At 46.0% G+C, this 72089-nt stretch overlaps 1 protein-coding gene across 1 annotated transcript; it reads left to right on the top strand.

Annotated features, from left to right (window-relative positions):
• Nucleotides 1-48733: 48733 nt before the first annotated feature.
• LOC147703050 (uncharacterized) lies at nucleotides 48734-64972 on the top strand. The gene is made up of 5 exons (XM_086928869.1): nucleotides 48734-48990; nucleotides 53799-53834; nucleotides 60037-60474; nucleotides 63021-63236; nucleotides 64677-64972. The coding sequence occupies exons 3-5, from the start codon at nucleotides 60037-60039 to the stop codon at nucleotides 64959-64961; spliced, it is 939 nt and encodes a 312-aa protein (XP_086784995.1). The 5' UTR covers nucleotides 48734-48990; nucleotides 53799-53834; the 3' UTR covers nucleotides 64962-64972.
• The last annotated feature ends 7117 nt before the right edge of the window (nucleotides 64973-72089 follow it).

Genomic DNA, 72089 nt, shown 5'->3' with positions numbered 1-72089 from the left:
TGGGAACATCCGCTTGGGCACAGTTAGCATGAGCAAGCACACTTGACTGAATTGGTTAAACTTACACTAATAGGCAATTTTCATTTACATAGTTATGGCAAAATTGTAAAATCACTGTCTCACCTGATTCTTAAAAGATACCAGGAAACATAACCTGGAATTCAGCTTTCAATAATCTTCCTAAGTCCAGAGAGATGCCCACTTAGCTGTGCATTTATTCAAAGATCAGGAAAAACTGATGAAATCAACTCTGGAAGAAAGCCTGTACTTTCGCAGCCAAAATAATTTACAAACAAGTTACATTCATAGCATTTATAACAACATATTTCCTACTAAGAGAGAGAATTGGGCACTAATTGAAGGCAATATGCCAATATTTTGTGGATATAGGGAGGAGCTTCGCGAGGTTTCAAGATGGCCGCGTGAGCAAAGGGCTCCTGAGACCCTCTTCGCCTCCCGCATCTATCCTGCCACAAATCCTGATTTGAACGACGGGTATTTCTTGCTTATGCCCTGCTGATTCTGAAAACTTTTTTCCGAAATTAAATCGGACGCTGAGCACCGGACTTGCTGCATCCTGAAGTTTGCGGCCAACATCGTAGACCATCCCCGGGCTTGAGTCCCCGAGGTACCCAGGTGGCAATTCAACAACAACGGCCAGTGTGACATGCCTACAACCCCTGTGGTACTTTCGGTTTCGCTTTGGGTCATTGTTGACGGCGCTCTACGGCTGCCCCACTCGACTTCTCGTTCCTGAGACAGATCCTACGCTAATTTTGGATCTTAGCCCTTTCTGTCCTTGAGGACCATCGAGAGCGGGATCATTTTGCCCAGATCCCACCGGCTCCGCGGGAGTTCGTCGCCCACTATGGCGGGCAAAGCAGATGCCGAAAAGCGGAACACCAAGGGCACGCATCGTGGTGGTGTTATTCAAACTCAGACCATAGAGCACTACACTCGCCCAAAAGGGTCCGCTGGTGGAGCGAGCAAGGCTCTCGAGGGGACAGGAGATGGTACTCCTTCAACGGAGGAGCCGACATTGAAGGACATCATGGGCGCCATCACTAGTATTCGGACGGCTATGGGTCAACAACATGAAACTCTCGCTGCGAAGATTGACACGGTGGCGATCGAGGTTAACCTCATTAGGGCGGACCTGGGTAAGACGAATGAACGGGTCAAGTCCCTGGACATTAAAACTGCAAGCTTGACTACAGATGTCTCGGACCTCCAGGCTGAGGTTCGCATTCTTCGTGCCTCCAATGACCAGTTTGCCCGCCGGCTGGAGGATTTGGAGAGCCGGGTCAGGCGCAATAACGTCCGCATCGTGGGGGTTCCGGAGAACTCTGCGGATGTATCCACAGACCTTCTGTTGGAGGATTTGGTCCTGAAATACCTTGTACCTAAGGGCCTTAGCAACTTTTTTACCGTGGAGCGAGCACATAGAGTTCCCGGTGGGAAGCCCAAGCTGGGGGCCGCACCAAGGCCTATCATCGCCAGGATCTTTAATTTACGGGACCGGGACGCTATCCTGCAAGCCTCACGTACTATGGGTCCTACTAAATATGACAATGCCTCAGTCAGTTTCTACCCAGACTTTACCCAGGCTGTGCAGAAACAACGCATGGGTTTCACCGGCGTGAAGAGACGGCTTAGGGATATGGGACTGAAGTATGCCATGCTTTTTCCAGCCCGACTGAGGATCTAGTATGAGGAGCGGGCGTTTTCTTCGATCGCCCACAGGTGGTCAGTGACTGGTTGGACACATTGCCATCAAACCGTACCAGCAGCGAGAGCTCGAGAGGTGCCGAGGGGGGCCTGGCTGAACAGGAGTAGTGAGTCTGCATTGGCGAGCCGGTTACTATGGACTTCTAGCAGTGGCTTTATAATAGACTTGCTTTATACTGTGGATTCCCGGGGGTGGAGGGAATCGGGCCTCTTCTTCCTCCTCTGGGGACTTATTCTCTCTTCTTGTAGATTAGTTTAATGGGGCAACAGGCACACTGTAAGTTGGGGTGGTTTTTTGGTCTAACGCAGGGGTGCAGGGTGGGGGGGGTGTTTTTCGGGGTTCCTTGGAGGTGGTGGGGGGGTCTTTTCCTTTTTGTTTTGTTCGAGGCTGCGCTATGATCTGTCTTTTATCCTGTGTGCTAGTTCCAGGGCGGGGGGGCTGGATGCCCAGTGCGGGGATGGGGGGGGGAACTTAGGGTGCTGAGTTGGAACGTTAACGGTCTTGGTGATAGGATAAAGCGGGGAATTGTATTGCAATACTTGAAACTCTGTGCCCCAGATGTGATTTTACTCCAGGAGATGCACTTGATTGGCAATACATGCCACGCACTGAATAGACGGGGCTTCCGTCTGGTGGCCCATTCAGGGTTCACCTCTGGGTCGAGAGGGGTGGGGGTCCTGGTAAGAACTTCCCTCCCCCTGGAGATAGATTTCTTAGTGTTGGACGACAGGGGCCGCTATGCGGCTATTACAGGTCGGTGGGAAGGGAAAACGATTTCCATTTTGTCTGTGTATGTCCCCCCTGGCCTGCAGGCCACCACATTTGCTGATTTGGGTGATGTGATCCTGGGGCTTACTGAGGGCATACTGGTAGTGGGTGGCGATTTTAATTCTGTAGTTAGTGGGGATGAAGACCGTAGCCCCCCAAGAGCCCTGCCTGCGACACAGCTTTGGCTTGGGAAGCTCCTGGACACGCTTGGTCTAGTCGACTGTTGGAGGCAACTGCACCCTGGACAGCTCCAATATACTTTCTATTCGGGAGCCCATGGGAGTCTATCGAGATTGGACTATATTCTTGTACCAGCAGCACAGATGGTCTCAGTATGAGAAATTTGTCATTTGGCCAGGGGGATCTCTGATCACTCTCCGCTTTGGCTTACAGTCGACATACAGTTGGGTGCCGAGGGCTTCATCGCTCTGATCAACCTCTGGCACCTTCGTAATCCTAAGATCAGGTCGGAGGTGGTGAAATGTATGGACTACTACTTTGCTGAGAATGAGGGATCGGTGTCCTCCCCTGTTACATTGTGGGAGGCCTATAAACCAGTGATTCGTGCTCAAGTCCTGTCCCTCATTGCCAGCGAAAGGAGGCGTAAGAATGCTGCGTTGGTGGATCTGGAAAACAACATCTCTGACTTAGAAAGGCAGATGGAGTTCGGGGTCACTCCGGAGGTGGTACATTCTCTGGCCCTGAAACAATTTGACTACAAGGCGCAGGTCACTGATGCGGCAAAGGCGATGCACCGTGAGCAACAGGGGCGTTTGTACGATGGGGAGATAAGGCGGGAAAATTGATTGCGTGGTTGGACAAAAAAGATAGATTAAACCGGGTGGTGCCTGTTGTTGAACGGATGGATGGTACGCGTGTCGTGGACCCGATTGATATAGTCCGAGTTTTTGCCCACCACTTCCAGGCGGTGTACGCGCCGGTCTCTGATAGGCCGGAGGAGGACTCGCATTTATTTCTTCGGGATATCGCCCTGCCTAGCCTGTCGGATTCGGACAAGGAGCTTATGGAGGTGGATTTTTCCACCGATGAAGTAGCGCTCGCTATCCGTTCACTTCGTTCCGGGAAGGCCTCGGGCCCGAATGGGATACCGGTGGAATTATACAAACTCTGCCCTGACAAAATGGCGCCGTATCTTCGTCGAATGTTCCTATCCACGCGAGATCTCGGATCTCTTCCTCGAGATCAGAGATTAGCATCTATTGTGGTCATCTATAAAGATGGCAAGCCCCGTGATCATTGCTCGTCGTATCGGCCGATTTCGCTCTTGAATGTTGAGCCCAAAATTCTCGCCAAACTTTTGGCAAATCGGCTGATTACGGTGATTGCTGACTTGATCCATCCGGACCAGTCTGGATTTATACCCCACCGTAATACCGCGCTCAATCTACGTCGCCTCCATGGCGTCTTAGCAAGGGCGGGGTCTCTTGGTGAGCCGGCCATCTTGGTTTCCCTGGATGCCTCGATGGCCTTTGACATGGTGGAGTGGCCATATTTGTGAGCTGCTAAGTTTGGTTTTGGCCCTAAATTCATTGGGCGGATTAAGCTTTTGTATGAGCAGCCGCTGGCACAGGTGGTGGTTAATGGCAGGGCTTCGGAGCCCTTCACCCTCGGACGTGGAACGAGACAAGGGTGCCCTTTATCACCGCTCCTCTTTGCGCTTGCCCTTGAGCCCCTGGCTGCATGGCTACGATGGGAACCATCGCCTAAGGGCATCCGGTGGTCGCCTGACTTCGAGGATCGGATATCGCTCTATGCTGATGATATCTTGTTGTACCTTACCTCTCCTCGTAAGTCGTTGGGTGTCCTGTTTGATGTGTTACGCTCCTTTGGGATGAATTCTGGTTTGGTCATTAATTGGGCCAAGTCCTGTATTTATCCACTCACATACGGGGCGCTTCTTCTTCCACACGTTTGTCCGATACCGGTTTCTAGAGTTGGCTTTAAATACTTGGGGATCTACATTTCACTGGACCCCAAAGCCCGCTATGAGCGAAATTTGTTGCCTCCGCTCTCCCGGCTTCGGTCGGATGTTGCAGCGTGGTGTGGCTTGCCACTTTCCCCTTTGGGAAGAGCGGCCCTGTTCAAAATTATGTCTCTCCCCCGCTTCCTGTACGCTATTCCAAACACACTTGATTTGGTACCTGCTAGCTATTTTCGAGAGATCGAGGGCTTGCAGAGGAAGTTGATGTGGGTGGGCGACTGCTTATCGCATTGGCGAAATTGACTTTGCCATGGTATGATGGAGGTATCGCGTTGCCCAACATCAAGCGCTATTACTGGGCCTCCCAGTTGAGTGCTGTGAACCACGCTATGTATGGCCCTGTCCTGAACCCCGCGTTTGAGATGGACAGATGGCAACTGCCCGGGGGGGATTACAATCGAGCGCTCTATTCTAGAGCTGACCGGAAGTATCTCACGGGCCCTACTTCAGTTGCGGTGCGAGTCTGGGGAAGTGCGACCGCTGCCAAGGGATGGACGGATAAACTGACGAAATCGACCCCATTGTACGCCGCGGAAGCGCTGGGTGGCCTGTGGACGTCGAAGGGTTTTGACAGATGGGATCTCATCGGTATCAGCAGGGTGGGCGACCTTTGGGACAAGGGCAAAGTTAAGACCTTTGAGGTACTTCAGCGGGAATATAAACTGAGTGACAAGGAATATTACCGGTACCTTCAAGTCAGCCATGCGCTTAATTCGGTTTTCCCGGCTGGTACTACAATCCCGGAGTCCTCTCCTCTTGAGGATAGAGTGCTTGACGGATACGTCCCCGACAGCACTATCTGGCAGATGCATCATTGTCCTCTTTTGCGAGTCCTTAATAGCGAATTTTAAGGAATCGCTATTAAAGACTCGCAAAACGGGATGCATGTAGGAATCGCAATGTTATTAGCGATTCCTACATATTCCTTATTAGCGATTCGGTAATAGCTAATCGCTAATAAGGAATGGCTTTCCCATTCATTCCTATGGGCCTAAAGGCCCATAGGAATGAATGGGAAAGCCATTCCTTATTAGCGATTAGCTATTACCGAATCGCTAATGTTCCGCTATTTCAAGGGTGCCAGGGTGTCCAAAGGACACCCTGTTGCACCCCTGAAATGCACCTGTGCACAAATGTTACACACACACATGCCCTAAGGGCATGTGTGTGCGCAACATGTAACTTTGAAAAATGCACTAAAGTGCATTTTTCAAAGTTTTAGCAAATTACCACGAAGTTCAACTTCATGGTAATTTGCTCTCCCTATTAGCGAAATCGCTATTTTTTTGGGTTTCATGCATTGCATTTAAGGAATCTCATTTTGGGATTCCTTAAATGCAAGAGCAATTTAAGGAATCGCTATTTAGAGATTCCTTAAATTGCGATTTCTGCATTTGGGATGATGCATCCCAAATGCAAAAATACCGGGAGCAAACGGACAGATTCTGAGAATCTGCCCGTTTGCTCCCGGTATTTTCTTTGATGCATCTGCCAGTATATCTCTTATCTATAAGAAGCTGATCAACGATCGCTCGGATCTCCTTCTACAATTGCGGAATGCTTGGACCAGTGACGGGCTAGAACTGGATGATGAAGATTGGCAGGCGACGATATCTTCCCCCAAAGAGGTCGCGATTCCGGCGCGTCTTAGGCTGGTGCAACTTAAAATATTGCATCGGGTATATGTCACGGGCCCACGACTGGTACATATGGGTTTCTCTGTGGATGGGCTGTGTAGGCGTGGATGTGGTATGTTGGGTACATTTTTGCATATCCTCTGGGAATGTCCAGAGGTGGCGACGTTTTGGCGCCGTGTGCATGCGGTTATGGGTGAGGTCACGGGTGTTGTGTTATTGCCTGAGGCTAGACGCTGTCTGTTGAATGTTTGGGAGCCGAATGACTGTACTGTTGCTCAAACTCAATGGGTCACATTGGGTAATATGGTTGCTAAACGAGATATAGCCCAGTTGTGGGGACTCAGAGGCCGCCATCACTCCTAGCATGGAAAGAACACATGGATTGGTCCATGTTCAGGGAAAAAACAGTATATGTCTCCCGTGGCAGACCTAAGAAATGGGGTAGGATCTGGGGTCAATGGAACGCGTATCGAGATTTGCACCCCCCCACTCACTGACATTCCAGATCCTCTTCTTCTCCCTTGACTGTGCGTTCCCACTACTTAGCTTTCGTTGACTACACTGCATTGTTTTCCCCCTGGGTCCCCCCCCTACCCTCCCCAGGATTTCTCCTCTTCTCTACTGTAGCATGTCTTTCACCAGTCTCCCACTGCCATAAGGGACAGCCATTCTATCACACAGTAATGCCTCGATCTTCTTTGTGTTTTGTTTATTGTTTATTTATATAAAATATAAAATGCGAAACCTTTCACTAATCCTATTTATACCACATGCTTTTACAAGATCACGACGAGATATTGCTGCCGGACCCTCGGGTCGTCGGCTGAAGAGCTGTGTACTTTGATGTGGATATTGTTGTGTGCAACTGACCAGCCTCCGTGGTTGTAGGTCTGTAACTGTCTTTTTCTTTACATAATAAAGGTTTAAAAAAAATATATATATTTTGTGGATATTGACCATATTAGATCTTATGTTTTGGAACCGAGCTCTGATTGCCAAAATGAATACAGGCTTATCAATTGGCTGATAGTCATGAACAGAGAGAACATAAAGGTTGAGATTTCTTTTGCTGCAACATTAGGCCCTCATTACGAGGGGCCGGGTTATTGCGATATGTGTGGTAACTCCTGTTACTGAACATATCGCAGTTATTGGGTTTGTGATAAATATCAGGGGATAAACATCTGATGATATTTATTGGAGGAAAACTGATTGGTCTTTACCAAAACGTGGATTTTAGTGCGGTAAGCATCACAATCTGCATGTTATTCCCCCCAAAAAGTTGCAATTTGGTGAAATGTATCACACCCAATAAATTCAGACTTGACAGAGACAGGTTTTATCAGGTGCTATAACACCATCTACTAGGCAGCCCCTAATGAGGGCCTTAAATGACCATCAAGCTCCTTCAATGGGAGCTAAGCATCATGGAAGTGCTACTGGATTTTGTTAGTCTCATCGGTGTTTTGAAGGTCACCAGACTTGTTTATGTTACCTGCAAGCGGAAACATTCTTTACTATGAAGGTCTCTCTCTCTCACTTTTTGATTACCTGAGGAAAGGGACTCCTCCCAGTAGCCATAAGACACCAACAGCCTGATTCATGAAGCAAAATTGCGCTCGCAATAGCTGCGAAAATGCAATCGCGGGCGCAATTTCCCAAATCGGTATTCACCACGAATTTTGCGAAATCGCAAACACAGAATTGCGAAATCGCTAAAAGATTCGCAGAATCCCGGCAGTAGACCATTAGCGAATCGGAAATAGCAAGAAATCACGGAATCTGTGAAAATAATAGCGATTTCGCAATACAATCGCAATCGGTAATCATGAAAAATCGCAAATAGCGAAAAAAAAACAAATCGCTGTTTGCGAGGAGCAATTTAAGGACAACCCAAAGCCGGTGGTAACCATCAAAGCCATTGTAAAAAAAAAAATCGAAAAACCGTTGGCCAATCAGTAAATGGTGCAGGCCTGACCAAACACACTTAAGGAGAAGCAGCATCAGCATAAGGAGTGTCAGAATGCCAGGACTGTACATGGTGGTCAGGCGGCAAAGGCTACAGCGAGCAGCACGGAGGAGACGCAGAATCCAGGACAGGATATTCCGCCAGCGGGTCACCCTGCTGGGCCAAACCAGAGAGCAAATATACGAAAAGTACTGCCTGAATGGGGCAATGATCATCAAGCTAATTCAGGACCTTGACCCCCTGATGCAGCACCCAACAAGGCGGACCAATGCCGTGCCAACACATGTCCAGGTATTGTGTAGCCTGCACCTCCTGGCCTCCGGGAGCTTCAAGGGGATAGTTGCGGCTGCTGGGGGGATATCCCAGCCCACCATGTCCCGCTGCCTAGGGAGTTTCCTTGATGCAATGCTGACCCAGCTACACCACCACATCAAATTTCCCACCAGCCAACAGGATTTGGATGAGACCAAGCTTCAATTCTACAATGTTGCCCATTTCCCACATGTGATAGGATGCATTGACTGTATCCACATCCACATCTGCCCACCAGCTGCAACAGAGTACATGTACCGCAATCGCAAGTCCTACCACTCCCTCAACATCCAGATGGTCTGCAATGCTAAGACATACATCACGGACATAGAGGCACAGTACCCGGGGAGTACACATGACTCATTCATATTCCGGCACAGCGGCCTCCACACACGACTGGCCAGGGGAGACTTTGGGGAAGGACACCTACTTGGTAAGTACACTTTGCCCACAATGTCACACTGCGATGAAGTAGCTGCGCTGCACAGGCACTCACCCTCTGCTCCTCTCATTCAGGTGACAGTGGCCACGCCCTCCGTGAATACCTCCTCACCCCATACCTCAAACCTGCTACACCACAGCAACGGCGTTACAATGTAGCACACATACGCACAAGGAATTGCATTGATAGGACTTTTGGGCTACTGAAGAGCAGATTCTGCATACTGCACAAGACAGGTGGGGCCATGTACTACAGTCCTGATGTGTGCTGCCGCATTGTGGCTGTGTGTGCAATACTACACAACATTGCTACCAAGCGCCGGATACCTGTAGACATCTCTGGCAGTGAGACGGAAGGGGACGACCGGCCACCTACACATGTGCGTCATGCACGTGGGGAGAACCCAGCTGAAGGCCAAAGACGCCGCAACCACATCACAATGACCAGTTTCTAGTGCAGCCGCTCCCCTCACCCAACAATTCACAATTGCATGCAAATGGAAATAATGACAGGAGGCCGATGTATGATGCAAGAATAAATATTATTGTTGAATTCACAATAATAGTGTTAAGTTTCTATCCTTTCTATGCAATCAGTATTGCCCCATACTGCTGTGAACAAAACACAGGACAGGCTTGTAGTGTCAGCATGTCCCTACAAAAGTAAATGAAACTCAAGTGCGCCTCCGGCGCGCAGCACCCAAGCGCCTCTCCAGCTCCTCCTCTGCCACGGCACGTGACCCTGCAGTGGGCCTGGTGCTCCGGTGTAACACGACAACCTGTGAGGCAGACAGGCGGCTCACAATGGAGGTGCCCTCGCTGGTATCGTCCCCCGGACATTGCCTGGCCCAGTGGGATGGAGTGCCAGTACGGCAGTGGTGACGTGCTCCAACACTCGGGCCATGTCCTCACAGCATTGGATCAACTGCTGCTGCTGCGCCAGGGACCGTCGCGAGAGCTGGGAGGTCGCATTCCCTATAACATAGTTAGAGAGGGTGTATGCGGACAGCCGCGTCAGTAGCTGCCGGTGGCGGCGGCGGGCGGTGTTGCGCTGCGATATGAGCGCAGCAGTGTTGGCCTCCATGGCTGCCGTCATTCGGTCCACTCTGTCTGCCACATTGCGGCCAATGTTATGGAGCTGCATTTGTATCGCCCCTTGGCGTCGTGCCTGCAGTTGGTGTATGCATAGCATCCGACGCTCAATGCTCAAGCCTGGCACGCGCACATCCATCCCCCTCCTGCCGCTGCGTGCATTGTTGTGCTAGCGAGCCGTGCTATGCCTGCTCTGCTGGCTGGCCACAGTGGGTGTGCGCACTGAGACCGCAGTCGCTGGACCAGATGTAGAGGGTCCAGCTGGTGGTGAAGTTGAGGTAGTCAGAGGTGCTGCGCCTGATGGTGGTGGCGCAGATGCTGTGGCCCTGGCTGCTGGGGTAGGTGCTGCGCCTGATGGTGGTGGCACAGATGCTGTGACCCTGGCTGCGGGGGTAGGTGGTGCGCCAGTTGGTGCAGGATGTGTCGCTGTTGGCAACTCCTCGGCATCCTCTGGTTGCTCGTCGATGAGCAGCCTGTCACTATCGCTACTGTTGTCAGCGCCACCTGTGAGGGGAAGTGGACATTCATTTGTTGCATGTATCTGTCACACGTGCAGTTGCTACATGCATGCTGGATGACATTCCCTGACTGGCTGTGGCATTGCGTACTTTGGGACATGTCTGGCTGCATTGGGGTACTTGTACATTGTGGGCAGACTACATGTCCCACAATGCTTTAGGGCATTACCTAATGTGCATGGATGGCATGACTTTGGAAGATTATGGGAGGCTATAGGGTCATGGCCATTGATAGGGGACAGGGTCGCAGTCGCATGCCACTTACCTTGGCTCTCTTGGGTGGGGCGGGATGAGTCCAATCTGATGACCCCAATGCACACCTCTGGCTCTAAAGTATCCTCAACGCGGTCCTCCATGGGGGTGTTGGGAGGGACTGTGGGTTCTCCCCCTCCAGTGGCCAGGGTCTCGCCCAGCCTCTCTGCCACCCTCTCCTTGGCACGACCTCGGAGGTTGTACCACCTCTTCTTGAGCTCCTCCAGCGACCTGTGTGCCACGCCCACAGAGTTGACTTGGGCCGCTATCCCAAGCCAGATTCGCCGTTTCGCCGGCTCAGGCACCCTCCTGGATTCTCTCCCAAAAAGTTTTGGGTGGTTATCAACCACCCCATCAATGAGCTGCTCCAACTCCTGTTCGGAGAATTTAATCTTCCTCTTGCGCCCGGTGTTGCTGGGCCCTGGTACAGCCTCCTCTGCCATTGCTGCAGTACGAATAGTTGTGGATTTGCAAGTTTGCTGGTGTCCTGGTAGGAGCTCAGTAAGTTGCAGCCTCGAGATCAGCCTCACTGTTCTGAATAGGGGTGGGAACTGGCTGCTTCCTGGTTGTGATGTCATCACTGTGCTCGAGATGCGACTTCCTGTTTTTCCGATCTCGCGATTTTGCGATATCGCATTTTGCGATCTCGCAATTAGCGATATCGCAATTCCTACATGGATGTTGACGGAAATAGCGATTATTCTGCGATTTCAGTAAATCGCTAACACTTTTTGCGGCCGCGTGCGAATCGCATTATTTTCTCGGTAATTTTGATGAATGCCGATCTGCGATTTCTAAATTGCGATTCGCTGTTATTCGCAATTTGAAAATCGCAGATTTCGGATTTCATGAATCAGGCTGCAAATCCTCCCTGAGACAGAATAGAGAAAGAGTCTAGCACACAATCTACCAGGCTGGAGAATCTAACGGGAAATTCATCAATAGAAAAGGAGCAAAAATCAGAGACAAAATGCAACTAAGGTGGGTGATATAAGCAATAGAAAATATGAATTCAAAACCATTGATATGCATCCTTCTGAGACCAAACACTCTTTATGAATGAATTAGGGAGGACACTAGATCACAAAAAAATGGCTGTGCACCATCATGGACAGGACAGCTCTGAGAACACAAACTTGTATAACAAAGATCTTGGGTAGACATGGATAAAAACCTAGCCACAACTACCTGTTTGGGAAAAAGGCATTGCCATTTTCTGGTAGGCACAAGAATGCAAATATAAGTTTGACATACTGACCTTGAGCTGTCCTGTCTGATCTTCCTTAGCCCTAAGTGTCTTCTGACTCCTCAGCCCAATGTTATAGATGCTGCACAGTGCAGCCCGGGTACAATAGAAAATCTTCAAAGCTCTAGAGGCAGCAGGCACGCTGATGCTGTATCATGGTCATGGCTGCAACAGACAGAGGGTCATCCGTGCTCACCAGACTAAGAACTAAGAAGTGAGAAATATGCTGCCTTCCAGTCTGCTGAAAAGGGATCAGATGGCATTGCTCTTTAATGCAAAGTTCCAACTAAATTCTGGCATTTTGCCTTTGGTGAAATTTTTCTCCTCCGAGGGTCCAGAAAAAGCGAGCTGGTGAGCCTGATGCAGATTTTGCAGCCCCAGAGCGATTTTCTAAGGCGGGCGATCGAGAGCAGTCGTGGTCAGAGGACTGCATCTTGAGTAGATTTGATGCCACTCAAGTAGATTTTCTACTCGAGTGACAGCAAAATCAACCCAAATGACTGACGCTCTTGAACACTTCATGGTGCCGTTCGTGCCAATTTTTCAGTGCTGCTCGCGCTTCCAGCACTAAATTGCACCATGAGTGCATATTTTCCATCCATATGCGAAACTCTGTGAATCTTGAGAATTTTTATGTAACTTTGCAGAATTCCGCAAAGTAAAAACTCTTCGAGCCCACCCACCCCTAAATAGTATGCCATAAAATCATAGTCAAAATTAGTTAAAAGAATAAATTGGAATTAAAACTGCTGATTGCTTTGAATTTGTGGGATTGCTATGCAAAAGGTGATAGTGAAAGTGCTGCATAGGATTGAGACTGATAATGTGAGATTTGCCCATAGTTGAAATGTGGATTCGATTATTCCACAGGTACTCATAGTGCGGCCCGCAAGCCTTCCTTTGCAGCCCACAGACCTTGCAGACATTGTACCTGTGTTTTTTTATTTAAGAGTGTCAGCAAACACCGGCGCAGCAGGCGGACTCTGAGACACTCTGCTCTATGGGGGCCGGGCGTTTCACAACAAAGCCTCATAAACAAGTAAATGGTCTTTCAAAGACCTGTGAAGTACTCGGTGTGGCTGTGTGTGCGCCCAGGAAGCTGGGGTGAGGTGACAGAGGGAGACAGACAGAGGGAGACGGAGGGAGAAGGAGAGAGGGAGGGAGACAGAGGGAGGGAGACAGAGGGTGGGAGACAGGGAGGGAGACAGACAGAGGGAGACAGAGGGAGAGAGAGGGACGGAGACAGAGAGAGGGAGACAGAGAGAGCGAAAGAGGGAGACAGAGAGAGAGACAGAGGGTGGGAGACATTGAGGGAGACAGACAGAGGGAGACATAGGGAGAGAGACAGAGAGAGGGAGACAGAGAGAGGGAGACAGAGGGACGGAGACAGAGGGAGACAGAGAGAGGGGACAGAGAGAGAGACAGAGAGAGAGCGAGGGAGAGATAGCGAAAGGGAGAGAGACAGAGAGAATGAGAGAGAGAGGAAGAGAGAGAGAGAGAGAGAGAGAGCGGGAGAGAGAGAGAGAGAGAGAGAGAGAGAGAGAGAGAGACGGATGTGTGTATGCCCAGTCTGGTGGCTCAGTGGATTAAGGTGTCCGCTGCAGGGGCCTGTGTTCAACCTCAGGGTCACAGTTTTTTTTCTCTAGCCCCACCCCCCTCCGCCACTGACCCCACCCCCACCGGTGCGGCCCTCGGCCACAAACAACACTGTAAATTTGGCCCCCAAGAGAAAGTTTGTGAGTACCCATGGATTATTCAGATATGTTTTTGGACAATAAATGTTGGCTATTTTTTCTTAATCTGTCCATGTGTACTGGGGGCTAAACTGTTTCATAAGAGGTTGCATATTCTTGGATAGAGCACTGTTTGTGTAACACATTGAGAAATTGTTTCTGTTGAGGGTTCTCATTGCCAACCCCATACAAGGGAAAGGGGGTAAGAGTACTATGACTTGCAGAAATTATAGCTGTCTACTGCTAAACCCCTTCTGTCAATCTAATCATAAGAGACTATTGTATTGCAGTTTCTGGGTAAAGTATTTCTGAGAGACTGAAGGGCTGCATGTGGGAGAACTTATGGAACGAGCTTTGAGGTTCATTTGACTGCCGGCTTCCATTCATTTGTATCCTGAGCTGACAAGATAAAGAATTTGAAAGCATTGCATTAAAATTTTAGACCAGACCATATGACCTGGGTTCCTAATCAAGTTAACAATTCTGTACCCTGTGTCATTGCCATCTCCATAATAGTGGCTCATAGACCCAGGAGACAAACCCCATAAAATTTGATGCTGGGGTCTGCTTCTTGTGGTTAGGTGCGCCTTCATCTTCCATGTGCTTTTGGCTTTCGACGGATGACATTCACCACTAACCCTGGGTGGAGCTGGCGGAGCGGCACTATGCTGAGGTGGAGTTGGGGACCAACTCCGCTCCACCGCCTGCCTCCACCCCCCAGTAAGAATTAAATAAATATACATTATAAGTAAAATATAAACACTTACCTTGCCTGCGGCGTTCCCTGGGCTGCCGTCCTCTTCTTCCTTGGCATTTCACGGTGATCTGTGCATGCATGTGCATTTCTCGTAAGGAATGCACATGAGCGGGCGGGCGCATGCTCAGGTTACCGTGAAACGCCGAGGAAGAGGGGGGCGGCAGCGCAGGGACGCCGCAGGCAAGGTAAGTGTTTATTATTTTACTTATAATGTATATTTATGTAATTCTTACTGGGGGGTTGGGGCTGGTCAACTCCGCTCCGACTTGGAGTGTGCAGAGATTTGCCTACTCTGCATTTTCTGCTGAACGCGGAGTAGGCAAATCTCTGCATACTCCACGGGCAGACGGAGTTCTCCGCCAACGGTTATTCACCACTAGTGATAAAGTAACATGCTTTTATTTGGAGAAAGCCACAAATAATGAAGCTAATGTCAGAGAAAACGTGTGTATATGTGATCCAAGGACCAAAACATAGGTGTTTCATTAAATTGCAAAACTCTGCTTCTGGCTTGAAAACGATGGGAAATAGACAGAATAAAATGTATTTTGACATCATTTCTACCGAAACTGGTTAAGATTGTCTTTCACTTTACAAGTTTTATTGTATTTAAATTCTTGCTTTTTTTTAGCTTAGAGTAGTCCTAGAGACACTCATTGCTTTATGTTACAAAAATTGGCGTTATCGTCACTCTCATTTGCTTGCTTTTTATTTGTTAGCTTGTTTGGGCTTCCCTTACTCTCTTTGTGTTTGTCTCTCCCACAGAGCATGGCCTCATCATTTATGCCCTTACACTGCTTACTTTTCAGGTGCTACTTTTTTCTTTTTTGTTAAACACTCCATGAGAGTGCATGTGTTTTCCGGCTGACTCCTTTGCACAAGTCTCTTACCCCCGATCTTGCGCTCCATGTGTTGCTACCGCTCGCCCTTGTGCGCTTCTCCTCCATACTGTTTTCTCATCCATGTGCTTCTACTCAGCTCCACATTCCTCTATCTCGCCTGTATGCTTCTCTCCCCTGTGCTAAGTGCTGCTCTGTTGCCTGTGTCAAGTACTTCTCCCGATCTTCTGCTCCTTGTATTGCTTCCCACACCACTTAAAAAAAAAATACTTTTGCTCTACTTTTTAAAAACATGCACCAATCCAACAAGGATTTGTAAATAAATATTTGTAAAAAAACATCTGCGTCATTTTGAAGGGACATACATACGTAGCACGTGGACCTATAAGATGACACTGAATCAAAGACGCTGTACAGTATTGCTAAAAAACATTTGAAAAGCCAATATGTGTAATAGGCAAGAACTATTGCCTTGGACAATGTTTGTTTTAACCATGTTCATCAGTGGGACTAGCAGCTACATGCATCAAAGGAAATTGCATTCGCAAACTGTTCGAATCGCAAAATTCGTCCGTTTGCGAATGCAATTACCATTTTTGGGATGCATTAACATTTTTGTTATTTTCGCAATTTAACCTCATGTCCGCTCGCACGCTGAGATTTGCGAAAACGCATGTTACGTGATGAGCTGGGCTCGTCATCAGCGTGCGAGGAGGCTACGCCATGACGAGCCCAGCTCGTCATCAGCGTGGAAGGGGTTAAGGAATCTCAAATTGAGATTCCTTAAATGCAATTTCATCAAACTTTAAAAATTTGCGAATTCGCAAATAAGGGGAGCAAATTACCATGAAGTTGACCTTCATGGTAATTTGCGAAAACTTTGTAAAATGCACTAAAGTGCATTTTTCAAAGTTCCATTTTACACACACCCTTGGGGCATGTGAGTGTGCAAAATGTACTCCTGAGCAGATTTCAGGGGTGCAACAGGGTGTCCTTTGGACACCCTTGCACCCTTGATATTGCATTCTTAATTTGCGAATTTTTAATGGTGAATTGCAAATTAAGAATGTCTTTCCATTCATTCCTATGGGCCTCTAGGAATGGATGGGGAAGTATTCCTTAATTGCGAATCTCAATTAGAGAATCGCAATTAAGGAATTTTAAGAAATCGCTATTTTATAGCGATTTCTTGATGCATTGCAGTTTGCAATTCCTTAATTGCGATTCCTTATTTTCGCAATTAAGGAATCGCAAAATGCAATATTGATGCATGTGCCTGTAGATTACTTGTGTTTGTCCATTATCTTCAGAGGACACCTTGGCCCTCAACCTCTTACCAAACAGAGTGCAAAGGTAGACTTTAGATTCACGTGTCAGGGCTGGTTTTAGAGGAAGGTTCCAGTAGGAATTCTCCATTTTAATCCTACAAGCTGCATGAAAATTCCCCTTGTATTGAAGCAAGAGGGGTGCTGAAAAGAGGGAAACAAAACGTCACTCGGCTTATGAATGATAGCCAAACTCTGCACTGGTTCTTGCTGTTCTTAGCTCTGTATGTCCAACACAGCTGTCTGATTTGCTGGGTGACTGCGCATAGCTTTTCTGAACTTAGACAACCCCTCCCACTTCATAAGGGTGAAAGAAGACCATAACAGCTAACTTTAGAGTAAAAGGAGAGAATTCCCTTGCAGAAGACTGGGTCAGTCAGATTCGGCAGTGGATGCGAGGCAGAATCAATTACATGTTTACCGAGAGACCCGAACGGCGAGGCACAATGAAAATCTGATGTCACTGGGAAAAAGTAATTCTCTTGATATGCAGTTTTTGCAGACCCTGACATATGCTCTCCAACTCTCAGAGGCACAGACCTCCCAGGTGACGTATGTTTGCCTCTTCGCTGGATTTACTCTCCCCTTGCATTGGACCAGCCAACAGATGATGATGATGGCTTTTAATCAATCAGGATCGATAAGCAACCTGGGCTTAATTGAAATTCATGACTTACTGTCAGGGCGAGCGTCACCCTGTCCCCTGATTCCCTGGCCATGAGGATTCGCAATAAGTTACTCGCCCCCGCCCCCGCCCACCCTCTTTCTCGAAACAAGCGCTGACTTCACCTAGCGCCTCATCACAAACAGCTGTCCTCCTCCAGACCCAGCACTACAGATTGCTCTCTTAATTAATATCCCAGCTTTAGGAATGCTTCCTCCGAGGGTTGCACATTACATGGTGAACTGCAACCTGCTAAGCAGATCTGTGTTTAACCCGAGCCTGCACTGTGCTTGAGATAACAAGAGACCGTGCAAGGTCAATCAACCTTGGTCGATTTCCCATTCAGGCGTTGATTAGTTCTTTTGCATCACGCTTGCTACCTGGGTCGCTTCTATCATGAAGGGAGCATATTATCTAGCAGGGCTGTTTTTAGACGATTATGTCTCTTTTAATGTTTTGGCCTTGATTCAGCTTTAGCGTTTTCGTGAGGCTCAAGTAATCCGAAATTCATAAATTGAGGGGCAGATTTACAATAACTGGCGCATCCCCAGGGATGCGCCAGTTATTGTGCTCCGCAGCTCCGCCACCCATGGTGCGCTGCATTTATAATGCGGCGCACCATGGGCCAAAAACGGCACAGATGTGTGACGCATCTGTGCCGTAAAGGCGGCGCATTGCTGGAGTTGCGTCACAAGCGCGACACAGCTCCAGCAATGCTCTGGGGGCCCTATCTGGACAATGCGGCGTCAAGCCTTACGCCTGCTTCAAGCAGGCGCAGGGTTTTGATGCAGCATTGGCCTGAAAGTGACTGAGTGAAATCTTGTAGATTTCACTCAGCCACTTTTAGGAGGCGTTCCTGCGCAGGAACGCCCCCCCCCCCCTGCGCCGGAACGTCTTCTTATGGCGCAGGGCTTTACAACGTGACACATGTCCCAGATGCGTCACGTTGTAAATACCCCGCACCATGGCGCATCTTTTGCGCCGCCGCTGCACCACAAAAGTGACGCAGCGGCGGCGTAAAAGAGGCGCAAGGGGCTTGTAAATCTGCCCCAAAATCTATGCACATATACAACCCCTCCCATGCAGCGAGTTCACCCCCTTCTTTGGCACCTTGTTATTCTGCATCCCTTTCTCCCATAAATTATTCCAGGGACTACAGATTATGGTGCATAGAAAAGACTGCAGTTTATTTTAGAAAATGTGTTATACATCTTGCAAGTTACTGGTCTGTCATTTGCAACATTTGTTCATTTACGTTACATTTACATCACACATCGTCCTCCCAATGATTGGCTCTGTTCTTGGATGACATCACTACACTGCTGTGTCTCAGTGATTTGTGGGTCCAGGCTTCCCTTTCCACCGACTCTGTGGGCAGCCGTTAGGTCCGGCCCAGGCTGCAAGTGCCGTAATGCTTGCCCTGGACCCTTTCTGGCCGCTCGCCTGCTCCCCAGTGCCCCTGCTGTGTGGCATCCCAAGGACACTGTGTGAGCAGCTCTTCTACCTATGTTACTCTATCCTTCGGGTATTTCTCTGGGTTGCCTCTGCCTTCTCCACTTCCCATCGACCTTGCGGCTGCGACGTCCGCTTTCTTTGGTGTGGGTGGGTGGGTTTCAGAGGCAATGGTCTTTGTATGGACAAAAGGGGGGGGGCCTGCATCCTCTTTTTACATCCTTGACCGCTTGCCCCCTTCACTGTGATTGGGTGGCTAGCGGTTCAACGGGGTGACCAATCCCGCTGCGTCCCCTTTTCGCAGGCTTTTCAGGGTGCTCCCGCCTTCAAGAGGCATTCCGCACAGGCCCTACGAGGTCCGGCTTTGCCTTCCCAGCCCGTGTTCCAAACAGTCACTGACAGCTCACTTTAACCATTGGCTGTCATGCACTTTTGTCTGACCAGAGGTGCACATCTGCATAAAAATTGTACATATCGGCACCTGAAAGCTTTTGTCTTTCCGTTCTTTATCTCTTTCTTTGAGATTTCTGTGTCTTTAAATTAAGTCCTTGGGTTTACAGTGATTCCAAGCCAATAGTTCCTATTCTTTGAGTCAATAAGAGATGCATCATACCAAATTGCGATCGCAAATGCCGAAATTCACAGAATTTCGGCGTTTGCAATCACAATTTGGCTCAGTGGTATGTATGAAAGCAAAACTGCCTCGCAAAATAAGGAATCACAAAATAAGCGATTCCTTATTTTGAGATTGCATTTAAGGAATCGCAAATTGCTATTCCTTAAATGCAATGTAAGAAGCACAGAAAAAGTGCAATTTGACCTTAAGGAATCGCAAATTACCACCAACTTCAAGCTGGAGATAATTTGCGATTTCTTTGAAAAATGCACTTTTTTTTGCATTTTTCAAAGCGCCAATTGGCGCACATTCATGCCCTTAAGGCATGTATGTGTCCCAGATGTGCACACATGTACGTTTCAGGGGGTGCAACAGGATGTCCTTTTGACACCCTGGCACTCTTGAAATTGCATTCTCAATTTGGGATTCTCTAATTGAGAATCGCAAATTGAGAATGCCAACCCATTCATTCCTTTGGGCCTCTAGGCCCATAGGAATGAATGGGGAGGTATTCCTTAATTGCAAATTGCAATTTGCGATTCGCAATTAAGGAATATATAGGATTCGCAAAATTATTTGCAAATCCTACATACATAGCATTTTGCGATTCTCAAATAGCGATTCTCTAAAAATCGCTATTTGAGAATCGCAAAACCAAAGTTCATACATATGGCCCAGAGTTCCCTGTGATGTGCACTGAAACTGAGTGTGCACTCAAACTGAAAATGGCTTCTCTACATTTGCTGAGTAAAGCTTCCATGTTAGGAAGCATTCATACTGGAAATGTAAATAAAAAAGGTTAATTATTTTTAAATGATGCATTGTTCTTGCAAGCATATAACTGCCACGTTTAAAAGACTCTCTGTTTTCTGTTTTTTTTCGTCTCTTTATTTCTGTGGGATGTACTTGCAATAAAAAAAATGTAGACACTGCATCGACTTGACGAGGCCAGGCCCATTGGGTTTGCTATGTTGTTTTTTTGTGACATCACCTTTAAAATGCACTATCTGATCCACTCACTGTCTTTGAAGTCGTTAATGAACTTACAGTGTTGTATGTACAGGTGTTTCTGCATATTTGTTTGAAGTATTTCCTTTCCAATGTACCATCCAGGGACAACCCGGCTTTGTTATGTTCATTTGGAGCTGTACTGTACATGCACGTATTTCATCATCTTTTTTGTAGCAAGTTTGTTTAATAGCTTATGTTTGCCTAACTTACTCATTTTTTGCACTAGGTCAACCGTGTAATTTTGTGGACAACTTTGCAAACTAGTATTTGGTTTTAGCACAAATTTATATAGCATATATGTGGTAGTGCTATGCTGTGTTTATTTGCACAAATAATTAAACGTTTCCTAAACGTAACTTTCTTCAGTCCTCTTTATAGAATTCTACACTACAAACCGTTAATTAATTTCTGTAAAAACTAATCTGCGGTCACCTCATTGTGAGAGGCCAGTCTTTGGCTGATGTCATATTTTTCACACAATACCTCATATTTGCACACACTTATTCTTCCTGTTGGCACAGACACAAAGTTCCTTATTCTCGCAGGAGTGTCCCTAACTGAACGCTGGCACTTCTTTTAGATGTAAAGTAGAAACCTGTTCGTGCGTTACCATGCACTAAAGCGGCCCTGTGCGGCCCTTCGTGCAGAGGCCAAGACAGGCTTTTAAGTGGTCCGGGTCCTGCCGGTGCTCAGCCCCGCGGGTCTAAAAACCAGGAGGTGTTTCGGGTCTCTATTGGGTTCTCCATTTTTGCCCTCACCCTCAGGGAAAAAAAAATACCTTAACTCTGCAGCAGTGCCACCCTTTACTGATTTTAATTGAACTTCAAAGAGACTCGTTATAGTTGTTTCACAGTCTCATCGTTTCAGAACTGAAGCATTTTCAATATTCTATACAATTAAGCCATAGATGTTGCTTATTTATGTTATGCAACTAGCAACAATTGACGAAGCCAATAGTCCTGACTTGTTGTAAGTGTAATGTTACTTGCTGTATTTTATATCTTGGCATGCAATGACAGAAGGAGTAAAATACCAGTTGGGCGGCACACTATGCTAATCACAGATTTTTAGCTTATGTGTTTTAAGCCACGCCCCTAATTACAGGCCCCTTTGAGAGACCCCCCACCCCCAGTTTTTTTCATCCCATTTAAAGCCCTGGTCCAAGGTGCGGACATGTCTTCCAGCCTCATTGATGTCTGAGCTCTGGTTACAGGACTGTATGACTGTAAATCTGAGAAGGGCGGGATGCGAGGACAAGGGCGAAGGGCAACTTTGTTGTTGAGACTTTTAATACACAGGCCTGGGCATCATCTGTGCCAGCTGATTAAGAAAACACAACAAACTGCATGGCCTCTGTAAATTATTCACAGACAGAAGAGTTAATAATAACATAGCACAGTAAGGTCCAAGGAGTGCGAAGTGTTTCAGCCATGTCCGATCAAATGCACATTATGCACTGACGCTTCAAAGACACCAAATGAAATGTCTACTGTGTATATTTGGCACAAATGCCCCCCATTTCCACTTCATTTGAACAGACCATTGCATAGTGAACTTGTCTTTTTCCCCGATCAACTGTAGCCATGGGTTCAGACCTGCCAACTCACACCGGGATATCGTGTGTGACACAATTTCAGCCCAAATCATACGAGGGTAGAGTAATCAAGCTGGAAACCACTGCACAAAGCGACTTGTAATGTAATGTAATGTAATGTGTCTTGTAAAGCGCACTGCTGCCCTGAGGCGTCGTGGCACTGTAGACCGCTGGGGAACCCGTCCTGGCTATCCCTGTGAGATGGTCCCTGCTGGGTATCTCCAAGGTGAAACCAGGCATCCCCAACGAATGTGGGGGGCCATTGTAGAGATGAGGCAAGCTAATGCCCAGAGTTGCCGAGTGTGGTCCCTGGTTAGAGTAGGCACCGAGGCGAGAATTATCAAGTCCGCTGACCCTGGTCCAATACCCTGCCGCGTCTGGAATTGAACCCTGGTCCCGGGCCGTTCTCTGCTCCCGGGTCTGCCGCCTCTAACCAGTGAGCCACACCACTCCACTTTCCATCTCCTCTATAGAAGCTCTTAGCAGCTGATGTGCAGCAAGTGGTGAGGAACACCACAGGACATCTGTACAGCCTCAGCAGCGACCCTTTCTTTTTGTTTGGAAGGGGTAGGTTGGCGTGGTTAGAGGCAGAATGTCTCTTAGGTAGCTCTGGCACAAGGCCCATCCCTCTCCGAGGCCCCGCCCCTCCTCACACAGTGAAATAAACGTGCCTCTCCTCCCCACCACACTCCAGAATTGCAAGCCTGCTGGAACAAAACACACTGCCCATGGCCTTCTGTCTCTTCTTGGCCAAGCCCAGTTTACCGCACAATCATGGCTTACAGAGCTGTCTTCTGGAGTGAGTGTCCCACCTCATGACTGAGTCAAGAGTCAGTCAAACCTAATCACAACAAAAATCTATGTGAATCAGGCCCCCAGTTTGGTGGGTGGAAGAGGGGAATCTATGTCTCTGGGTTTTGTAAACATTGACACAGGCCCCTTTAATAACATTTTGACTGTGTGAGTGGTGTTATTGGGGCCTTAAAGTAGGTAGAGTCTGAATATGGGTGTGGCCTAAAACAATCTGGGGCCTTTCTGTGCATATATAGGTGTCTTACAGGTGGGACAACAAATAACACAACGGTGGGGGAGGACCTCGGGGAAATTTATAGACCAAGCTCTGAATACAATCCCCAACAGATCAGACAATTACAACAGGTATCAGATCCGCCCTTCATCAATTGGGATTTATCCGGATAAATCCCAAATGATGAAGGGCGGATCCGAGTGGTGACTGATGGGTATTTTCCTCATCCACTTGAGATGTTTTGTGTACAACATGCTGTTCTCTAGCTAACTTAGGAATTGTTGGCTGTTGGGTGGGTATCCAATACCTTTGAACTCTTCTCTTCTTTAAAGACCCTCTGATACCTGTTGTAATTGTCTTACAGGTGGGGCCATGAAATGGAGTTGTGGCTTTTTAGAAGGCACTGGTGGAAAAAACACTATCTACCCTCAGGGAGAAAAGACACAAGCCCTCAGGGGCTGCTTCTGATGTCTTTAAATTTCCTCCATGAATGAAAGTCACTTGCAGACCATCCACAAAGGATCTGGAAACCCACTCACTCCAGGGGTTTCTAGCTCATGTTGCTCTCCACCGTGTGAAAGGAGCCAACATTGTGTGACACTCCATCTAATGAATTGTAGCGAGGAGGAGATGTGCCCAAATTGCAACGTCTGCCATCTTTCAAAACTGTGGGACTGGGTTCGAATCCCACCCTCGGCTAGACATGCTGCGGTTTTGGCAAATCACTCAATTTGCCTGTGTCTAAAAATGTGTCACTTATCCAGTTCTGTTGTAAAGCTCTCTGACGCCCTCCAGCCAAAACAATTGTTTCAGACAACAATTCCTGATTAAGATGCTTTAAAAATCAGCAACGGTGCACGGCCTTCAGCTCCACCAAATTCTTAACATGCACTCGGTCATTGATATGCGACTGCGCAGCTCAGTAAACAACCCTGTTGCTACAGATCAAATGACCACTCCGCCATGCCAAAGCTGACTCTTACTGTACAGTCTTTTTACAGTTAATAATTCTTGCAGACATTTAAAACACATTCAATCACAGAAACATCGCACAAAGCATTACAACAAATACTAAACTCAGAAAGGAAACAAAGCAACGGAAAGTGTTGGAATAATGTGCAACCCTTCATGATGGCGTCAAAATATTTGTGTTCATGTCTGGAAAGCGAGGGGTATTATTACATTGTGGGAGGGGGCATAAGTGAGCAGTGCCTTCTTTTAGATTGGGGGTGGGTAAAATAAACAGCTCATGGATGTTATTCAATAGATTCGGCTTGAATGCTATGTTTTCATACAAGATCTGCTAGATGTAGCATACTCTAGAATGAAAGTTAACTTCTGGGCGAAGTCTAACAAGCATTGGCAAAGCCAATATGTCTGAGTTTAATGAACTAACACATGCAAACTGAGGTATGCCGAAATTGTATTTCTATGCATTGAAAATAAAGATATTATTTAGCCCATTATGATTGGCCTATCGGCTTTTAAAGGACAGTAGCAAAAATAAATTAATTTCTGTTTAAAATATATACAGGAATCAAAATATTAGTGGGGTGCTAAATTTGTGTAATTTGTTTTCATGTAATTAAGTAAAATGTTGGGAAAGTTATGTGAAATCTCATGAAATGCAAATTTGAACTTAGTGGCGTTATATTTTAGAACCATATGCAGCTGTGGGTACATTTTTGACAGAAGGACATATTTCACAGTAAAACTATAGCACATAGAAAGCACATGCGGAGCGTGCGCAGATACTCGCATTCTAGTCATTTGCGCTATTCAAGTGTTTTTGCAGTAACATTTTGCTGCAATTGCCATGCAATTTTACAGTGTGATGTAATGACATACTATCAGGAATTTCACATAACAAGCATAATGCCAAATTCCCAAAAATTACGGAAATTACTCTGGAGCAATATAATTTTCGCTCGGCCTCTTTAAAGTACCAAATATGACAAACTAATTGATGACTGAGTCAACTTCCAAATCACTTCCTAGAAGGTGGAATGATACACCAAACAGTCAATAGCATGAGCTGATAGAAATTCTCCTTTAGGTAGACTGAGATTTGCTGGTCATAGTAGGTCATGCAAAGGGCTGCCCTGTCAAGCCAGACAAGAAAAACAAGAAAAGATGCCTATTTCCTTTTGTAGGTTGGTGTTTTTAACTGCAATTCGGTTGTGTTTCACATACACAGTCGTAGTTAGTAATGTAAGTTAAGCTGACAGCCTCAACGATGAACATGGCTTCCAAGTGCAGGCCATTTAGGGTCATAAATTAATAATGATATATTTCAGGTGTTATTTAAAGGGATTGATGATTTGAGAGAGGGCTTTAGAAGGGTAAACATCCTTTACCACAAAGTTTTTACCACGCGGTACCTTTACCACGCGGCCGTTACAACCCAAGTCGTTACCACGACTTGCGCTGGAGGGCGCTAAAGGATTAAAAATAGTAAATTTACTATCCCAACACCTTCCCTAGGGTCCACGGGGACTGGTGTTAGAATAGTAAATTATACTATTCGAAATCCGCGCCCCCAACGCAAGTGGTGGTAACGACTTGCGTTGTAAGGGATGCGGTGTAAAGGGATGCGTTGTGACGGTACGCGTTGTACCGTCATACATCCCTTTAGAAGCCCATCATTGCTCCATTTAGGTAGTGACCATTGCTCATATAAGTCTGCTTTATTGCACCGTCAACCATATGTGCTATACTGGACATAGAATACAAATGACCATAGTTGTTTGTATGTGGCACTCCGTGGATTTACAGCACACACCATTCTCATAGTTCCCATGAGTATCAGTTACTCACACGGCTCACAAATGCTAGATTCTGACAAGATGGTATGTTATAATAACTTATAGCGCATATCAAATACCCTTAGGTGTCAAGGTGCTAGCTCAGATGAGAACGGCTGCAGTACTTGTTGATTCCGTTATTTGCAAACAACCACGCTTTTTAAGGCTTCCTGAACATCAGCAAATTTAATATGGCTCTGATATGGGGAGGAGTAGATTCCACTCTCTTGCCGCTGAGGCCACAAAACGTCTCTCCCCCCCACCCCCCCCTAACTTGTAAGCCTGAATCTCTGAATCTGTTGACCTCCAGTATCTGGGCACCCATAGATTGGAGATTCATACCCTGAGCACCAGCTTTTTACTTTGCACATTGATGCAAACTTCTGACACTTTTGGATATTCAACCCACCTCAACCTGCCCCCAGTGCTAGCTTCTCACACTGCTCTCAGCATACCTTTTTCAATCTGTCCTCAAAACTGATTCTCACCCTGCCCTCAATTACGGCTTCTCATACTGTGCCCAAACAGCAACATCTCACACTGCTATTTACTGCCAGCTATTCACACTTCTTCCCTGTGAGAGCTTCTTAGACTGCCCTCTGCGCCATTTTCTCACACTGCCCATCAGTGCAGCCTCTCACCTCAGCCGCCAGCTTCCTACGCTTCCTGTCAATGAGAGATTCTGCACTGCTAGTGAGTGCCAGCTTCGTTCTCACACTACATGCCATTGCCAGTTTCACCCTCTACCCACCAGGGACTGCTTCTTGCAACTTCCATCAGTGCCAGAGACTAAAATTGGCCTTTCAGCTTCAACGTCTAATATTACCCAACAGCACCAGCTTGTAACACTGCCCTCTGGACAGGTTTTCATACTCTCCTCAGTGGTACATCTCTCACTGATCACTGATGCTTGCACCTCTACTTGCCACTGTGAGACTCCATGATTGATCAAACGTTGTACCTCTGTAGAGGCTAACTGTCCTGTGCAAACTGAGATAATAAAGTACATTTTTGTCATTTTACATTTATTCCACGGAATTGAAGACCACATTGCTTCCAACAAAGTGGGCAAATTATCAGTTCACAATGTTCACATTTCCATCTAGTCATTTAATTCGCCTATAATGACCATCACATTGCAAAGATTGAAACTTAAAGTACTCAAAATAACATTCTTAAACGGACGTGATATTAGAGGCTAGTTCATTTGAATACATTTTTGAAGTAAATGTGGGAGGGATGGGGTGAGTGGATGTAAAATGGGGAATACTTATGACTAAATAGGTGGGGTTTACAAAGGAGTAAGGAAAGATATAATGAGGGCTACGGAGAGGTTTAAATTACAGTGGTTCTTACCCTTATGACTTATTCAGACCCCCACTTAATCACTACTGGAAACCAGGGACCGCCACTGAATCATAACTGAAATCCAGGGAACCCCACTGAATCATTACTGGAAGCCAGGGAGTCCGGCCTAAGCATTTTCAATCATTTGAACTGCAAAATAACATGCAAAAACACGCAGAAACAAGCATTCATCCAACAAATACACAAATGATTGAAAAAAATATAAAACAAAATCAACTTTTTAATTTTAATGGGGAGGTTCGAATTTTTCAAATTCAATTGAGGTCGCTCATCATCTATACTACATCTTGCTTGATGCACTTCTATTGCTCCCATGAATCAATCTTCCAGTAGGTGTGTGTATGTGTGGATGATGTGTTGATTGAACAGAAGATGAATAAGGTGAAAAATAAGAAAGGCTGCAGACATGCAAACTTTGTACCTCTTTGTAAGGGAAGTGGCTGTTTAGTTTTCCTGTGTGAATATATATATCTATACAAGGTACCACGCGGCTGCGCTGATCGCTGCTGTGCTCGCGCATATTTTAAATTTCCCTGTTTGCCATTTGTGTTATTTTAATTTAGTGCTTTCACCTTGCTTTTATTGGGGAGCCCTCTTACTGCACATAATTCTGTTTACTCACCGCCACTTGGGCGGATCCGGTACCCGGGGCTGGTGTTCTGTGGGCGCAATCTTGGATCAGGACTCGGACCATCCATCGCCGAGCGCCATTTTGAGCGTTCTAGCGCTCTGGCAACATCGCAGGACGCCTACTTAAGGCGGTCCCAGGTCATCAGGTAGCCTGGACAAGGTACCACGCAGCTGCGCTGATCGCTGCTGCGCTCGCGCATATTTTAAATTTCCCTGTTTGCCATTTGTGTTATTTTAATTTAGTGCTTTCACCCTGCTTTTATTGGGGAGCCCTCTTACTGCACATAATTCTGTTTACTCACCGCCACTTGGGTGGATCCGGTTCCCGGGACTGGTGTTCTGTTGGCGCCATCTTGGATCAGGACTCGGACCATCCATCGGCGAGCGCCATTTTGAGCGTTCTAGCGCTCTGGCAACATCGCGGGACGCCTACTTAAGGCGGTCCCAGGTCATCAGGTAGCCTGGACAAGGTACCACGCGGCTGCGCTGATCGCTGCTGCGTTCGCGCATATTTTAAATTTCCCTGTTTGCCATTTGTGTTATTTTAATTTAGTGCTTTCACCCTGCTTTTATTGGGGAGCCCACTTACTGCACATAATTCTGTTTACTCACCGCTGTGAGAAGGTGGCCTGATATGCAGTGCTCACTATTCTAGTGAACACTGTGTATCAGTCCAGCAACCCTTATTGATGATTGGTTGTAAGTCAACCTTATAGACCAGCTATCCTAGTAGCATGGATACGAGCAGTCTAAGGCTAAAGACTCGAGAGGGCGTGTTAAGCCAGCTGTTTACCACACATATACCCCTTGAACACCAAGTGAAAGGACACCACACAAGTGTTATGAAAATAAACAGTTATTTATTAAAGATCACAACAGCCCTGTACTCTTTATGAGGACAGGGTACTAAGCACAAACCAAAACTCTTACAAAAATACTTAAGTTAGCACAGTATATACAAATGCCCGAGGGGCACGGAAAACCATATACTCTGAAAGTGGAATGTGAAATTCCTAGCAGGTAAGTACAGTACTAATAGCTTTTGGAATCGCTAGGACTTGACTAGGGAATCGTTAGATTACTTCTAGGAGGCCTAGGGGACTCGGGTGCAGTGTGTGCACTCTCACGCGAGATGCGGACAAAAGTCTATGGTAGCTAGGAATTAGAAAGTTAGTGTTCTCGGGCGAACCCGACCTGGTAGGGAGAAAACGAAAGTAGATTCTGACCCTTGGATAGTGAGGCTATGCTGGGGCACCGAAATGCCGAAGTTACCTAGCCCAGGGGCTGCAGCTGCATAGGTCTGAAAAGACGTCGGGAATCCTCGTAGACGGACCAGGAGCCGGAAGAAAAGATGCTGGCCGGTGACCAGTGAAGAAAGTTCAGTTGGATCCAAGCCTGGATCTCGAAGATAGATGACACCTGAAAGCAGAGGGGACCAAGTTCGAGACTACTAGCCAGTAGTCAGTGGGCACCAGGAGGGCACCGGATGGTAGCCACCTCGACAAGGTGAGTGGGTGACGCTTGAGCTCGAAGATCTCACGGACCAGGAGGCGTTGTCGGCGACCAGGATGGAGGATCGAGCTGTCCCACGAAGATAGAAGCTGTCGGCGTCGCTGGACCCAGGATTGGGCAACAAAGCCTTGGCAAATTCAAGCCCACGCGGTGGACCTAAAATGGCGTCTGGAGTGGACCAGGAGGGTCCGGGGTGCCTCCCTTCAAGAAGGAAGCAAGGGCCAGTCTGGAGCAACCAGACCAGCAGTCGTGAAGTCGTTGGGCGTCGTTCAGAAGGCCACAAGCCAGCCGGCTAGTAGCCAAACAACGCGGTGCACAGCAAACAGCAGAAGGGCCCCACGCAGATCGTGGAGATGCAGGGAGGCTGACCTTGGATGCTGGAGCTGCGCAGGGTTGGGGCTTCTCGGACCCCAAAGCACTCACCAGTGGAGGACACGGTGGGCTTGCAGTAAAGATGTCGTGCAGTCTTGGCGATCGTCGGTCCCTCGAGGTCTCGTCGCACTCACGGTTCTCAGCTTGGCTGTAGAGGTGAGTTGAGGTCAGAGGTGCCAGGGAAGCCGGGTCTCGTCGAGCTGGGTCGTCGAATTCGTGATGAAGGACTTGCAGCAGACCGCAGTGTTCTTTAGGATGGTGCCCGCTTGATGCAGGGTGACTACTCCTTAGCCACAAGGGAGAATCTTGAAGAAGAAATCGTGAAGTCCTTTCGAAGAAAGTGGTATCTTGATTCCAAAGATGATCTAATTTGAACAGGGGGCCCGCTCCTATCTTTATACTAAAAAAGGGGGCTGACCCGGTGACTAGGTCCTGCCTATGGGTGGGACCAGGAGGGGGGTGGTTACACCCCTCTCCCCTGCCGGACTTCCCCAGGCCAGGGGCTGGTGTGCCCCTGGAACTGGTTCTGACTGGCCTATGCGTAGTGAGCACCGGGGTGCCACTCAGCAGTCACCTTCCTGAAAAGCCCTGCCTACCCAGGATACACAAAACCATGTCTGGGACGGTGCTAGCACCGCCCCGGACAGGAAACCCTTTGTCCAGGCCTCCCTCGCTGGAAGGACTCCCAGCAGCAGGAGGTCAGACTCGTGTCTGTGGTGGCAGCATCCATTTTGTGGAGCTGAGGCTTCAGTTAACTTTAACCGGGGTTCACAGTTACATACATGTCGTGTCCCTCTAGAAGGGTGGAATGCTAACCCCGTCGCCAGAATTGGCGAGGGGTTAGTATTCCAATTCGTATGACACCTTACTCGACATGTTTTGATAAAGCAATACCAAAGATAGCATTTAACCGCGAGGATTATAATGCACTTAAGAGTATATGGTATGCGATATCATGGAACAGCTATTAGGACTTGGTTCCGCAAGCTGCAGACAGGCTCAGCTCATGCCAGAGCACCATCTCACACGATTCCAAGCACTCTGCCTTCAGGATTGTTAAGGCCTGCCATAGGAGTGACTGATAGGAATCTGTGTGTCCATTTTAGGGTTAGGTATAGGTATACTACACCTACAGCAAAGGGTGATTACACGACTTTGCCCCAGCTGTCATGCAGCCAGTTGTGTCAAATTTAGGAGGCCAGCCAGGGGTGGCATAATACATGCTGCAGCCCCTGGCAGCCCTGGGTACACCTATGCCCTGAGTTACAGGGTCTGATAAGGTGGCCCAGTACCAATTGGTAGATGCACCCAGGGTACATGAGGTAATTTAGAAAGAGAACAGCCAGGCTGTGGGTCTGATTGGCAGGCCCACAGCCAGAGAAAGTCGTAAACCAGTGAAACAAAAGCAAAAAATCTGGGTGATCATAGGATTGCAGACCCTACTCTCCTACAACCGCCACTTGGGCGGATCCGGTTCCCGGGGCTGGTGTTCTGTGGGCGCCATCTTGGATCAGGACTCGGACCATCCATCGGCGAGCGCCATTTTGAGCGTTCTAGCGCTCTGGCAACATCGCGGGACGCCTACTTAAGGCGGTCCCAGGTCATCAGGTAGCCTGGACAAGGTACCTCGCGGCTGCGCTGATCGCTGCTGCGCTCGCGCATATTTTAAATTTCCCTGTTTGCCATTTGTGTTATTTTAATTTAGTGCTTTCACCCTGCTTTTATTGGGGAGCCCTCTTACTGCACATAATTCTGTTTACTCACCGCCACTTGGGCGGATCCGGTTCCCGGGGCTGGTGTTCTGTGGGCGCCATCTTGGATCAGGACTCGGACCATCCATCGGCGAGCGCCATTTTGAGCGTTCTAGCGCTCTGGCAACATCGCGGGACGCCTACTTAAGGCGGTCCCAGGTCATAAGGTAGCCTGGACAAGGTACCACGCGGCTGCGCTGATCGCTGCTGCGCTCGTGCATATTTTAAATTTCCCTGTTTGCCATTTGTGTTATTTTAATTTAGTGCTTTCACCCTGCTTTTATTGGGGAGCCCTCTTACTGCACATAATTCTGTTTACTCACCGCCACTTGGGCGGATCCGGTTCCCGGGGCTGATGTTCTGTGGGCGCCATCTTGGATCAGGACTCGGACCATCCAACGGCGAGCGCCATTTTGAGCGTTCTAGCGCTCTAGCAACATCGCGGGACGCCTACTTAAAGTCGCTCCCCCCGCGCAGCGGGGACGCGCAGTAAGGGCGCCGTCGCGTTGCCGGAGTCGTGCCAGAGTCCTGTCTGTCTGCGCCCGTCCGCGCAAAGGACGCGCGGGGCGCCGCGGCTCTTTTCTTGGTGCAGTGATGATTTCCTATTCGAGAGAGGCCCTTTGGTCCATCGGGCTGACAGTCCGGAGGTGTGACCTGGCACCATTCCATCCTCTATGCGGCCCTTACCATTGTGCCTGCAAGAAATGGTCGCTTGATTCCCCCGCTACCATCCTCCAAAGGGCTATGACATCTGCCCCTCGGAGCAATCGCTCCGCGCGTATGCTTCGGGTGTTGAATCTGAATGCCAGGTCCCTGGTGAAACATCACCAAGCCATTCACGACCTATTCATGGACGAGTCTCCCGATATATTTACCATCACGGAAACCTGGCTTCAGGAGGCGGATGTGGCTATTATCAATCTTGCCTGCCCCCCTGAGTACTCTCTGTACACTTTGAACCGGCCTACAAGAGGCGGCGGCATTGCCCTCGCAGTCAGGTCCTGTTACACTTGTAGCTGGAAGGGACTCAACATTGCTGGGTGCGAAAGTGCTTCCTTTAAGATCTCAATCAGCCCTCAGTTCTCGCTTTCTGGGATGGTTGTTTATTGACCTCCGGGCAGCGATGTAGCGTTCAGGGAAGCTTTCCCTGACGTCGTCAGCTCGTTAGCTATTGGCTGTGCCAATTTCTCCATCTTGGGAGATTCAAATCTTCACTTTGACAACCAGAACATCCCGGCTGTTAGCAGTATCCTAGCTGATCTGGAGGCCCTTCAGCTAGTCCAACTTGTATCCCAGCCCACCCATGTAGGGGGTCTTGTCCTGGACCCTTTTTTTACAAATTTAGCTGAAGCCAACACCTTGACCATTTCCCCTTTAGGGTGGACGGATCATTTCCTAGTGTCTTTTAGGTACCCTCTGCCTGAGATTCCTTCTATTCCGCCTGCCAGACTGATTCCTAGACGGCATTGGAATAAACTCAGACTGGAGGATCTGCACCGTATGAGCAAATTTAGCTCTAGAGAGGCGAGCCCATGGTACGATAGTGCCTTACGTGCTTTGAAAGGCACCTGCAGACGGGCGGAAAGACAATGGCCCAAGTCCTAAGAGGCTGACAAGAAAGCCGCGTATCTTGCTTCTGTTAAACTTTATCATCGAGCCATTTGTAGAGCCCACGCAGCGTTCTATTCCTTGGAATTTCGTAACAGTCCAAACCCGTCTAAAACTATCTTCAAAGTCCTTAAAGACCTTTTGGCGAAAAGGATCTCCTCCCCGGAAGCCTGCTCCACCTCTCACTGCGAGGCCTTGGCTTTTTTCTTTCTAGAGAAAGTCCAGACTATCTATCAGGCTTTCCCTAGTATTGGACCATCTCCAGGAGCCCCAGTTTGCACTATGGGCCATATCATTCTGCATTCTCTTCCCCCGTTACTTCCTGAGGGGTTCAACAAACTGGCCCAGCAAATTAAATCCGGCTCTCCTTCGGATCCGTTAAGACCTGCCCTTTTCAGAGACCAGTCTTTTCTGGGACGCTCTACGATGTACTCCCTGATCAATCTCTCACTGGCCTCGGGCATGGTTCCAGCCAAATGGAAGCAGGCAGTGGTTTCTCCAATTTTGAAGAAGCCTTCGCTGGACCCTCTACAACCAGAGAACTACCGTCCTATTTCAATGGTCCCCTGGCCGGCGAAAGTTGCGGAGGCAGACGTCAATTTGGCCCTTTCAGACCATCTTACTCGGGCCAATGTCCTGGACTCCACGCAGAACGGTTTCCGTGCCGGCCACAGCACGGAGACAGCCCTCCTCGCCATGGTGGAGCATTTGTGTGTGGTGTTGGATGCAGGTCAGACGGCGGCGCTTGTATTATTAGATCTTAGCGCCGCCTTTGGCACCGTCTCTCACCGTATTCTTCTGCATCGCCGGGAGGAGATTGGCATCGGTGGGCTCGCTCTGCAGTGGTTTCGCTCCTTTCTCGACAATCGTTCTTTCTGCGTGGCCACCCCGCCTCACCAGTCCAAATTCCATCCTCTGGCCATGGGGGTTCCGCAGGGTTCCTCGCTGAGTCCCACATTATTCAATCTATACGTGAGACCGCTGGCTGATGTCGTCAAGCAGTGGGGCATGACTATGGTCTCATATGCTGATGACACTCAGCTAGCGGTTACTATCAGCGGGGATGCGGAGCAGGATTCCCCTAGGTTTCAGAGTAGACTGAGGGCGGTGGCTGGTTGGATGAATGCCAACTGTCTCCAACTTAACGCAAAAAAGACTGAAATCATGATTGTCGTAAGAAAGCGGAACTCTGGGGGGACAGGTGGTGGCCTCCGGAACTTGGGCCGTCTCCGACTCCGGTCACGGAATTAAGAAACCTGGGAGTTTGGCTGGACCCCATCCTCAGTTTTGCTGGCCAAACAAAGAGAACTGCGGCCTGCTGTTTTGGTGCTCTTCGGGGCTTAAGACCGGTCCTCAAATTTTTCGATGCCTCGACCAGGCAGTTGGTGATTCAGGCGACGGTGATCTCCCGGCTTGATTACGCCAGCTCTCTACCGTTGGGGGCCAACCAGGCAGAAATCACTCGCCTGCAGCGTGTTCAAAACGCTGCAGCCAGAGCGGTAGTTGGCCTGCCCAGGTTTTGCTCAGTCTCTAACACTCTACGCTCCTTGCACTGGCTGCCGGTCAAGATGAGAATTCATTTTAAGGTCTTATGTCTGGCCTTTAAAATCTTGAAAGGTTCTGCTCCCCAGATCCTTACTAACCTCTTGTCCCTCTATACTCCGACCGGCTCTCTTAGATCCTTTGGCCAAGTTCTCGCTGTGGTCCCCCGGTTTAAGCTTAGTCGAGCTGGGGGCCGATCTTTTCGAGTGAGAGCGGCAGCGATTTGGAATTCTCTCCCTGTAGAAATCCGTCTGTTGGAGGATCTCTTGCTGTTCCGTAAGGCCATTAAAACTCTCTTATTTTAATTATTGTCCTGTAGCGGTGCCCCTTTTTAGGTCTCGCCTGTCGATGCGCATGCGCATCGAGCTTGCGAGACTATGGGGGCTTATCCACTCTTTATCCAACTTTCAAGGAATCGTGGCGATTCCTTGCAGTGCACGAGACATTTTAGACTAATGCGCATGCGCAAACAGCTTAAAAGCGCGTGCACAAGCCTGCATTGCCTTCTCTCTCTCTGACAGCCTCCCCCAGCTCCGCCTCTTCACTTTTTGATTGCACGGATGTTAGGCCGTGCCTCCCCTACTCTACTCCCCCCTCCTTCTCCACTCCCCCTCACGACGCACCTCCGGATCCGCCCCCTCCCCATTTTGTCTACCACCGTGAAACTGTTTGGCACACGAAAGTCTTACCATTACCACGACATATTTCCTTTCAGCTCTAACTTCGGCTAATGTATTTTAGTGGACAATGAAACATACTTATTTGTGACCAAACATTTGTACAGCCTTCCACATGTTTTCCACAACCCACTAACGCCCGAACCACCCCCCTCTGTCCCCGTACACAACCATGCTCGCATTTCAACTCCCCCTCACGACGCACCTCCGGATCCGCCCCCTCCCCATTTTGTCTACCACCGTGAAACTGTTTGGCACACGAAAGTCTTACCATTACCACGACATATTTCCTTTCAGCTCTAACTTCGGCTAATGTATTTTAGTGGACAATGAAACATACTTATTTGTGACCAAACATTTGTACAGCCTTCCACATATTTTCCACAACCCACTAACGCCCGAACCACCCCCCTCTGTCCCCTTACACAACCATGCTCGCATTTCAACTCCCCCTCACGACGCACCTCCGGATCCGCCCCCTCCCCATTTTGTGTACCCCCGTCAAACTGTTTGGCACACGAAAGTATTACCATTATCACGACTTTTTTATTCCTTTCAGAAAACATTTCCCTCTTCAACTCTAACTTCGGCAAATGTATTTTAGTGGACAATGAAACATACTTATTTGTTACCAAACATTTGTACATCCTTCCACATGTCTTCCACAACCCACTAACGCCCGAACCCCCCCCCTCTGTCCCCGTACACAGCCATGCTCGCATTTCAACTCCCCCTCTCCAGACGCACCTCCGGATCGTCCCCCCGTCAAACTTTTTGGCACACGAAAGTATTACCATTATCACGACTTTTTTATTCCTTTCAGAAAACATTTCCCTCTTCAACTCTAACTTCGGCAAATGTATTTTAGTGGACAATGAAACATACTTATTTGTTACCAAACATTTGTACATCCTTCCACATGTCTTCCACAACCCACTAACGCCCGAACCCCCCCCCTCTGTCCCCGTACACAGCCATGCTCGCATTTCAACTCCCCCTCTCCAGACGCACCTCCGGATCCGCCCCCTCCCCATTTTGTCTCCCCACGTGACATCGGCTTGTACATTGACAAATCTGCAGGACTACCACTGAAATCGTCTACACCACGAAATAAAGCGTGCTACGTTAAAAATACCGATTGTATCTCTAGCATTGCACCTAAAATAAAACATTTTAGTCCCATTTACATGAACACAAAGTCAGGCCACAGACTGCAAGGCTTTCGTCACGAAAACTACAGGATGCTAGACTACTTTAAGCGCCGTCGCCAAGATTGTAATCACTTGTGAAGTTCCTTTGGGGATGTGCTAATTTAGAACAGCAGGATGCGACGCGGGTGTTAGCTCGATGACAACACCAACCCCCCCCCCCCCCCCCCACCCCCCCAAAAAAAAAACGACTGAAAGGAAATACTTACACTACAAACGTAAAACTTTTTTGCGAAACGTAAGCAATGTCACTGTACGCAAATATTAACATTAGAAACGTGTAGTTATTTTAACAATACTTATTTACTTTACATAACCATGATTATTTTTGGACAAGTTTCCTCGACTGCGTGGTATGTAAATTCGTCTTATTCTACGTTTACGCTTTTACAGACAAAACTTTTTTTATGTTTCCTCACTGAAACATTTCCGATTTTGCCTTCTTTTGTATAATCACCACTGTATTTCAACGTTCCCACACACACATTAATGTTGGCATGATATAACAAAAAACAAGACAACTTTGATGGCAAATACATCAGCTCTAAACATTTCGCCACACTTGTCTCTAGATTTATTTATTGCCATAAACAATATGTACCATCTTCTAAATTCCCCACTCTATTTTAACGTTCCCACACACACATCAACCACTCACCCTCAACCACTCACCCTCAACCACTCACCCTCAACCACTCACCCTCAACCACTCACCCTCAACCAATCACCCTCACCCTCAACCCTCACCTACCCTCACCCTCACCCTCAACACTCACCTACCCTCACCCACCCGCAACCCCTCACCCTCACTCAACACCTCAGCCTCGCCCTCACTCGGCCTAACCCTCAACGTCTCATGCTATTTTTAAGGGTAACTTGGCGCTGACAGTTCCAGTCGAATGACAGTAAGGTAGAAAAATTCTATAGTCACTCACCCTGAACGCCTCACCTAACATCTCACCTTGACTCACCATCAACATCTCACCCTCACTCACCCGGAAAACATCAGCCTCAATTCCTCACCTCAACCCCTCACCCTCAAGCATTCACCCTCACTCACCCTCCCTCACCCTCACTCACCCTCCCTCACCCACGTTCCAGTAGAATGACAGTAAGGTAGAAAAATTCTATAGTCACTCACCCTCAACGCCTCACCCAACATCTCACCTTGACTCACCATCAACATCTCACCCTCACTCACCCTGAAAACATCAGCCTCAATTCCTCACCTAAACCCCTCACCCTCAAGCATTCACCCTCACTCACCCTCCCTCACCCTCACTCACCCTCCCTCACCCACAACCCCTCACCCACCCTCAACCCCTCACCCTTAACCACTCACCCTCAATCACTCACCCTCAACCACTCACCCTCAACCACTCACCCTCAACCACTCACCCTCAACCACTCACCCTCAACCACTCACCCTCAACCACTCACCCTCAAACAGTCACCCTCAAACATTCACCCTCAACAACTCACCCTCAACAACTCACCCTCAGCAACTCACCCTCACCCACTCACCCGCACCCAGTCGCCCTCACCATCAACCCCTCATGCTATTTTTAAGGGTAACTTACAGACTAAAGATTTTCTATGTTGCCTCACTGAAACATTTGCGATTTTGCATTTTTGGGATAATCACCACTGTATTTTAACGTTCCCACACACACATTAATGTAGGCATGCTATAACAAAAAAAAAAACCCCACTTTAATGGCAAGTACATCAGCTCAAAACATTTCGCCACACCTGTCTCTAGATTTATTTATTGGCATAAGAAAAATATGTACCATCTTCTAAATCCCCCACTCTATTTTAACGGTACCACACACACATCAACCACTCACCCTCAACCATTCACCCTCAACCATTCACCTTCAACCACTCACCCTCAACCACTCACCCTCAACCACTCACCCTCAACCAATCACCCTCAACCACTCATCCTCAACCACTCACCCTCAAACAGTCACCCTCAAACACTCCCCCTCAAACACTCACCCTCAACCACTCACCCTCAACCACTCACCCTCAACAACTCACCCTCAACCACTGTCCCTCAACATCTCACCCTCACTCACCCTCAACACCTCACCCTCAACCCCTCACCCCCAACCCTCACCCGCAACCCCTCACCTTGCACCCCTCCCCCACACCTCACCCTCAACCCCTCACCCCCAACCCTCACCCGCAACCCCTCACCTTGCACCCCTCCCCCTCATTCACCCTCCATCACCCTCAACCCCTCACCTACATCATCAACACTTCACCCTCAACACCTCACTCACCCTCAACCCCTCCCACTCACCCTCACTCACCCTCACCCTCACTCACCATCAACACCTCACCATCACTGACATTCAACCCCTCACCCTCACTAACTCTCAATGACTCAATCACCCTTACCCTCACTCGCATTCAATATCTCACCCACACTAACACTGAACGCCTCACTCACCCTCACTTTTACCCTCACTCACACTCAACAGTTCAACCTCACCCTCACTCACATTCACCCTCTCCCTCAACTCCTTATGCCATTTGTAAAGCGTAACTTGGATCGGACAGTTACAGTCAAATTACATTAAGGTTGAAATTGGCGTCTGTAAACTTTATTGATTTTTATCAAAACTCCTCCACTCACCCTCAACCACTCACCCTCAACCACTCACCCTCAACAACTCACCCTCAACCACTCACCCTCAACCACTCACCCTCAACCAATCACCCTCACCCTCAACCCTCACCTACCCTCACCCTCAACACTCATCTACCCTCACCCACCCTCAACCCCTCACCCTCACTCAACACCTCAGCATCGCCCTCACTCCCCCTCACCCTCAACGTCTCATGCTATTTTAAAGGGTAACTTGGCGCTGACAGTTCAAGTCGAATGACAGTAAGGTAGAAAAATTCTATAGTCACTCACCCTCAACGCCTCACCCAACATCTCACCTTTAATCACCATCAACATCTCACCCTCACTCACCCTCAAAACATCAGCCTCAATTCCTCACCTCAACCCCTCACCCTCAACCACTCACCCTCAACCACTCACCCTCAACCACTCACCCTCAAACAGTCACCCTCAAACAGTCACCCTCAAACACTCACCCTCAATCACTCACCCTCAAACAGTCACCCTCAAACAGTCACCCTCAAACACTCACCCTCAACCACTCACCCTCAACAACTCACCCTCACCCACTCACCCGCACCCAGTCGCCCTCACCATCAACCCCTCATGCTATTTTTAAGGGTAACTTACAGACTAAAGATTTTCTATGTTGCCTCACTGAAACATTTGCGATTTTGCATTTTTTGGATAATCAACACTGTATTTTAACGTTCCCACACACACATTAATGTAGGCATGCTATAAAAAAAAAAACCCAACTTTAATGGCAAGTACATCAGCTCAAAACATTTCACCACACCTGTCTCTAGATTTATTTATTGGCATAAGAAAAAAATGTACCATCTTATAAATACCCCACTCTATTTTAACGGTACCACACACACATCAACCACTCACTCTCAACCATTCACCCTCAACCATTCACCCTCAACCATTCACCCTCAACCATTCACCCTCAACCACTCACCCTCAACCACTCACCCTCAACCACTCACCCTCAACCACTCACCCTCAACCACTCACCCTCAACCACTCACCCTCAACCATTCACCCTCACTCACCCTCCCTCACCCTCACTCACCCTCCCTCACCCTCAACCCCTCACCCACCCTCAACCCCTCACCTTCACTCAACACCTCAGCCTTGCCCTCACTCGCCATCACCCTCAACCCCTCACCCTCAACCACTCACCCTCAATCACTCACCCTCTACCACTCACCCTCAACCACTCACCCTCAACCACTCACCCTCAACCACTCACCCTCAACCACTCACCCTCAACCACTCACCCTCAACTACTCACCCTCAACCACTCACCCTCAACCACTCACCCTCAACCAATCACCCTCAAACAGTCACCCTCAAACACTCACCCTCAACCACTCACCCTCAACCACTCACCCTCAACCACTCACCCTCAACAACTCACCCTCAACCACTCTCCCTCAACATCTCACCCTCACTCACCCTCAACACCTCACCCTCAACCCCTCACCCCCAACCCTCACCCGCAACCCCTCACCTTCCACCCCTCACCCTCACTCACCCTCCATCACCCTCAACCCCTCACCTACATCATCAACACTTCACCCTAAACACCTCACTCACCCTCAACCCCTCCCACTCACCCTCACTCACCCTCAACACCTCACCATCACTAACACTCAACCCCTCACCCTCACTAACTCTCAATGACTCAATCACCCTTACTGTCACTCGCATTCAATATCTCACCCTCAACCACTCACCCTCAACCACGCACCCTCAACCACTCACCCTCAACCACTCACCCTCAACCACTCACCCTCAACCACTCACCCTCAACCACTCACCCTCAACCACTCACCCTCAACCACTCACCCTCAACCACTCACCCTCAACCACTGTCCCTCAACATCTCACCCTCACTCACCCGCAACACCTCACCCTCAACTCCTCACCCCCAACCCTCACCCGCAACCCCTCACCTTGCACCCCTCCCCCTCACTCACCCTCCATCACCCTCAACCCCTCACCTACATCATCAACACTTCACCCTCAACACCTCACTCACCCTCAACCACTCACCCTCAACCACTCACCCTCAACCAATCACCCTCACCCTCAACCCTCACCTACCCTCACCCTCAACACTCACCTACCCTCACCCACCCTCAACCCCTCACCCTCACTCAACACCTCAGCATCGCCCTCACTCCCCCTCACCCTCAACGTCTCATGCTATTTTTAAGGGTAACTTGGCACTGACAGTTCAAGTTGAATGACAGTAAGGTAGAAAAATTCTATAGTCGCTCACCCTCAACGCCTCACCCAACATCTCACCTTGACTCACCATCAACATCTCACCCTCACTCACCCTCAAAACATCAGCCTCAATTCCTCACCTCAACCCCTCACCCTCAACGATTCACCCTCACTCACCCTCCCTCACCCTCACTCACCCTCCCTCACCCTCAACCCCTCACCCACACCCTCAACACTTCACCCTACACACCTCACCCTCAGTAACTCTCAATCCCTCTATCACCCTTCCCCTCACTCACCCTCAATACCTCACCCTCACTAACACTCAACCCCTCTCTTACTTTCACTTACACTCAAGACCTCAGCCTCACCCTCACTCATCCTCACCCTCAACCCCTCATGCCACTTTTTAAGTTTAACTTTGAGTACACAGTTCAAGTCGATTTAGATTAAAGTAGAAAATGGTCTCTGGAAACGTTAAAAAACTCCTATAGTTTACATACTATGCCGTACACACACACCAACATAATTCCTAGCATTTAAAATTACCAACAGACACATTCTAGGGCCGCATCCTCATCAATGCATCACTATTTTTATACTACAAATAACAACACAACTTTGATGGCAAATAAATCAGCTCTGAACATTTCGCCACACCTATCGCTACATTTCTCTATTGCCAAACAAAATCATCGACCAACTTTCTCAGTCTCCTACTGTACTTCTATGCTGACACTCACACATTAATGGAGGCATCTGCAGCAATGTCCTGTCTTTTCATACTAAACATAAACGCCACAACTTTGATCCTGTATATTACAAGACTTACATTAAGGGACGCACCCGCAGCCAAATTCTGTATTTACAACACGTACACACACAGCCAAAATTATCCTAGCATTTACAAATACCCACAGACACATCTTTCTCATTCGCCGACTGGACGGCTCCACAGCAATGTTCAGTATTTGCATACTAAACATAAACGCCACAACTTCGGCACATCTTTCACCCTGTATATTACAAGCGTTCTATGTTTCTAAATGAAACTTTGTATACTTTACAAGCTTTACATATTCCACTTTTTAAGGGTTACTTCGAGCAAAAAAAGTTGAACTTCAATGACAGAAACGTTAAATTAAACAGACGACAAAAAAAAAATTTTACTTTGTCAGTTCCGAGCTAACTCTTATGTGCGCTTAAGTGAGTTGCCCAGGGAAGTCTACTGGCGCGCCAATGTCGAAACTCCATTTGCATACACATTCAAACATTCACACTTCTAATTCGCGCACATCAGCTAGTGTGACTTTTCCTTGGGGCAAGGGAAGGACTGCAAGGCGGGTGTTAGCTCGAGAACAACAACAGACATCCCCCCCCCACCCCAAAATCAAGTAGAAACGTGAATTTTTTTCGCTAAACTTAAACAATCCCACTGAACGTAAATACGAACATTAGAAACGTTATTTGTTTTATCAAAACTTATTTAGTTTACATAACCAGGCCTAGTATTTCACAATTTTGTGGGACAACGTAGTATGTAACATCGGCCTATTCTACTTCGACTCTTGTACAGACTACATATTTTCAATGTTGCCTTCAGTGGGAAAATTACGATGTTGCCTTCGTTTGGATAACCACCATATTTCTGATACACACACATTAAGGGACGCATCCGCAGCAGACTCACTCTCACTCACCCGTTTTTTTTTTTCTATTTAGTTAAGGGTAACTTTCAGCCAACCTCTCTTGCTATTTTGTTAAGGGTCACTTGCAGCACACATTTCAAGACGAATTACAGTAAGGCAGAAAATGGCGTCTGGAAACGTTTTTTTTTTAACATCATAACTCTTATACTTTAAATACAATCTACCACTGTATTTTAACATTTCGCCACACCTACTCACCACCAACCTCTCTTTCTATTTTCTTAAGGGTAACTTGCAGCCAACCTCGATTCCTACTTTGTTGACTATGGCGCTTTTACAGACTAAAGAATTTCGATGTTGACTCACTCAAACATTCCAGATTTTGCCTTCTTTTGGATAATCACCACTGTATTTTAACGTTAACACACACACATTAATGTAGGCATGCTATCACAATAAAAAACAAAAAATTGATGGCAAATACATCAGCTCAAAACATTTCGCCACACCTGTCTCAAGATTTATTGCCAGAAAACATTATGTACCATCTTCTAAATCCCCCACTCTATTTTACCGTTCCCACACACACATCAACCACTCACCCTCAACCACTCACCCTCAACCACTCACCCTCACCCACTCACCGTCAACCACTCACCGTCAACCACTCACCGTCAACAACTCACCGTCAACCACTCACCCTCACCCACTCACCCTCACCCACTCACCCTCACCCACTCACCCTCACCCTCACCCACTCACCCTCACCCACTCACCCTCACCCACTTACTCTCAACCACTTGCCCTCAACAACTCTCCCTCAAACACTCACCCTCACCCACTCACCCTCACCCACTTACTCTCAACCACTTGCCCTCAACAACTCTCCCTCAAACACTCGCCCTCAACCACTCGCCCTCAACCACTCACCCTCAACCACTCACCCTCAACCACTCATCCTCAACCACTCATCCTCAACCGCTCACCCTCAACCGCTCACCCTCAACTGCTCACCCTCAAACAATCACCCTCAACCACTCACCCTCAACAACTCACCCTCAACCACTCACCCTCAACAACTCAACCAACACATCACTCTCACTCACCATCAACATCTCACTCTCAAACATCTCACCCTCAACACCTCACCCTCAACGACTCACCCTCAACACTTAAAATGGCGTCTGAAAACTTTTTTTTTTTAACATCATAACTCTTATACTTTAAATACAATCTACCACTGTATTTTCCCATTTCGCCACACCTACTCACCACCAACCTCTCTTTCTATTTTCTTAAGGGTAACTTGCAGCCAACATCGATTCCTACTTTGTTGACTATGGCGCTTTTACAGACTAAAGATTTTCGATGTTGCCTCACTCAAACATTCCCATTTTTGCCTTCTTTTGGATAATCACCACTGTATTTTAACGTTAACACACACACATTAATGTAGGCATGCTATCACAAGAAAAAACAAAAGTTTGTTGGGAAATACATCAGCTCAAAACATTTCGCCACACCTGTCTCAAGATTTATTGCCTGAAAAAATTATGTACCATCTTCTAAATACCCCACTCTATTTTACCGTTCCCACACACACATCAACCACTCACCCTCAACCACTCACCCTCAACCACTCACCCTCACCCACTCACCCTCACCCACTCACCCTCACCCACTCACCCTCACCCACTCACCCTCACCCACTCACCCTCACCCACTCACCCTCACCCACTCACACTCACCCTCACCCACTCACCCTCACCCACTTACTCTCAACCACTCGCCCTCAAACACTCGCCCTCAACCACTCGCCCTCAACCACTCGCCCTCAACCACTCACACTCACCCTCACCCACTCACCCTCACCCACTTACTCTCAACCACTCGCCCTCAAACACTCGCCCTCAACCACTCGCCCTCAACCACTCGCCCTCAACCACTCGCCCTCAACCACTCGCCCTCAACCACTCACCCTCAACCGCTCATCCTCAACTGCTCACCCTCAACTGCTCACCCTCAACCGCTCGCCCTCAACCACTCGCCCTCAACCACTCGCCCTCAACCACTCGCCCTCAACCACTCACCCTCAACCACTCACCCTCAACCACTCATCCTCAACCACTCATCCTCAACCACTCATCCTCAACCGCTCACCCTCAACCACTCACCCTCAACCACTCATCCTCAACCACTCATCCTCAACCGCTCACCCTCAACCGCTCACCCTCAACCACTCACCCTCAACCACTCACCCTCAACCACTCACCCTCAACCACTCACCCTCAACCACTCACCCTCAACCACTCACCCTCAACCACTCACCCTCAACCACTCACCCTCAACCACTCACCCTCAACCACTCACCCTCAACCAATCACCCTCACCCTCAACCCTCACCTACCCTCACCCTCACCCTCAACACTCACCTACCCTCACCCACCCGCAACCCCTCATCCTCACTCAACACCTCAGCCTCGCCCTCACTCGCCCTAACCCTCAACGTCTCATGCTATTTTTAAGGGTAACTTGGCGCTGACAGTTCCAGTCGAATGACAGTAAGGTAGAAAAATTCTATAGTCACTCACCCTGAACGCCTCACCCAACATCTCACCTTGACTCACCATCAACATCTCACCCTCACTCACCCTGAAAACATCAGCCTCAATTCCTCACTTCAACCCCTCACCCTCAAGCATTCACCCTCACTCACCCTCCCTCACCCTCACTCACCCTCCCTCACCCACGTTCCAGTCGAATGACAGTAAGGTAGAAAAATTCTATAGTCACTCACCCTTAACGCCTCACCCAACATCTCACCTTGACTCACCATCAACATCTCACCCTCACTCACCCTTAAAACATCAGCCTCAATTCCTCACCTCAACCCCTCACCCTCAAGCATTCACCCTCAACCACTCACCCTCAACCACTCACCCTCAACCACTCACCCTCAACCACTCACCCTCAAACAGTCACCCTCAAACATTCACCCTCAACAACTCACCCTCAACAACTCACCCTCAGCAACTCACCCTCACCCACTCACCCGCACCCAGTCGCCCTCACCATCAACCCCTCATGCTATTTTTAAGGGTAACTTATAGACTAAAGATTTTCTATGTTGCCTCACTGAAACATTTGCGATTTTGCATTTTTGGGATAATCACCACTGTATTTTAACGTTCCCACACACACATTAATGTAGGCATGCTATAACAAAAAAAATACCCAAACTTTAATGGCAAGTACATCAGCTCAAAACATTTCGCCACACCTGTCTCTAGATTTATTTATTGGCATAAGAAAAATATGTACCATCTTCTAAATCCCCCACTCTATTTTAACGGTACCACACACACATCAACCACTCACCCTCAACCATTCACCCTCAACCATTCACCCTCAACCACTCACCCTCAACCACTCACCCTCAACCACTCACCCTCAACCACTCACCCTCAACCACTCACCCTCAAACAGTCACCCTCAAAGACTCCCCCTCAAACACTCACCCTCAACCACTCACCCTCAACCACTCACCCTCAACAACTCACCCTCAACCACTGTCCCTCAACATCTCACCCTCACTCACCCTCAACACCTCACCCTCAACCCCTCACCCCCAACCCTCACCCGCAACCCCTCACCTTGCACCCCTCCCCCACACCTCACCCTCAACCCCTCACCCCCAACCCTCACCCGCAACTCCTCACCTTGCACCCCTCCCCCTCACTCACCCTCCATCACCCTCAACCCCTCACCTACATCATCAACACTTCACCCTCAACACCTCACTCACCCTCAACCCCTCCCACTCACCCTCACTCACCCTCACCCTCACTCACCCTCAACACCTCACCATCACTGACATTCAACCCCTCACCCTCACCCTCACTCACCTACCCTCACCCACCCTCAACCCCTCAACCTTACTCAACACCTCAGTCTCACCCTCACTCGCCCTCACCCTCAACGTCTCATGCTATTTTTAAGGGTAACTTGGCGCAGACAGTTCAAGTCGAATGACAGTAAGGTAGAAAAATTCTATAGTCACTCACCCTCAACGCCTCACCCAACATCTCACCTTCACTCACCATCAACATCTCACACTCATTCACCCTCAAAACATCAGCCTCAATTCCTCACCTCAACCCCTCACCCTCAACCATTCACCCTCACTCACCCTCCCTCACCCTCAACCCCTCACCCACACTCTCAACACTTCACCCTACACACCTCACCCTCAGTAACTCTCAATACCTCAATCACCCTTCCCCTCACTCACCCTCAATACCTCACCCTCACTAACACTCAACCCCTCACTCACCCTCACTCTTACTTCCAGTTACACTCAAGACCTCAGCTTCACCCTCACTCATCCTCACCCTCAACCCCTCATGCCATTTTTAAGTGTACCTTTGAGTAGACAGTTCAAGTTGATTTACATTAAAGGATAAAATGGTGTCTGGAAACGTTAACAAAACTACTATAGTTTACATACCATGCCGTACACACACACCAACATAATTCCTAGCATTTAAAATTACCCACAAACACATTCAAGGGCCGCATCCTTAGCAATGCTCACTATTTTTATACAACAAATAACAACACAACTTTGATGGCAAATAAATCAGCTCCGAACATTTCGCCACACCTATCGCTACATTTATCTATTGGCAAACAAAATCATCGGACATCTTTTTCATTCTCACACTGTATTTCTATGGTGACAGTCACACATTAATGGAGGCATCTGCAGCAATGTCCTGTCTTTTCATACTAAACATAAACGCCACAACTTTGAGCCTGTATATTACAAGCCTTACATTAAGGGACGCACCCGCAGCGAAATTCTGTATTTACAACACGTACACACACAGCCAAAATTCCCATAGCATTTAAAAATACACACAGACACATGTAAGGGCCACTTACGCAGCAATGTTCACTATTTTCATACTGAAACGGAAAACACAACTTTTATGGCAAATATTGCATCCGGCCTTTGACCCGTTCAGCACCACACCTGTCTTTCCATTAATTTTTTTCCAAACAAAATTATCCACCATCTTTCTCATTCACCCACTTTTTTTTTTAACGTTGCCACACACACATTAATGGACGCATCCGCGGCAATTTTCAGTATTTTCATAGTAAACCTAAACGGCACAACTTCGAGCCACTATATTACAAGAGTTGTATGTTTTTAAGTGAAACTTTGTATACTTTTGATGCTTTATATATGCCATTTTTAAGTGTAACTTCGAGCAGACAGTTGAAGTCCAATTACACTAACGTAAAAAAAAGGCCCTTTGCTTTGTGAGTTCCGAGCAAATTCTTATATGGCCTTAAGGGAGTTGCCCAGTGAAGTCTACTGGCGCGCCTATGTCGAAACTCCATCTGCATACACATTCATACATTCACACTTCCAAGTCGCGCACATCAGCTAGTGTGACTTTTCCTTGGGGCAAGGGAAGGACTAAAAGCTTTGATCCTTTCTTAAACACAAAAAGAAAAAAAAGATTCTTGCATCGTTACCCCCTATTTAAGCAGAGGGACGGGTCACTTTAAGTCATACTCTCTTTTTACCAGCGAGGACAAAACTTCGACTTACAGAACGGCGCTGAACTTGCTGCTATCGACCAACAGCCACTGAAAAATTACGGCATTCAATCTTAGAACGTAAGTGCATGCAAGTGTTATTTCGATACATCTAAGGGACAGTATTGATATTTTTAGTTGCGTTTATTAGAACTGTTACTATATCAACATTGCACCTGTGTTAAATTATTCTGCGACATGTGTGTTTGCAAATCTTCATTTTCTATGGTAATACTTAGCAAAAGACTACGTAATTTCTAAAACAGGTCATACCTTGGTTTAAAACAACAGATACATATTGTTTTTTTTTTGTTATCTCTTGTAGGTTATTGGTACGCTTTCAACATTTCCTTGATAGGGGGAAAGAAACTGCGCACCAACATATATCAAGTAAGTACAGCCAACTGTTCACTCTTCTACACAATTTTTACTTCCGTTCCTAACACTCCGACGTGGGGGCAGGGTCAGTGGTTAAGGGTCGGGTCGACAGCAACAACATAAAACTGACCATGACGTTATTCACAGTACCCTGGAGGCGAAGTGTTCGTGCACTGAGCCCTCCCGGCATACACATAATTTTGTCGCTCTCTTTCTCTCTTCGTCTCCCTCACTCTCTATAGCACACTAATCACACACACCCTGTCACATTAGGCAAAACACTGCATCTTACACTAATCACACACAGCCTGTCACATTAGGCAAAACAATGACTGCCACCCTTATACAACACGTGCAACTCCTACGCAATGTAACATCATGTCACTTCGCCACTACAGCAACAAACTTTCAGTCAGAACTTCTAATTGCACAGTAATTTGCATGTAAACAGGCAACACTTTACAACATTTACGCACAATGCATTAATTCGTTGCTTTACTTGCAGTTAGTAATCCAAGTTACAAGCTGACACACAGAAACAGCCACGCGTACAACTACTAGTATTACATTTTCACTAGCACACATCCAATAACACATTAGCCTGGATTAGCTGCCTACCCAAAAAAAAAATTGACCGTACACTTACTACACTATTCACAGGCACATTGGAACATTAGGGGGAATAGTACAGTCATAATCCGTTCTCAACACTTCGCCACACCACAACAAACTTTTCATACACACAATACACTATCAAGGGGAATTTCGCAAACACCCTCTATTACCTGGGTACTCACAATCTTTCAAGCAGGTGAAAAATGTACTGTTTACTTTGTGTACAACGACCGCATTGGTGGGGGCAATGTTAGTTGTCAAGGGTCGTGGCGACAGCAACAACATTAAAATGACCATGAGGTTAAGCACAGGACCCTGCAGCCGAAGGCTTCGTGCGCTGAGCCCTCCCGGCATACACATAATTTTATCGCTCTCTTTCTCTTTCGGTCTCCCTACATCTCTATAGCTCTCTCTCCCTCTCTATAGCTCCCCCTCCCTCTCTCCTGTCTTCCTCTGTTTCACTCTAACTGTGTTCCTCCCTCTGTCTCACTCCCCCTCTTTTCTTACACCTCTCTCCCTCCCTCTCCGTCTCCCTCCCTATCACCCTTCATCTCACTCCCTTTCTCTTCCTCTCCCTCCATTTCCCTTCCTTTCCCTAACTTTCCCTTCCTCTCTGTCTTTGTACATAACTCTCCATTTGTCTCCCATTTACTCCCTCTCTATCTTTCTACATTACTTGCACATTAACTGGTTACACCAACACTTTGCCACACCACAACTAAATTTTCATACACACATTCCACGAACAAGGACACTTTCACACACACACTCTATTACATGCCTACTCACAATCTTTCTCTCAGGGGCAAAATTTAATGTTTACTTAGTGTCCAATGACCGCATCGGTGGGGGCAGGGTCAGTGGTTAAGGCTCGGGGCGACAGCAACAACATAAAACTGTCCATGATGTTATTCACAGTACCCTGCAGCCGAAGGCTTCGTGCACTGAGCCCTCCCGGCATAGACATAATTCTTCGCTCTCTTTCTCTCTTCGTCTCCCTACCTCTCTATAGCACACTAATCACACACACCCTGTCACATTAGGCAAAACACTGCATCTTACACTAATCACACACAGCCTGTCACATTAGGCAAAACACTGACTGCCACCCTTATACAACACGTGCAACTCCTACGCAATGTAACATCATAGCACTTCGCCACTACAGCACCAAACTTTCAGTCAAAAGTTCTAATTGAACATTAATTTGCACGTAAACAGGCAACACTTTACAAGATTTACGCACAATGCATTCATTCGTTGCTTTACTTGCACAGTTAGTAATCCAAGTTACAAGCTGACACACAGAAACAGCCACTCGTACAACTACTAGTATTACATTTTCACAAGCACACATCCAATAACATATTAGCCAGGATTAGCTGCCTACCCCAAAAAATAATGCACCTTACACTTACTACACTATTCACAGGCACATTGGAACATTAGGGCAAATAGCACAGTCAGAATCCGTTCTCAACACTTCGCCACACCACAACAAAGTTTTCATACACTCAATCCACTATCAAGGGGACTTTCGCCCACCCCCTCTATTACATGGCTACTCACAATCTTTCAAGCAGGTTAAAAATGTACTGTTTACTTTGTGTACAAGGACCCCATCGGTGGGGGCAATGTTAGTTGTCAAGGATCGGGGCGACAGCAACAACATTAAACTGACCATGAGCTTAATCACAGGACCCTGCAGCCTAAGGCTTCGTGCACTGAGCCCTCCCGGCATACACATAACTTTCTCGCTCTCTTTCTCTTTCGGTCTCCCTACATCTCTATAGCTCTCTCTCCCTCTCTATAGCTCCCCCTCCCTCTCTCCTATCTTCCTCTGTTTCACTCTAACTGTGTTCCTCCCTCTGTCTCACTCCCCCTTTTTTCTTCCTCCTCTCTCCCTCCCTCTCCGTCTCCGTCCCTATCACCCTGCATCTCACTCCCTTTCTCTTCCTCTCCCTCCATTTCCCTTCCTTTCCATAACTTTCCCTTCCTCTCTGTCTTTGTACATAACTCTCCATTTGTCTACCATTTACTCCCTCTCTATCTTTCTACATTACTTGCACACTAACTGTGTACACTTTCAATATTACACGCACACCGCATTCATTTCATTTTCATATTCAATACAATATAGGAAGTAATCTAAGTTAGACGATGACACACACACACATTTTTCAGGACGTCTCGCACTATTAACTCTTCACGCACACACTCACTCCCTCTCCATCCCCAACAACAATTCCAAGCCAGAATTAGCTGCCTACCCAAAAAAAAATTGCCCATACACTTACTACACTAGTCACAGGCACATTACAACATTAGGGGGAATAGTACAGTCATAATCCGTTCGCAACACTTCGCCACACCACAACAAATTTTTCAGAAACACAATCCACTATCAAGGGGACTTTCGCTAACAACCTCTATTACATGGCTAATCACAATCTTTCAAGCAGGTGAAAAATGTACCGTTTACTTTGTGTCCAAGGACCGCATCGGTGGGGGCAGGGTTAGTTGTTAAGGGTCGGGGCAACAGCAACAACATTAAACTGACCATGAGGTTAATCACAGGACCCTGCAGCCGAAGGCTTCGTGCACTGAGCCCTCCCGGCATACACATAATTTTCTCGCTCTCTTTCTCTTTCGGACTCCCTACATCTCTATAGCTCTCTCTCCCTCTCTATAGCTACCCCTCCCTCTCTCCCATCTTCCTCTCTTTCACTCTAACTGTGTTCCTCCCTCTGTCTCACTCCCCCTTTTTTCTTCCTCCTCTCTCCCTCCCTCTCCGTCTCCCTCTCTATCACCCTGCATCTCACTCCCTTTCTCTTCCTCTCCCTCCATTTCCCTTCCTTTCCCTAACTTTCCCTTCCTTTCTGTCTTTGTACATAACTCTCCATTTGTCTCCCATTTACTCCCTCTCTATCTTTCTACATTACTTCCACAGTAACTGGGTACACCAACACTTCGCCACACCACAACAAAATTTTCATACACACATTCCACGAACAAGGACACTTTCACACACACACTCTATTACATGCCTACTCACAATCTTTCTCTCAGGGGCAAAATTTAATGTTTACTTAGTGTCCAATGACCGCATCGGTGGGGGCAGGGTCAGTGGTTAAGGCTCGGGGTGACAGCAACAACATAAAATTGAGCATCACTAGCCCTCAACACCTCACACACACACCCTCAACACTTCTCCTTCAACTCCTCACTCACCCTCACTCTCACTCAACACTTCAACACCTCAGCCCCACTCACCCTCAACACCTCACTCACCCACAACACCTCATTCCCACTCACCCACACTCAGCCTCATCCTTACTCACCCTCAGCTTCTCACCATCACTCACCCTCAATTTCTAAGCCTAATCTACCTTCACTCACCCTCAACCCCTCACCCTCACTCACACTCACTCACACCATCCTCACTCACCCTCATGCTCACTCACCCTCATGCTCACTCACCCTCATGCTCACTCACCCTCATGCTCACTCACCCTCATGCTCACTTACCCTCAACATGTCATCCTCACTCACCCTCACCATTACTCACCATCAAACCGTCACCCTCACTCACCCTCACCCTCACCCTCACTCACCCTCATCCCCTCCCCCTCACTCACCCTCACCCTCACCCTCACCACCTCACCTCAACAACAATCAACACCTCACCCTCACACTCACACCCTCAACATTTCATCCTCATTCACCCTCAACCCCTCACCTACACTCACCCTCTCTCTCCTTCTCTAGCTCCCCCTCCCTCTCTCTTGCCTTCCTCTTTCTCACTCTAACTTTGTTAATCCCTCTGTCTCCCTCTCCCTCTCTCTCCCTCCCTCCATCCCCCTCTCCCTTCCTATCACTCTCCCTCTCACTCCCTTTACCTTCCTCACACCTCATCCATTCTCTGATTCAATGCAACACATAACACACACACACATTTTTTAACGTCTCTCAGTATTAACTTTTCACGCACTCACTCACTCTCTCTCTGTCCCCCTTTTCCTCCCACTCCCTCTCTCTCCCTCTATCATCTCACCCTGCCTGTGTGCCAGCCGTGGCACATACACTCACAGCAGCACTAGAGCTCTTAACAGGTCTTTAAAAGACTATTTACATGCTAATGTGTCTTTTATGGCAAAAATTCGGAGAAATATATTCTAAACAATATGTTTTTTTTCAACTTTCAGATTATTCAAACAACAACAAAAGAAACAGAAGTTAAGGTAAATACTACTTTGCCACTTCGTTTAAAAATTGTTAAAAGTTCATACCTTACAGTCCCCAAAAAAATTTTTTAGTTCACAAACCTTCTCAATTTACATTATTTGATAACAACATTTCTGTATAACTTTGAAGATGCAGAAATGCTTAAAAGCAAGTTACCATCAAGGGAATAGCAAATTTAATAGCAAATCACAAGGTAAGCAATGCTTACCAAATAGTGCTTTTGCTGTCTTGCACAATTTATGCAAGCCAGTAACTACTTGGAACTCTAATGATCTGCATTATATAATGGACCGTGGGGACGCTTTATATCTCCAAATGCATTCTATTAACAAAGAAACACTTATGCATCCAGATGACCTGCCAAGGTATATAGACCACAATCAAAAGATATATTCACTTTTGCTACGGAATGCTTACTACGGTGATGTCCTTAAACGTTTTGATAAAGCCTACCCAGATATTAGCACAGCATTAAATGTTACTATTAAGAAGCACTGTGGTGTTCTACTTTGTATGAATGTTTATGTAATAGCTATTTTCAAACATATGCAATCATACTTTGTATTTGATTCACATAGTAGGGACCATGAAGGCATGCCTCATTCAAACGGAACATGTGTTACAATTGCATTTAATTCGTTTGAAGGGCTAATTCAATATGTTATGAAACTAGCATATAACTTAAAACATCAGGCTGAGCAATGTGTCCAATTTGAATTAACACCAATAGATATAAAAGTCATTCAAAGAAAATCCTTTACAAAAGCACTTACTGTGCACAAAAAAAATAGTCAACTGCCGCAAGAAAGAAAAATTTGGGTACATACTACTGAATGTACTCCTAATCAGACGATAACATCAACATCAATGTCTTCTGATCATTTACAGAATACAAGTAAGGGAGGGAATAGCAATAGCAATCATTTACCACAATTACCAGGTAATAGTAAAGCTATCCAGGGAACAAATAAACAGTCTCGGAAAAGAAAAAGGGATTCAAGTACATGTCCAACTACAGTTGTACAAAGAAAAAAAATTAATACAGCTGAAGAAGACATTACCAACAGTCAACTAAGTGCTAATGATAATAACATACCCATCTTCACGCAGGGCCAAAGACAGAAACGAGGTCAACAAATCCATACAATCATTCGCAAATTCCACCGGGAAATATTGCATGGGCCAGAGTACATTTGTACTCTTTGCAATCAACTGTGGCATAAACAAACGTTGCTAAATATACGCAGTGTTAGCCAATCCGAAATTTTCAACAAGTGTAACATTAGTAACAAGAAAACAACTTTTATTTGTAAGACTTGCTATTATTACATTCGCAAAAACAAAATACCACCATGTTCAATTGTAAATGGCATGGGCTTCCCAAATGTACCAGTTGAATTAGAATTATATGATTTAGAAGAAAGATTAGTTTCACCTAGGATACCATTCTTACAAATTCGGAGTCTGCCACGCGGTTTTCAAAAATCATTATCAGGTGCAGTAGTTAATGTACCTGCAGATGTTATGACAACTGTTACAATTTTACCAAGGCAAATTAATGACGCCATGACAATCCCAGTGAAATTAAAAAGGAAATTAATCTATAAATCATATACACATTATGAGAATATTAGACCAAATACTGTAAAAAAGGCAGCTACATGGCTAGCGAAAAATAGTCGAATGTTTAATGAATATGGTGTTACCATTAACCCTGACTGGGAGTATATACCTCCAGAAATAGAATCTCACAATGAGACTTCTGAAACAAACAATTCATCTGATAGTTCGGACAACATAGAAGCTGGAAATTTGGATACTATGTTAACAAATGAAACTATTACTAGTAATTCGCTGAATGTGTTAAGTTTCGCTCCAGCTGAACATAACACGCCAAGAGGTTTATATGAGGATAAAGATTCAGAGTTTTTGGCTTTCCCTACTATTTTTTGTGGTGAACGAAGACCTAACAATAAGGAAAGACACATACCGGTACATTATAGTACTATTTGCCAAGCAGAGTTAAGGAGTTATGATAGAAGAGTCGCTAAATCTATTACTAATGTCTTTTTTAAACTGAAGAAATTACATATTAAGCAGATCCATGGTAAAATCAACATTTCCATCAGAAAACATTTTACAGATGGGAATAAAATAACTGCTAAAGACATTAAATGTAATATTGCCAATGTTTTACAGTTCAATGAGGGGTACAAAGTATTAAAAACTATACGCAGTTCACCTCCATATTGGGAAGGTTGCAAAAAAGATATTTTTGCTATGATAAGGCAACTTGGCATTCCCACTTTCTTTTTGACATTATCTGCTGCAGAAACAAAATGGCACCATTTAATAAATATACTATTGAGAGTTAGAAACTTACAGGAATGTACAGAGGAAGAATTCTTAAACATGTCTTGGGAAACTAAAAGTAAATTAATACAAGAAGATCCAATAACATGTGCAAGACAGTTTGACTATCAAGTTAGGAAATTCTTTAATTGTGTTTTGCTGAATGGCACTAATCCAATTGGGGAAATAGTAGACTACTTTTACAGAGTCGAATTCCAACAGAGAGGTTCTCCACATATACATGCATTACTCTGGGTAAACAAAGCACCATTGTATGGTGTTTCACCAGTGGAAGAAGTCAATAGCTTTATTGACAAATATATCACTTGTCATAAGTCTGAAAACCCTGTTTTACAACCGTTAATAAATCTACAAAGGCATGGTCACACCAAAAATTGCAGACGTAAACAGCAACGGACATGCAAATATCAATATCCCAAATATCCAATGTCAAGAACGCTCATATTAGAGCCATTAACACTGGAGGAGACAAATAACCAATGGCAAGATAATATGAAAATAATACATGAAGCTATGAATAATACTACTTTTAATACACTTTCTTTTGAGGAATTTTTGGACTTCATTAAAATGGATGATAAAGAATATATTACTTCTATACAAACTAGCTTACAAAAAACAACTATTTTTTTAAAAAGAACACCAGCCGAATGCTTCATCAATAACTACAATAGTACTCTTTTAGAAGCTTGGCGAGCAAATATAGACTTGCAGTTTATACTAGACCCTTATGCTTGTGCAGTCTATATTATCTCATATATCAGTAAATCGCAAAGAGGAATTAGCAAACTTCTAGCGCAAGCTGCTAAAGAGGTACCAAGCAATAGTAATATCAAAGATCAACTTAAACACATAGGGAACAAATTCCTCAACTGCACAGAAATTAGTGCTCAAGAAGCAGCATATCTAATTCTTCAAATACCATTACGGAAAAGCTCACGATCATTTGTATTTATTAATACTAGCCGTCCAGAGAAAAGAACTTATTTAATGCGTGATATCGAAACTATTAATAACTTGCCCGAAAATTCCACTGACATTCAATGTGAAAATATTATTATTAAGTACTGCAAACGGCCACAATCATTAGAGATGTGCACGTTAGCAGACTATGCGGCTAATTTCAACTATGTGAAGAAAAAAACACATGGGAAAGAAATAAATGATTGCGAAGATTTACTTGCAGAACAAAACTTTTACAGCTCAGATGAGGAAGAATTAGAAATAGAATGTAGTGACGGAAAAAAACTACAACAGAAACATAATTATGATTATGCTTTAAATAAGCGCAGACAAGGGAAAATAATACGCTTTTGCAGATTTAGCAAAAATAATGAACCGGAAGAGTATTATAGAGAAATATTAATGTTGCACTATCCATGGAGGGAAGAAGAAAAAATACTAATCAACAAGGAAACTTACTATGATAGGTATCTGGAAGTTAAAACATTTGTTGACACACAACTAAAAATCTATAACAAACAGCATGGTGAACTTACAAACATTATTCATGAACAGTCTCATGAAAATGTCATTTCACCTCCTCTATCACCAACTGTGAATATACAGACAGAAGACCAAAATCCAGAACATAATAATAGATATGATTTGGCTCTAGATTTAGGAATTAGAACTACAACTGAAGAACAAAGATCAACTAACGTTCTTTTACCCAATGAAAAATACCAACAACTTATGCAAAACTTAACGGAAGAACAACTTAACTTTGTTTACCATCACTTGCATTGGTTTAAAACTACTAGCACTCCATGCTATACTTTTTGCACTGGAGGGGCTGGTGTTGGGAAAAGTTTTGTAATATCTGCACTTTATCAAACTTTACTACGCTACTATAACACTAAGGCCGGTGAAAATCCGGATAATGTTTATATCTTACTTACTGCTCCAACAGGAAAGGCTGCCCATAATATTAATGGCAAAACACTGCATAGCACTTTCAAAATACCTGTGTCGCAAAGTTTGTCTTATAAACAACTGAGTCATGAACATAGAACTGCTCTACAAATGGAAATGATGCATGTTAGAGTTGTTATTATTGATGAAATTTCAATGGTAGGCCACAATATGTTGAATTTTATACATAACAGGCTTCAAGAAATTAAATCATCTAATGAACCATTTGGAGGAATTTCTATTTTAGCCATTGGTGACTTTTACCAATTAAAACCTGTATTTGACAGATACATTTTTCAGGATTCGACACAAATGTATGGTCCTTTAAGTGCTAACTTGTGGAAAGAACATTTTAAAATTTTTGAATTAACAAAAATTATGCGCCAAAAAGAAGATCTACAATTTGCTGAATTACTAAACAGATTGAGAGAAGGCAAGCATACTGAAGAAGATATTTCACAAATTAAGCAAAGGGAAATACAACCTGATGAGACTTTATTAGAAACAATTCCATATACCATGTCAACTAATCTAGAAGTTAATGAAATTAACAAAAAGGTTTTAGAACAACATTGCAAAGATTATCCTGTCTACATAACAGTAGCAAGCGATACTGTTAGTTCTGATTTGTCTGAAAGTGTGAAAAAAACGATTCTTAAGCAACTGCCCAAAGATCCACAGAAAACAATGGGCCTTTCACATACATTACACATTGCCTTACAACTTCGTTATGATTTAAGTTGCAATGTGGATGTCAATGATGGTTTAACAAATGGCGCAACTGGTGTTGTACAATTAGTAGAATTGATTAACAATACACCTATTATTGTTTGGTTGTTATTTGACAATCCCACTATAGGAGAAACAACCAGACAACAATATAAACACTTATTTCATTCACAAACACAAAATACATGGACACCAATACATGCTATAGCTAGACATTTCCAATACACTAAGAAATTTATTACCATTATACGGAAGCAATTTCCTTTACGCCAAGCATCAGCACGCACTATACATCGCACACAAGGTGCAACTCTTGAACCACTTTATATACACTTTAATAACAGCAAGATTCATCATTTGCATTATGTTGCTATTAGCAGGGCAAAATCAATACAAAATGTCTATGTACACAATTTTGATGAGCGTAAAATTGTAGTACATCCACAAGTTAATGAGGAAATGCACAGATTAAGGACAGAAATGCCACTTGAAATACATATCCCACAGTTACATACATACAGTGCACATTTCAATATCATTGCACACAATATAAGATCACTACAGAAAAATTTTTCATCTATGGTAGCGGATAGGAATATATTACAAGCAGACATTATTTGCTTAACTGAGATCAACACTACAAGAAATGCTACAGCTAATGATTTCAGTATAGAACAATATCATCACATTATATTTGATAAATTTCATACATACAACACAAACCATGGAATGATTATGTACTACAAAAAAGATTTATTTATATTGCCTATTTATGAGACACTTGAAGGGATAGACATTTTACATTTTACTCTACAGATTGATAACACAGATTACCTTATTATTATTTTATACAAACCACCCCTAAAAAGTATAACTTCTCTTTTTGATTTCATCACTAATATTACGGATTTTTACCCCATGCACAAATTGATTATTATAGGGGATTTCAATGTGGATGTATCTCAAACAAATGCAAACAGCAAGCAATTACTTGGATTCTTTGAAACAAAATTACAATGTCAACAACTCATTAACAGTTACACAACTAACTACCAATCCATTTTAGATCATATATATACAAATGACCAACTACACAACTATGGTACTTTAGAATGCTATTACAGTGATCATAAACCAATATGGGTTTGTATTTAACATGTTATATCACATTTTCTATTTCAGATGATGTCTATTGAAGAAATAATGAACATTAATACTGATGACAACAAACCATACCAGAAACCAATAAGAGTTAATGTCATCAGCTGCTCAGGGAAAACTACGTACAAAAATGCTAAACAAGAGCAGAAAATTTTATTCCATTTGGCTTTAGCAGATAAAACTGGAACAATTAAATGTACTTGTTACCAAGAAAATTTATATGAGCAAACGAAAATAAACTGTGGACTACTGATACGGAACTTTATTCTCAAAAACAAAACAATTTTAATTACAAAACAAACTAAAGTAACCAAATTTCCCGCAATGACAATCGAGGAGGGCCTGATCCAACAAGCAAACAACATTTTGCATCCGCCTGCACCATCGGCTTCTCCCATCAAGGAAATAAAACGGGCAAGTCTAAAAAGCCTGATGACCGTTTCAGGGACAATAATTGCCGTAAGTATGAACACAAACATGTTATCATGTCAACTAAAAAAAAATATTGTCTTGCAGTGGAAGAGTTGGACTTATTAGGATTGTAAATGACATATCTTATGTATTTGTGCTTTTTCTAAATTGCAAGTATAAATAGTCTGATGACTGTTTCAGGGACAATATGTGCCAGATGTATCAACACAAACATGTCATCATGTCTAGTACAAAAATGCATAGTTGGCTTACACACAAATTACACATTTAGGGGCCCGGTGTAGGTAGCCCTTTAGCGATCCCAATCGGCCAAAAAAAAAAAAGATTTTGGCCCGTTTCACATCGGTAAAGGGCTATTGAGATGTAGGGGCACATTTTAGGTAACTTTAGCAAATCTGTTTATTAACCGAAACGGTAGATTTACAGATTCAATAAAATTAACTGAAATGTAATGTAGGTAGGCAATGTACCTTCTGTACATGGCTTACACAATCGGTATTTTACCATGGAATACAAATCCAGGGTAAAATACCTATGGCATGTGACAGGCAGACCTGCCCTTACAGCAGGTATGCTTGCCACATGGCACCTGTGCCTTTTTTGGCGGTGCAGGAGGGTGTCAAAGTGACACCACCTGCACCCTTCATAATTCTTTAATTACAGATTCAGTAAATACCGATTCGGTAATGCCTAATCATTCCTATGTCCTTCAAAACCCATATGAATTAATGCGCATTACCTATTCGCTATTTACCGATTTGGTAATTAAAGATTTGTTAAGGATTCTGTAATGAATCCAGATGTTGGTACCTACATACAAAAATGGGATTTACCTACATCGGGCCCTTAGGAACTTCACGGACAACATCAAAAAAGCTTGCATTAGACACTCTTTCACACTCTTTCACACTACGTATAAAGGGATAGTTTTGAGATATATAATATGTGAGTACTTTGGGGTATAGTACAAATTCAAGTACTCTCCACAATGACAATTTTTACTAAAAAAAAATTGCACTATGGTAGAAAGTATGTTCATTTGGGTCCTGAAATATAATACATTATATTACCAGTGATACAATGCACTACTACTATGTTTTTTTACTGTCACTATTTTGTAGAATTGTTCTTTTTGGGTTTACCAAAAGTACGCAAATACTGTCTTTACATCAATGCCTCACCCTCAGTCAACATTACTCACCCTCAACACCCAACTCTCACTCTCACTCAACACCTCACCCTCAACAATTCAATTTTAATGCCTCACTCACCCTCAATCTCACTCACATGAGATCACCCTCAACACCTCCTCCTCACTCAGCCTCAATCACCCTCACTAGCCCTCAACACCTCCCACTCTAAAACTCTACCCTTCTCCCTCAAATACTCACTCACTCTCACTCAACACCTCAACACCTCAGCCTCACAATCAACATCAATGACTCACCCTCACTTAGCATCATCCGTACTCACCCTCAACTTCTCACCCTCAATAACTCTCAACACCTCACCCTCATTCACACACAACACCTCACACTCAACAATTCACCCTTAATGCCTCACTCAGCCTTAATCTCAATCACCCTCAATCACCCTCAACACCTCTCACTCAATCACCCTCACTCACCCTCACTCTCCCTCAACACCTCCCCCTCAAAAAGTCAACACTTCTCACTCAACTCCTCAGTCACCCTCACTCTCACTCAACACCTCAACACCTCAGCCTCAACATCAACACCTCACCCTCACTCAATTAATCACCCTCACTCACCCACACTCACACTCATCCTTACTCACCTTCAACTTCTCACATTCAATCTTTCACCCTCAACACTCCCTCACTCTCACTCACCCTCAACGCCTCACCCTAACTCTGCCTCAATCACACTCACCCTCACGTAACACCTCGTCCTCACTCACCCTCAACCCCACCCTCACTCACCCTAACACTCAACACCTCACCCTCAATAACTCACCCTCACCCACACCCTCACTCATGTCATCAGGTCTACTAAAAATATGCATACTTGCCTTACTCAGCCTCACTCACACTCACGCTCATCGTTACTCACCCTCAACTTCTCACCCTCACTCACCTTCAAACTCTCACCCTCACCCTCTCACCCTCACCCACCCTCATTTAGATTCAACCTCACCCTCACGTAACGCCTCATCCTCACTCACCCTCACTCCCCATCAACTCCTCACACTCAACACCTCACCATCACACTCACTCATGTCATCATGTCTACTTAAAAAACGCATAGTTCACTTACACACACATTACACCTTTAGTAACTTCAAAAACTAACTGGACACATTTTTGATTATGCACTCTTCACACATAGTAGCAAGTACAACTTTTGAAAAATATAAGATGCCAGTGCTTTGGTGTATACTACAAAAAAAAGTACTATGTACAAGGCCATTTTTTACAAGAAACATTTCAATCTTTTAGAAAGGAGGTTCATTTGGGTCGTTAAATATGATACATTATATAGCCTTTCAGACAATGCACTAGTAATATCTGTTTTTACAATCACTATTTAATAGAATGCTTTCTTTTTGTGTAGGAAGAGGACGCAAAAACGGTGTTTATCAATGGGCAAGATACCCCACTCAAATCCATTACAATAAAAGATGCAACTGATGATATAAAAGTGACACTGTGGAGAGAAGCGTCACTATTTAAAATACATCTTGGGAAATATGTGACCCTGACTCATGTCACTGTACATGAATTCAATTGCCAAAAAATATTGAATACAACGCGCCATAGCAAAATGGAGGTAAGCACAACGAACAAACAAAGTTTTGCAATTATCTCTTTTCAGCCACTCTTGGAATTGCACCCAGTCTTGCCCTTTCACCCACTCTGCCCCTTCCACCCACTCTGGACATTTTACCCACTCTGGACATTTCAGCCACTTGGGACCTTTCGCCCATTCGGGAGCTTTCACCCACTCGGGAGCTTTCACCCACTCGGAACCTTTCAACAACTCTGGCTCTTTCACACACTCTAGGCCTATCACCCAATCTAGACTTATCACCCACTCTAGACTTATCACCCACTCTCATACTCACTCACCCTCAACAACTCACCATCAACACCTCACCCTCATACTCACTCACCCTCAACTCCTCACGCTCAATCACCCTCACTCACCGTCAACACACTATCACACTACAACAACAAACAAATACTTACCACCACAGCAACACTTAACTCACCCTCAACACCTCACCCTTAACTCCTCACTCAACCTCAATCTCAATCATCATCAATCACCTTCAACATCTCACACTCAACACCACTCTCATACTCACTCACCCTCACAACATCACCCTCATTTACCCTCACTTACCGTCAACACACTATCACACTACAACTACAAAAAAACACTTACCACCACAACAACACTTCACTCACCCTAAACACCGCACCCTTAACTCCTCACTCTCACTCATCCTCAATCACCCTCAACACCTCACCCTCACTCACCCTCAACGCCTCAGCCACACTCACCCTGACACTCAGCTTCTCACCCTCAGCCTCAACACCTCACTCTCACTCACACTCAACGCCTCACCCTCAGTCAATCTCAACACATCACTCAACATCACTCTCACTCATCCTCAATCACACTCAACACCTCACTCTCAACACCTCACTCACCCTCAGCCCCTCACCCTCACTCACTCTCAACTCCTCACCCTCACTCATCCTCACTCACCCTCAACACCTCCCCCTCATTCTCACTCACTCTCACTCTCACTCACCCTCATACTCACTCACCCTCAACACACTATCAGACTACAACCACACCAAAACTTAGCACCACAACACCACTTCAATCACGCTCAAAACATCCCCATCAGCCCCTTACTTACCCTCACTCTCACTCATCCTCAAACACTGACTCACCCTCAATCTCACTCACCCTCAACGCCTCACCCTCACTCACCCTCAACATCTCACCCTCACTCACCCTCAACACACTATGACACTACAACCACACAAAAAAATTATTACCACCACCTATCACCCAGTCTCGACCTATCACCCACTCAAACTCTATCAACAACTGGGACCCTTTCACCTACTCAGTCCATTTCACCCAATGTGTCCCTTTCAACAACTCTGTCCCTTTCAACCACTATAGGCCTTACACAAAAAATAAAGTATACACATTTTAAAAATAATTATTGCTTTTCTTTTCTCTCAACAGGTAACAGCCCCACCAGAGGAAAAGATGGACATTCTAATTTATGGTGTTGAAAGCTCTACTGAGCAAACAAGTATCATCACAATAAAAGTGACAAACACAGACGAATTGCAATCGATGCCCATCGAAAACGAGATCTTAATTAAATGGTTTATGTTAGATGAGGACGTTGAGAACATCGGAGATGCCCTTGTCCATTTTTTGCCACAAAATTTTGAAGTTGTCTTTTGTAATGGGCAAATCATAAAGATTCTTAAAGAAAAAGACGATGAAATATGTTCTGAGTAAATTTTGCATGTTGCCAGGATATTTTTTTTTTGTACAAAGTTAAACAATAAATATTTGTGTTTTTTTATAAAAAATAAACAAGTGTGTAATACAAATTTTACTACTTATATGGTGATTTTTTCTATTCCAAAGGCAAATTATAACTAAGACACTCCATTTATACAACATAGTCACACCCACATACAAGATTTAGCCAATCCATTTGACATTAGAAAAACATATACAAAATACACATACTTTGTAGCTTACACGCACTACAGTATTATGTATGAATGAGACTGTTGAGCTAAAGACGCCTGTGCTGGTGCTGAGTTATGCTGTGTTGTTGAGCAATGTTACTGTGGGGGGCCGAATGTTAAGGTGGTATTGATGCGTGTTCCATTGGTGGACATCACAAATTAGGTTATTGGGAGAAGTGCAACTGTTGTTGGAATGAGTTATGCTGTGGTGGTAATAGTTGAACACTAACACAGCACAACTCATCATCAACACTTCACAACTACAGCATTAGGAAGCACCTCACTAACAACACTCATCAACACACCAACATCACTCTACACCACTGCAACAGCATCAATCGACCACAACAACATACACAAATACTAACACACTTTACAATAACGAGTCACACATGCAAAACACTCACATTTGTCAATAACACCCTCTCTCACACTCACTCACCCTCAACTCATCACCCACCCTGAATTACACTCACTCACCCTCAACACCTCACACTCACTCTCCCTCAACACCTCATCCTCACTCACCCTCAACACATCACCATCACCCTCACCCACCTTCACTCACCATCAACACCTCACCCTCACTCACCCTCCACCCTGCACCCTCAAACACTCAATCACCCTCGCTCTCAACACCTCTCCCTCAACGCCTCACCCTTAACCCCTCACTCACCCTCAACGCCTCACCAACACTCACCCTCAGCCCCTCACCCTCACCTACAACACGTCACTCTCACTCACCCTCAACACCTCACCCTCAACAACTCATCATCAACACATCACTCACCCTCACTCTCACTCATCCTCAGTACTCTCAACACCTCACCCTCAATATCCACTCACCCTCAGTACCTCACACTCACTCACCCTCAACTCCTCACCCTCAACACCTCACCCACACTCATCCTCACTCACCCTCAAAAACTCACCATCAACACCTCACCCTCATACTCACTCACCCTCAACACCTCATCCTCATTTACCCTCACTCACCGTCAACACACTATCACACTACAACAACAAACAAATACTTACCAACACAGCAACACTTCACTCACCCTCACTTCACTCACCCTCAACACCTCACCCTTAACTCCTCACTCACCCTCAATCTCAATCATCATCAATCACCCTCTACACCTCACACTCAACAAATCACTCTCATACTCACTCACCCTCACTCACCCTCACTCACACTCAAAACATCACCCTCATTCACCCTCACTCATCGTCAACACACTATCACACTACAACTATAAACAAACACTTACCACAACAGCAACACTTCACTCACCCTAAACAACTCACCCTTTACTCCTCACTCACACTCACTCTCACTCATCAACAATAACGCTCAACACCTCACCCTCACTCAGCCTCAACGCCTCACCCACACTCACACCCTCACCCTCAGAACCTCACTCTCTATCATCCTCAATGCCTCACCCTCAACGCCTCACCCACTCACCCACAGCTCCTCACCCTCAGCCTCAACACCTCACCCTCACTCACCATCAATGCCTCACCCTCAGTCAACATCAACACATCACACACCCTCACTATCACTCATCCTCAATCACACTCAACACCTCACCCTCAACACCTCACTCACCCTCAGCCTCTCACCCTCACTCACCCTCAATTCCTCACCCTCACTCATCCTCACTCACCATCAACAACTCCCCCTCATTCTCACTCACTCTCACCCTCACTCACCCTCATACTCACTCACCCTCAACACACTATCACACTACAAACACACACAATGCCTCACCCTCAACGCCTCACCCACACTCACCCTCAGCCTCAACACCTCACCCTCACTCACCCTCAACGCCTCACCCTAAGTCAATCTCAACACATCACTCACCCACACTATCACTCATCCTCAATCACACTCAACACCTCACCCTCAACACCTCACTCACCCTCATCCTCTCACCCTCACTCACCCTCAACTCCTCACCCTCACTCACCATCAACACCTCACCCTCAGTCTCACTCACTCTCACCCTCACTCACCCTCAACACACTATCACACTACAACAACACACAAACAATTACCACCACAACACCACTTCAATCACGCACAACACCTCCCCATCAACACCTTCCTTGCTCTCACTCTCACTCATCCTCAATCACCCTCAACACCTCACCCTCACTCACCCTCAACGCCTCACTCACCCTCATAGCCTCACCCACCCTCAACACCTCACACTAACTCACCCTCAATCTCACTCACCCTCAACGCCTCACCCTCACTCAGCCTCAACACCTCACCCTCACTCACCCTCAACACACTATCACACTACAACCACACAAAAAAACAATTACCACAACAACACCACTCATCACAACTGCAGCAAACTAAGCTCATACAATCAAAACATGTACCCTTTTAACAGTCACACACACAACATCTATCAATGGCCACTTTCAACAAGCATACACACACAACAGTCATCGGTACTGCACTACTATGTCTAAATGAGACTGTTGGTGTGCAAAATACGGATGTGGAAGTGCAGAGTAATGCAGTGTAGTTGCTCAATGGTAATGTGGGGCTGCAGAAAGATAAAGTGGTATTGCTGCATGTTGCATTCGGGGACATCAGTGATGCCATTGTTGCGAGAAGTGCAACTGTTGTGGTGCAAAGTTATGCTGTGGTGGTAATTATTAAACATCAACACAGCACCACTCACCACTACCACAGAACAACACATCACAACTACAGCATTACTAAGCACCACACACTCACATGCCCACACACTCACACACCACCACCCTCACACACATCCACACTCACACACTATCACACATCCTCGCACACCCACTCACATTCTCAATAAGCCTCATAGCCTCACGCTCGCCAGCAATCACTCACCCTCACACCGTCACCCTCACACCATCATCCTCTCACCCTGAACACCTCACCCTCACTCACCATCAACACACTATCACACTACAACTACACACAAACACTTACAACAACAGCACCACTCATTACCACTACAGCATTACACATCAGACAAACTACATACAATCCAAACATGTGCGCTTTTAACAGGCACACACACTATTAGCTAGCAATGGACACTTTCACAAGCCGTACACACACAACAGTCATCAGTGCATCCTTTCACCATGCATACACCCACACAAACAGCCATCAAGCCACGCTTTCAACAGTCACACACACCAACTGCCCAAAGTGCACACTGTACAAGAACTTTTGCTACGTTGCACACACAATCACAGCAATACAAGCATGCTTTGGTGCTGTACAGTACTGCAGTTCTATATCTAAATGAGACTGGGGGAGTTCTAAATACAGCTCTACTGCCAAAGACTGATGATCTCATGTTGCTCAATTGTAGTGTGGGGGTGCCGAATGTTAATAATGTGCTATTGCTGGCGAAATGGACATAAGGGAGGCCGTGCAAGAGGAAATTAATACACACAAGGCAAGTGCGACCGCAAAACACGTACGGGAAAACGAAACTAGAACCATGTCAAACAATAAAACGAAATAGCAGCCATTGTTAACATACAAAACACACTCAAATGATAGGAGCCAGACAGGAAATACGTGCTAGCAAAGCAAGACCGAAAATAATCATTACAGTAACATCACGAAAAGGAAATGCATCAACAAATGTATAAAAACTCACAAAGGCACTCTTTCATAATAAGGCAATAAAATTGTCATTACCTGTCGATCGTAGCAGCTCATTCCCTGAAATGAAGAAATTAGAAAAGAAACACAGAAACAAAAAAAACATACACAGTGCATACATAATACTTTTAAGTACAAAAGACAACAAACAAAATAAATGAATACTGGCGAAACAAGTCACAGACCGGTACAAATGACACAAGAAAAAGCTAAGTCAGAGGAAAAAATAAACATCACAGTGCCACCTCTGGCGAAACGAAACGCCGGAAAATACATTCCAGGAAGACACTAGCAAAGATTACTCAATGCATCCCGAACTATCAACTTAAACACGAGCCAACATTCGCATAAAGATCTAGAAATATTGCTAAACACAAGGAAAGTCAGCGCGAAATCACAACGGACGCAATGTCAAAGACATAATACATACAAATAAAAACATTGCTTTATGTAACTTTTAGAAAAAAATTTTTTTAACAAACATATATCTTTTACAACACTACTAAAGAAGATTGTAACTCGAACATCGATAATACACAATGCGAAATACAAATAAAACACTCATACATCATAATAAAACATTATGAATAACACGTATATACACACAAGTATTAATACATTCTAATTCATGTACTCAATGTTAATAAATGTACATCTTACCACTCCAACGACGCACCAACAACGACGGAGGAATAACACACCTTTACCGCTCAAACATTCACACCAATGTAGAAAACGCCCCGTTCACGCACGGCAAATGCAACGCTACGTCACACAACGTAGAGCTGCGATTGACTAAAAATAACGTAGCGCACAACATTACATCACCATCAAATAAAAGATAGAACGCTAACATCCCTTACGTAACAAACGTAAAGGGGATACATTGCGTAATACCCTTTACTACAACAGAAATAATACACATTTTAAGTACATACACGAAAAAAAATTAAAAACGTATACACATACAAAAATAGTTTTTTTAACATTAGAATCAACATTAACACATGGGCGACAATCACATATGCCAATCACACCCTCAGTCACCCTCACTTCCATTCACTCAAGCTCAATCACCCTCAGGACCTCACCCTCACTCACCCTTAACAACTCACCCTCACTCATCCTCAAAATACACCCTCACTCACCCTCAATACCTCACCCTCACTCACCCACAATACCTCCCCCTCACTCACACTCACCAACTCACTCGCACTCAGCCCCTCGTCCTCAACTCTTACTCACCCACACTCACACTCAACACCTCACCCTCACCTTTACTCACGTTCACCCTCATTCACCCTCAACACCTCACACTCAACTACGTAATCACTCACTCACACTCATTCTCACTCACCCTCAAGACCTCACACTCACTGACCCTCAACACCTCACCCTCATTCACCCTCAGCCCCTCACCCTCAACACCTCACCCTTACTCACCCTCAACACCTCAAAACAATCACTATCCCTCACTCACACTCAGCCCCTCACCCTCAACAACTCAATCCTCACTCACCCTCAGCCTCAAAACCTCAACACAATAACTAGCCCTCACTCACACTCAGCCTCTCACCCTCAACAACGCACCCTCAGTGACACAATCAACATCACTCACAACACATCACCCTCACTCAACTTCAACACATCACCCTCAACAAGTCAATCACCCTCACTCACTAACGCTCAACAAGTCTCACCATCACTCAGCCTCAACACATCACACTCACTGACCCTCTACGCTTCACCCTCAATCTAACTCACGCACCCTCACCCACCCCCACACTCACACACATTCACACCCTCAACATAACAAATCCTCATTCACCCTCACACACCCTCACTCAACATCATGACTTCAACACCCTCACATGCCCCCACCCTCACACACCCCCCAACCTTACACACAACAACACTCACACACTCACACATCCTCACACACCCACACACATTCGCAATAAGACACACCCTCACCTTCACCCACAATCACTCACCCTCACCCTCACACCGTTACCCTCACACCATCATCCAATCCCCCTCAACGTCATTCGCCATCACTCACCCACACTCACCCACAAAATATCACCCTCAACTTCACTCACACTCATTCACCCTCAACACCTCACCCTCATTCACCTTCTGCCCCTCACCATCAACACCTCACCCTGAATCACCCACAGCCTCAAAACCACACTCACAACCAGCCTCCCTCACTCACCCTCAAGCACTCACCCTCATCACCTCACCCTCACCCTCACTCAACTATTCACCATGACTCACCCACAACACATCACCCTCACTCAACATCAAGACCTAACCCTCAACAACTCAATCACCCTCACTCACTACAAATCCTCACTCACCCTCAAACACCCTCACTCTACATCATGAATTCAACCACACCATCACATGCCCCAACATCACAAACCACCCACCCTTACACACGCACACTCACACACTCACACATCCACATACACCCACACACATTCTGAATAAGACTCACACCCTCACCCTAACACACAATCACTCACCCTCACACTCACACAATCATCCAATCACCCTCAATCACCCTCAACGTCATTCACCATCAATCACCCGCACTCACCCACAAAACATCACCCTCAAATTCACTCACCCTCACACTCATTCACCCTCAACACCTCACTCTCATTCAGCCTCAGCCCATCACCCTCAACACCTCACCCTTACTCACCCACAGCCTCAAAAAGTAAACCACAATCAGACTCCCTCACTCACCCTCAGGCCCTCACCCTCATCACCTCACCCTCACTCACCCTCATCCTCACTGACCCTCAACTACTCACCCTGACTCAACCACAACACATCACCCTCACTCAACATCAACACATCACCCTCATCAACTCAATCACCCTCGCTCACTAACGCTCACCCACCCTCACCCTTAGTGAGCCTCAACACCTCACCCTCACTCACCCTCAACGCTTTACCCTCAATTACACTCAGGCATCCTCAACGAGCCCCACCTTCACACACCTTCACATCCTCAACATCACACATACTCACTCACCCTCACACACTCACACACCCTCAATCAACTTCATAACCTCTACCACACACTCACATGCCCACACGCTCACACAACCCCACCCTCACACACATCCACACTCACACACTCACACAATCTAACACATCCTCGCACACCCACTCACATTCTCAATAAGACTC

This window comes from Lissotriton vulgaris, chromosome 7, assembly GCF_964263255.1.
Source record: "Lissotriton vulgaris chromosome 7, aLisVul1.2, whole genome shotgun sequence".
NCBI lineage: Eukaryota > Metazoa > Chordata > Amphibia > Caudata > Salamandridae > Lissotriton > Lissotriton vulgaris.
Note: the sequence above shows the minus strand (reverse complement) of the source record. Positions and strands in the feature narration are given on the sequence as shown.

Coding starts and splice junctions, on each gene's coding strand:
- LOC147703050 (XM_086928869.1), top strand. CDS start 60,037: ATGATGTCTATTGAAGAAATAATGAACATTAATACTGATGACAACAAA. Junction 60,475..63,020: donor TTTCAGGGACAATAATTGCC/GTAAGTATGAAC, acceptor CTTTTTGTGTAG/GAAGAGGACGCAAAAACGGT. Junction 63,237..64,676: donor CGCGCCATAGCAAAATGGAG/GTAAGCACAACG, acceptor TTCTCTCAACAG/GTAACAGCCCCACCAGAGGA.